The sequence below is a fragment of the Lissotriton vulgaris genome, chromosome 5, assembly GCF_964263255.1.
Source record: "Lissotriton vulgaris chromosome 5, aLisVul1.2, whole genome shotgun sequence".
Taxonomy (NCBI): domain Eukaryota; kingdom Metazoa; phylum Chordata; class Amphibia; order Caudata; family Salamandridae; genus Lissotriton; species Lissotriton vulgaris.
In genome coordinates, this window is record NC_141693.1 from 1,250,938,817 (window position 1) to 1,251,010,905 (window position 72,089).

Sequence of the window (72,089 nt, forward strand, 5' to 3'; positions counted from 1 at the left end):
CAATCTGGCCTTAACATCGGCTGTTTCTTGTCTAGATGCAGCCAATTCAACTTGCACGGCCGCCAATGCAGCCAGCACATCATCAAGTGTTGCCATGTTTGTTTATCGACCAGGAGACAGTTAGGGTTTATGAGGTCGGATATTTTGTAACGTCCTGAACATCTCAGGATCGTTTAACAAACACGATAATGAGGACGCAACCACTTGTGTATGCTTAGTTACTTTAATGAAGGCACAAATAATACAAAGAGGAAACAAAAGTTATAGTCACTGGAGGTCTCCAGTCTATCTACGTTACCAGCCCACAGCACGGTTGGTCCTCACTGTCTTCTGCAAATACGCCGATCCCGGCGTATGCCAACAGAGGGCAGGAAACGTAATGGCCGGCAATGCCACTCGGTATGCTGTGAGGGGCTCGAAGAGTGATGGTGTGAAACGAGGAGACAGGGAAACACCCAGCCGGGGTCTCTACCTGAAGGGATTCGCCGCTCAACCTCTTCCTCGTACTGCACCGGGACGCAGAGTCACCTCCGGGTGATGCGTCACCGATACCCAAATCACAACAAGGGGACAGAACCGAGAGCAGCCGCTCGATCGAGCCTATGGACGTTCTAGCCTGTAACGCGGCAAACACCTCCTGGTGTGCGTTACAGCTGGTAGTCCTTGTATCTCGGGTCGGGCTGGGAGCTACGACTCCTACCAGCTCAAAAGCCAATGCGCCTTGACTCAGCCGAGTCAGAGCGAAGCTCAATGGTGGACCGGTAGAGCTTCCGTGTCAGTAACAGGTTGCCGTTGGACAAGACACGGCCCAGGGAGTAACGACTCAACCTACCTCCGTTCTTGTCTGTCTGGAGCACCACTCAGGAACGCTGCTCTTCAAGAAGCAGGTACGTCGGTGTAAACACAATATCCGACAGCGTTGTACCTCCAGGTTCCTCCCTTTATAGGGCGTGTTATCCTTGAGTTATGTAACTGCTCTCCCGATTACATAAGGGCGTGTTTTCCTTGAGTTAGGTAACGGCTCTCCCGTTTACATAACCTCTCAACCGCTAAGCATCCTGGGAGATGTAGTCCATTTTCGATGGTTACCGTTTTCCTCCCCTCGCATGACAGGAATTCTTGACATCTATTCACATTAATGACAAACACGAGATCAATATCCCACCTCAGAGTCAAAACCTAAACAAAAATATAGCAAGTTCACTAACACTAGGTAAAACCAACTCTGAAACTAATCCTGACGATTTCGTGGGTCACCCCATTGGATCATTTGTTAAATCTTGTGGATACGAGGGATCAAAAACAAATCTGGCGCTCTAACCACTCACAAGGAAAACAAGCCGGGGAAGGAAACCATGAATTGCAGAGAGACCTGGAACTCAACTTAAAGAGTCCGCCATTGACTAAACCGGCGGGTAAAAGCTCGAATAGCATGAATCAAGGAACACTTAAAACATGCAAGCATACTACTACGCCAGTATCAGGCCACAGGGTACCTCAAGGCAAAATTTAATTTACCAATAACAGAGAGATGAAACCAATGCTAACTAAACCATTGATCGAGAGCAAAGCTCAGCAGACGGTGGCTAACTCAAATCAGGTAGAGGTTGATCTGGACACCCAGGCACAGACAACCCCAACCCCACAAAGGCCCACGACGTGCAGGAGGTCATCCGCCAACAAAATCTGCTATCTATAAACCACGATGATCTGAAAATATTGCTGTACCCTGAATATGTCTCACAGTGTAAGTGGGATATTCTTAATCACATCAATCTACTTAAACTCTGCACAAACATTCCAGGTCTAGAAAAGATAAATGCAATACAAACGGGAGCCAAGAGGGAAATAAGGGTACAATAAGGGACAGCCCTCCACTCACTTAGCATCAATGCCAAAAGATCCCTGTACCATGGACTGGGATTAGTGTTCATCTAATCAGGCATACCAATATGCTGGAATTTATATACTTTAATTCCTAAGCATCCGCCCTCTGAAAACGTCAGTCTAGGCATGTGACCTCAAACATGCCAATCTGTCCAAAAACAAATCATTGTTTCTTTGAACATAAAAACTACGGGAGATCATCCAGACGTGTTTTTCAACTCAACAAAACCACCAGTGACTGTTCAACTGAGACAGCGCACCATCCACACTTATAGTGAAATAAACATAGAAAAAATGTGTGGTGAGGAGGAAGGCACCTCACGGGAGAACACCCTCGGGCCTTTAGGCAGGTAAGTACCCAATTCTTGCCCCTTTCTCATCATCGGTTGCCGTACCTCCTCAAAGGAAATGTGTCCCAACGCTAAACCATACGTGTCATGTGCATATAAACAGGTGCAAGACAAACAACATCCAAGGATTCACTCCTTGATATGAAAACAAAAAAAGTGTCTAAAATCAACCGACACACCAAAGTTACAATTTTATTATTAGTTATGGTGTGTGCAGGTGAATTTAAAAAGGTTGGTAGCTTAACCTCGCATACCAATACCCACAGCCAACATGTTTCACTGCCCTACACACTTATTGGCAGATTCATCAGGGCTCACCACTTGGTCGTTGCACCAATATTGGACACTCTCATAGTGGAAACTGTTGAGTTGAAAAAAAGGCCATAATTAAAAACCATATAATGGGAGAACTCTCAAAACCTCAAATGTGTTTGCCACCAATACAACATCTGATTACCCTTATCCAGCCAAATCCTCTCGTACCAGCTGGAAGAGGACAGAAATTCTTTGTCGATTGTCACATCAATCTGTAAAACACATAAATGTCCGTTGTTAACAGACATTAAAAGACCAGAGGGGCAAATTTGCCCTTGATTTTATCTAGCCTGGCTGGGATTTGCTCCTTTCCATGCACAACAATGCTTTACAAACTCAGGTCGCAACATTCTTGTATATAGACAGCCGTTGGTGCTCAATGGAATTAAATCACTCCGATGTTATGTCGCAGAATCCAATCGTTAGCCATAACCCCCTGTAGTTAGTATTTATGCGTATTTGTAATACACTCCGTTAAACTTAAAACGCTGCCTCATATCCTCTATACAGCCGTTGGTGCTCAATGGAATTAAATCACTCCGATGGTATGTCGCAGAATCCAATAGTTGGCCATAACCCCCTGCAGTTAGTATTTATGCATATTTGTAATACACTCCGTTAAACTTAAAACGCTGCCTCATATCCTCTATACGTTATTGCAGCCATCGTGCATACTGGGACTTGCACATTACTCGTACAGGACTTCGATCCAGAGAAATCCTGTATACCACCCCCGACTCCTCACCATACAATCAGGCACCAGGACCGGAACTCATCCCAGGAACGCTGGGTTGTGTGTTCGGGTAGTTTTTAAAGTAAAGATCGGGCAGCTCTATCCCAGTCACCCGCCTAATCACGTGACCCAAACGGGGCGGCGAATGTGGGAGCCATCTTTTAATGGTCTTTTAATGTTTACAGGCTACCTATTCTGCGTGTTTTAACTCATGGATGGTTCCCTTTTAATTCAAATTGGCCCGACCCGTATATATTCAAAATAGTCACACTGGACTCACTGGGTTCGTACCTCCGTGATATATTATTCAAATATGACGTTCGTTTATTCTAAGGTGGACTACAATTATCCTACATCCTCGCCCTATATCTAGGAGCCGGGATTGGAAGAGTTTCCGCGGAGCTATGTATATAACATTACGGTTTCGTTCAACATGTAAGGATATGGGAGGTGCATCTTCCAGGTCACCTGATGGACCACGTGACCAAAGGAGTGTAAGCGCCATCTTGACATGGCGTTCTCATTCCACTCATCCTTCTCATCATACTTAATGACCAATAGTGTTCTCAATCATAACTCTGGAGATCTTCCAGATAAAAGCTCTTAAGTGTGATGATCTCCAGGCCAGCCATCGCATAATAGTATCTATGTACTGCCCCTAAGCACATTACGGGAGATCTCACCCCATACTTTGCTTAGATGTTCCTTTATTGCTGTCATACCCACATCAGATATCAGCCACAGGATTTAGGAAAAAGACATACCAGTCCCCAAAACATTCAGGAGCTGTTATTTCTATGTTCCATATAGTCAATCATACAGGCTAACTTTCATAGTCGATTGAGTCACTATTAGTGGACACCAGGAGCTAGGGTTCAGGAAGACCAGGGCAGAGTTTTAGGTGTACCTCATCTAACTCTGTTCCATTCAATCATTTCGTTCAGCCCCCTAGTGTCACTTCCTTCTCTGTAAATCCACCTTGCCTCCTTCGCCAGCAACACTGCCTCGACATTGCAAGGACTGCCTTTAACTTTTTCAAGTACCGTCCATGTAAACCCGTGTTTCTCAACAAAGCAATGTTGGACCAACTTTGTTGTGAGTTTACCTGCCTTTATTGTACTCAGGTGTTCCTGAATACGGACCTTGATTTTACATGAGGTGAGGCCGATGTATTGGAGCCCACAACTGCATAGTAGTCTGTAGACAACATTGGTGGTGTTGCAATTACTGAAGTGGTTTAAGAACCACTCCTTACCTGAAGCCAACGTTACACTGTTGCACTTTCTCGTGAGTGGACACACAGAGCACGACCCGCAAGAGTAGTGCCCATTGGGAACAGTTGTAGATTCATTTCTCAATACTGTTCGTTCACGGGTATGGACCAACCTATCCTTCAGATTGCTAGATCGTTTAAAAGCCAATCTGGGTGGTGGCATAGAGAAAGTGGAGTTGGGCAGAAAAGATAAAAACAACGGACATTGAGAGCATGCCTTTTCTTACCCCAGGACCAAGTGAGATCAATGAGGCTACAGAGCTAATTTTCACCAATCTGGCCATGGCTGAGGCCTTGAAGGGAAACAACAAGCAATTGGAAAACTGGGGCATAAAAATCATGACCCAGCCCGTGTTAAAATACCCAATGATCTGGAAAAACAGCGACTTGAAGGAACCGCCAGTTTCTCTGGAACAGAATATTCAGAAAAAGCCATTTATGAACGACTTGACCTACTCAGTGCCACTAGCTGAGTCCATCCTCCACAGCACTAAAGGCGGCACAAAAATAAATCTTACAAACAACAGCTTAATCAAAATAACAAGTTTGTGAGGGGCATTCGCTCTTGCTCAATTAGGGGGAACACAAGCAAAGACTGGTCTTGGTTGCCACGGGCCCTAAATCCCAGTCCCTAATACCTGCCCCCGGTATGCAAGGAGACCGGGTCATCTAAGGTTCAGCATCTGCCGAATAATGACTCAGCCAAGTACAGAAACCCAATGCATTCGAAGACTAAACATCATGACCTGAAACGTCGCAGGGATTTTAAAGCTCGTCCAAAACCCAGTGACACTGACATTCCTTGAAGGAGCCGACCTAATTTGCACCCAAGAAACATGGGCAACTAAACCAATATCAATAAGAGGTTACGCGGAATATTGGAAACCATCTATCAAAAGCAATATATTCGGAAGACCCTCAGGCGGGATTTCAATATATATTAAGCACTCTCTGAAAATACATTTTACAGAAATAAAAACACAGTCAAATATGTTTCTGGCGGGTACCCTGAAAGGCCTTTCCATGACCAACGGCCCACTCTCAATTCTTTTAATTAACGTTTATTACAATCCCCGAGGGCCGGGTGCCAAGGATAAGCTGACCCAGCTGATAAGTCAGATAGAAACTCTGCTCTTACAATTCGTACCTATGGAATTCATCATCCTTGGGGACTTCAACACACAATATAGGGAACACTGCAATACAAAGCAATCATTCCGGGTCTACAGACACTTTCAACGCCCTAATGCAGGCCTATAATCGGATAACAACACAATCTCTGTCTTTAGGGAACAAGCCAGGGGCTCTTTTTGCTCCCACATACAATAATCAAACGACAATAGATTACATTGTATTAAGTAAGAGAATACAAAATCTCACAGCAAATTACACAGTGCACCCACGAAGCGAAAGCGATCATGCCGCCTTATTGAATACGTTAAATCTTACAGCAGACACACGCCACACTTTATGTTGCATTGGGCCACCTAACGGAGAAGAACTATACAAATTATTAAGAAGAATCAAATGGGGGCCAGCGCCAATTAACAAGTTCGATAAATGGAAAAAAACATGGGCAGGCTAGCAACTTGGCGCAAACATTAGGGGTGCTATAGATGAATGGAATCAGCTCGCCAGCAAACTAGCCTCACTGCTTCGAGGGGACACAATATGCAGAACCCCCCTAGATCCATCAGATACTTTAGGATTCGTTCCAGCAATTAAAGAGAGTGCCAAACATTTAAATGCCAAACGTATGGCTTATCGGAACACTGGATCAGCATTCGCCAAAAGGCTACATAAAGAAGCAGCAAAGAGCCATTTGAAGCAGGTCTGGGCTGCAAAACGCGAATGCATTGAGGCGAAATGGCTGAAGATCTTTGACTTGCTGAGACCATGCAAATCCCAAGAGTTCTGGCGATATTTAAATAATCTAACTCAAGGAGACACCAACAGAGAGAACTCACTTGATGCAGGTACCTGGACCGCTCACGTGCAAACATTATACAAAGAAGATCAAAGTAGAATTTCTTTAAATAAATGCCTTAATGTGAGGGAAGAAATAGACAGCACTGTACTCGCACTGAAAACGTTGAATGACTGAGTTCCTCCAGGCAAAACTTTAGTTCATACTATTTAAAAAAAGATCCGACATAATGGGGCACCAGGTCTAACGGCCTTCCTGGCTCTCTCTTCAGGGCAGACACAGATTTCTGGACGGACAATCTGACCCAGTTATATGATGATTGCAGGCTCCTGGGGGACGTTCCAGACTCCTGGAGAGGGTCGTTACTGCACCCAATATATAAGAAAGGGCCAAAATCTGACCCAAAAAACTACTGTATGATTGCCCTGCTGGATATTGAGGACAATACTATTTTTAGGAGACATGGGAACCCGAAGAAGTACACTAGGGTCCTTGGGCGTTAACTTTTTTCAAAAAACAGTGGACCCTAGTAGTTGTAAAATCAGGGTAAGAATAGGCATACACTAAATAGTTGGTATGTCCTTTGTCCAGCCGGACAGGATTTTATTTGGAAAATGCACGTAATTAACAGTGGTTCTTAAAGTAATGTCAAGTGGGCAGGGCCCGTAACCCACAACAGGCAAGACAAAACAAAACAGAATTCAGGCAAGAACGAACAAGGCGGTCTGTGTACTTGTAGTCAGTGAACAGACTTGATTGCATTTAGGGTACCATTGTACAGGGCATTTTATAAGCATGGCATTTTATAAGCATTTCAGTGACATATGGTACTAGTGTGTCGACGACGTTTCGATGCCGAAAACTTAAATACATGGCATCATCTTCAGGACAAGTATATAAAACATGTTTGTCTTGGAAATTAATAACAGTTGCCTTACATACTACAAACAATGAACATAATAAACAATAAGTGGGAGAGAAAGGGGAGAAAAACATTAGTGATTATGTTGCTAGGCATGTTATAGAGGATAAGTTGTGACTTGAGTGCATTTCGGCGAGTTTTGCTAGTGAGTTTAAAATTGGTGAGATACTTAAATTGGCACTGAAAAAAACCTGACGATGTTAACATGCTTGTGCCTGACTAAGATCTTAGAAGAGGACGGAGGGCTGTTTATCGTGCAGGTATATGCTTAAGTGCCTAAACGAATGTAGCTTTCACCCGGCGCAGGCGGCGTGGTGATCATCAATTGACATAGCGGGGAGAGATCGCCAACACCAAACCGGACATTTTAAATGAGAAACGGCACAGTGAAACAGTAGGGAAAAGCGACATCAGCAAAGATGAACATTCAAACCAAATAACCGGCGCAGTAGCACATTTGCATAAGCGCGTTTGAAGTGATATAGGGTGCAGAAGAGGAGTGAAACAATGGGGGCGGTCGGTTGTGACATACGATGAAAGTGTGCATAACGAGTGGCCTATTCCTATGTGGCGCAGTGTGTCTAATGAAGGAATTACCAAGGCAGCTTGCTCATTGGGACCCTGAGTCCAGTCAGAGGAGGGCTAGGTAAGGGAGAGCCTGAGGGGGAAAAAAATCAGAATAAAAAAACAATTTTTGGAAGGGGGATGGGAAAAAAACGGAAGAACCACAGCGAGCCGTGACCAAGACGGTTTCTTTAACGACGCGGGTTCACTCTAATTTCATTGACCCGCTGCTGACGGGTAACTATAGACCTTGCCCCATGTGGTTCTTCCACAATATTAGACTCTGATTTGAGCCATTTACTCATGCAACCGGGCCTGAAACTAGCATTTACCCTTCTACCTCTTAAGAACTCAAATGGCGATACTTTGGTAGGGGAATGTGGCATGGTCCTATAAAACCACAGCATACTTCCTAACATCATGGTTGCCAGCCACAGCCCATTTGATGCACTCACCCACCACACCATTCATTCTTTCAACCTGACCATTTCCCTGTGGGTGATATAAAGAACTCTTTAAATGCCTCACTCCACACAAAACTAGAAATGCCTCAAACTCATTGCTGACAAACTGAGTTCCATTATCAGAAATAAGGAACTTGGGAAACCCCTCTCTCATGCATATCTCACTCAGAAACGCCACCACGATTGCTGTGTTGGCTTCCATAACCATTTTTATTTCTTTCCATTTGGAAGCATAATCAATGAGGACCAAAATATATCGACAGCCTGCAGGTAAAATTCAAAAGGGCCCATCACGTCAATTCCCAATTTAACCCATGGACCGGAGGGGCACTCAACAGGCAACAAGGGTGGCTTCGACATCCATGCCTGGCCACCAAAAATTCTCACGAATGCGGCATTTGGTGAGAATCACACCCAAATGCCCTTCATGAGCTTTCCTGATGATAAAGCTTATCACAACGTAGTAGTATACCATCCTCTAGGGAAATCTCAGACTGGACCTTGCAGTATGGTTGTAAAAGGGGAGACAACACCCTAACCAACTCACACACTTGTTAAAGAAGGGAATCTTCTCTCAGGGCTCTCAACCAGTCATCTTCAGAGCCCACATTAAGATCAGGGATATCCATACCAGCCACAAAACAATCTTCTGCCAGAACTCAGAATCTAACGATGCATCTTTTAGTAAAGGTGATTTTTACATTCTAAAAATAATAATAATAATTCTGAGTTTCTAAAGCGCCTGGTTACACTTGCTAGTGTGTACCGCGCTATCAAAGGACTGAGCAGCACCCTGAGCAGATAGCAATAGAATAGCCCTGCGCCGACAAAGATCAAGGCTTAGGGAACAGGAAAGTGTTTGAAAATACCACTTTTAGGAAGTAAGTATTTTCTTGCTCAGTCATCCTGTGTGCCTATTCTGGAATGTGGATTGCCTGTCTGGGTTTCGGACGACAGATGGCTAGGAAGCAACGGTGGCTCCCGATAGTCTAGGTAGGTCAGGAAAGGGCTGAATAGATCTGTGCTGCGATAGGGGAAGAGGGAGGAGATTTCCTTGCACCTTAAAGGGCCTGGTCTGCCTCTGACAATACCGTCTCTACCCCCTGCCGGGAATTCACACCAGAGAAGGCAGAACTGGTTCTGGTTGGGCACAGACACCCTCTGCCTAGAGGATCAAAAGATTTTTGGATACACATACTGGGGCCCAGACCCCTGAACTTTAAAACTCTTTTGGATCAAGAAGACGGCCAAGAAGAAGAGATGGAGAAGCTGTGAGGAGGGACTACCACTTTGCTGTGTGCTTTGCTGTGTTGGCCTACAGTGGCTGCGTCTGTCTTGGGCAGTGAAAGGACTGGACTGAACTTTCTGCAATCTACCTTTGTGAGTTTCTCCAAGGGCTTGAGGTAGAACTTGCCCCCTATTCAAGAAGGCTCAGGAACAGCAAAGACTTCAAGCTCTTCTGCTTTCAGCACTGGGAACTGTGTGTTTTGTGCTGCAACAGAGGAAAAGCAACTCAACGATGTCTACAAAGCTGCTGTCGACTCCGTGTCATGAAGGCACCGCAGAGGGCACCGCCGCACCACGACCCTGATCTCACGGACAATGCCTGCTGATGCTGTCATCGAGCCGTTGCTCGCACCGCAACCTGTGGGCACCGCACCGCCTCGCTTCACCATGATGCCTTGGCCTCCCCGAAGCAGCCGCTCCTCGCCAAAATCGATGCCGCTGCTTGCAACGTGGTTCGAGGGCACCGCTCATAAAGTTACATGACACACTTCCTCATCATGCACCGCAGCCTTGGCCTACCGACACCGGCATCATCGACTCCCGTTTTTCAGCCGACTATAGCGCTTCAGCAACGACGATGCTGCTGCTTGCTCCGTGACCTGCCAGCACTGTGATGAGCACCGCCTTCACCTCGCACCGCAACCCTGGTCTTACCGACGACGCCATCTGATGCCGCCACCGAGCCGCTGCTCACACCGCAACCTGAGGGCACTGCATTCCGCACTGCTGCACTTCACACCGCAGCACCCGACGCCTGCCGACGCCAGCGCTCCTGATCCCAACAGAAAGGAGCTTGTCCTGCAACGCAAGTGACTTCAAGGGCCTCGGCGCCCTGCATCTCTAACGGGTACTGTTTGTGGGTCTTCCCGACACCGCAGCCAGCCTGAACTGTTTGGATTTGTTTGCTCACAACGCCGTAATAGTCTCGGAAGGAGCTATCGACATCAAGGAACTGTTTTTAAAGCGTATTTTGATAACTGTAGATTTTTAAGTACTGTATTGTGGATTCTTCTCATTTTTGCTCTTGTATATAAACATATTGGCTATTTTTCTAAACTGGTGTGGTGCCCTTTTGTAGTGCTTACACTGTATTACTGTTAGTTATGTGCAAATACTTTACACACTGCCTCTAAGATAAGACTGACTGCTCGTGCCAAGCTACCAAGGGGGTGAGCAGGGGTTATTTTAGGAGTGTAATCCCCTTATCCTGACTTAAAAGTAAGGGTTCCTATTTGGACATAGGTGAATACCATTGCCAACTAGAGACCCCCAGATCTAACATTGGTGGGCAGCGGTGAGGATTTGGACTTTGCATTTGTGTTTCATATACAGTGATTGGTGTACACTACTAGTGAGTGCAGACCAAACGCGACCACATAGTTTTTTTTAGAATGTTTTTCCTTGGACTGTTAGTTTTTCCTGTAAACTCCCAATTTTTACTACCATGAGTAAACCAGCATCTGTTGCATATATGGATCTTGAATTTGAGGAAGAGAGGTTGGAAACCTACACTGTGAAACAGCTTAAGCATCTCTGCAGGAAATTGAAAGTTGCTACTCCAGGAATTTCTAAAAAGGAGGACTGCCAAAAGGCGCTGAGGGCCTGGGTAGAAGCAAGAAATGCCCCTGATCTTGTGGTGGACTCTCTCTACCTGGCAGCAGTATCTCTTCCAAAGACCTGTCCCCCAGAGAGTTGGAAGACAGGGAGAGAAATAGGGCACTGAAGCTGGAGTTGGCTAAGCTTAAGATGGAGAGTCAAAGGGAAACAGAGAATAATAGGTTGTCTTTGGAAAGAGAGAGAATGAGAATGGAACATAAGAGGATGTTGAGGGAGTTAGAGATCAAGGCCAAGGGCTTAGAAATCAATCCCTCTGGTGGCAGCGCACCATCTGTGCCTTCAGAAGGCAGGGTACATATTCCCAAGGATGTCATCAGAGATTTCCACAAAGGTGAAGATATTGGGCAGTGGTTTGCAGCCTATGAGATAGTAATGTTGGCCCACCGGGTCCCTGAGAAGGATTGGGGAGTGGAGTTGTGGGGCCGCTTTTTAACTGAAGGTAGGGATACTTTGTTAGACCTGCCCAGTGATCATAGGATGTCTTATGCCCACATGAAAGAAGCACTGATGGCAAGGTATGGGTTAATGCCAGAACTCTATAGACAGAAGTTCAGGAATTGTAAGAAGTTGGAGGGAACCACTTGGGTAGAATATGTGTCTTTCTTTTGCAGAGCTATGGATGGTTGGGTGAGGGGTAGCAATGTGGATAATTTTCAAGCGCTCTATGATTTGATTGCTAGGGAGCATTTGTCTGCCAATTGTTTTCCAGAGCTACGCCAGCACCTTATTGATCGCAAGTTGACTAACCCTAGAAAGCTTGCTGAAGAGGCGGACCGCTGGGTCAGTACCAGGGTCCACAAGGGTCTTGTGTGAGATTCTGCCAAGGGTGGGCAGGGTCCCCAGCAGAAGAGTGGGGGGACAAGGGTAAACAGAGGGAGTTCCAGAAAGGGCCCCAAAGTAATTCTCAAGGGAACCAAGGTAAGGGTTCCCAGCCTCACCCTGAAAAGAAGTCAGGATCCCCGACAGGTAAACCTGTTCATAGGGAGCCTGTTACCTAATTTCAGTGTAAGCACGTGGGATACCGTTGGTATGATGCCCAGTGTCCCCAAAAGGGTCTGTATGTGCCACCCCATGCACCACCCCGTCAGATGGCCAGTGTAGCTCTGGTTGGGGAGGATATTGGTGCCCAAGGTGGGTAGGGTCCTGCAGAAATGTCCCTTGTCTCATTAGGAGACTTTGAGATGGTCCCTAGAACTCAGCTGCCTGATAACACTAAGAAATACAGGCAGTGGGTGACCATCAATGGCCATAGAGCGGAGGCTCTGAGAGATACAGTAGCAAGTATAACAGCTGTCAAGTGTCACTTGGTGTCTGAAGAGCAGGTGGTCCCCAATGCATTCTTCCCAGTTGTTGCGCTGAAAACACATAGCGCCATAGCAAGGTGGCTCAAGTTCCTTTTGAGTGGGGGGGTCTCTGGTACTCTTCAAGTAGCTGTGAGGCCAGCCATGCCTGTTGATTATCTGTTAGGCAATGATTTGGAAAGCTCCCCTTGGGTTAAGGTGGAGAAGAAGGCTCATTTAGAGATGTTGGGTCTGCCTGAGTGGGCATGTGTGACCACTCGGTCTATGGCAGCTAAGGGTGTTCAAGAGACCCTGGAGCCTGAAAGTATGGCCCAGGGATCTGACTTAAAGAGAAGAGTTAGGGGGCGTGGGAAGCCAGCCCCCATTGTTCACACGGTCCAGGAGGAGGCAGACCTTGAGGGGGATGCCCTGGAACCTACAGGGGAGCAACTTTCTGAACTGGGGAACCTACCTGAGCTGACCCATTGGCAGCAAGAAGGGGGTCCCTACAGGGAGGAATTTTGTGAAGAGCAGCAGAAGTGCCCTATACTTGTGGGTTTGAGGCAACAGGCCACAAACCAGGCAGCAGGTGATCAGTCTGGATCACATTGGATCTACTGGGAGAACGGTCTCCTGTAGAGCGAGCTTAAGGTTGCTGAGCCTGGGTCAGCCTGTGGCTCATGAAGTTCCTTTAGCTGGTCATCTGGGCAGACAAAGACCTTTGAAAGGCTTGTCTCTCACTTTTATTGGCCCCAGATGCGGAAGAGCTCAGATACTTATTGTAGGACCTGTCAAACTTGCCAGGCAAGTTGGAAAAGTGGAAGGAGGCACAAGGTCCCTCTCCAACCTTTCCCTGTAGTCAGTACCCCCTTTGAACAGATGAGCATTGACATTGTGGGGCCACTGGACCCCAAGACAGCCATGGGTAACAGGTTTATCCTAGTCTTGGTGGACCATGCGAGAGGCAGTGTCTGACCATGGTGCAAACTTCATTTTAATTATATGAAGTCTCTGTGAAAGGAGTGTGGTGTTACCTACAAGTTCACCACTCCTTACCACTCAAAAGGTAATGGGCTAGTTGAAAGATTGAACTGGACCCTTAAAGGCATGATCATGGGTCTTGAACAACCAATGAGGCGTAAGTGGGACGTCCTCTTTCCATGCCTTCTGTTTGCCTATTGTGAGCTGCCACAAAAGTCCCTAGGGTTCAGCCCCTTTGAGCTTTTGTATGGGCACCCGGTAAGAGGGGTGAATGTATGACATTGTTCTGCATTCTGTCCATCACCTGTGGTTTTTGCATTTGTCACCCCGAGTGGGATGGGTATGCTCAGACGTGAGTCCCATGCACTCCACACCACTGGATTCAAGCAAGCCGGGCTGAAGACGGCTGGAATGCCAGAAACCGGTCCTCGGAAGCTTGTTTCCGGTCCAGGGAACCCATGGCTTGGTAGTTTGGGCTGGACTGTTCCCATGAGGCACAGGGTCAGACTGATTTACATATGGCCATGTCTGAACTGAGGTGGTGTGGAGTGCAAAAAACGATGGATTTGGGCCCAGATCTCTGTACTGGGGTGAATGTATGACATTGTTCTGCATTCTGTCCATCACCTGTGGTTTTTGCATTTGTTACCCCGAGTGGGATGGGTATGCTCAGACGTGAATCCCATGCACTGCACACCACTGGATTCAAGCAAGTCGGGCTGAAGACGTCTGGAATGCCAGAAACCGGTCCTCGGAAGCTTGTTTCCGGTCCAGGGTAGGCATGGCTTGGCAGTTCGGGCTGGACTGTTCCCATGAGGTACAGGGTCAGACTGATTTGCATATGGCCATGTCTGAACTGGGGTGGTGTGGAGTGCAAAAAAACGATGGATTTGGGCCCAGATCTCTGTACTGGGGTGAATGTATGACATTGTTCTGCATTCTGTCCATCACCTGTGGTTTTTGCATTTGTCACCCCGAGTGGGATGGGTATGCTCAGACTCGAGTCCCATGCACTCCACACCACTGGATTCAAGCAAGCCGGGCTGAAGACGGCTGGAATGCCAGAAACCAGTCCTCGGAAGCTTGTTTCCGGTCCAGGGAAGGCATGGCTTGGCAGTTCGGGCTGGACTGCTCCCATGAGGCACAGGGTCAAACTGATTTGCATATGGCCATGTCTGAACTGGGGTGGCGTGGAGTGCAAAAAACCAATGGATTTGGGCCCAGATCTCTGTACTGGGGTGAATGTATGACAGTGTTCTGCATTCTGTCCATCACCTGTGGTTTTTGCACCCGGTAACAGGACCTTTGAGTTTGGTCAAGGAAGGCTGGGAGCAATCTCCCAGGAAACCTCCCCAGAATGTATATGTAAGTATGGGCGAATTTTGCGGATTCGCGGTCCGCGAATTTGCGCGAAAAGGTAAAAAAATCCGCGAGTTTGCGGATTTTCACGCGAACTCGCAGATGCCATTTTGCACAAATGTCACCACGTGTGTCACTTTGCCACCGCGCCGAAAGGCGCCGAGGTCCCTCTAGTGAGCTGTCCATCATAGTGAGGAAAGGGCGGGAAGACCTTGCATACCCTAGTGTATGTGTGGCGGGGCGTCTATGCGAGTTCATATGCCTCTTGTTTATAAAGGGTCAGAGACCGATCAGAGCACCAGATGAGGAGAAAGCAGCCTCTTGTTCGCAGGAAGTACATGGGGATTGCGCTCGAGAAACTCGTGGATGCAAAGACCTCCATCAAGGATTACATGTAATTGTAGGCAGTAGATATGGGGAGGAAGCACACCTGCCTAGCCTAGACCGTGCTGGTTGGGCGCCGAGGTCCTTCGAGTGAGCTGTCCATCATAGTGAGGAAAGGGCGGGAAAAAGTTGCATACACTAGTGTGTGTGTGGCGGGGCTTCTATGCGAGTTCACATGCCTCTTGTTTATAAAGGGTCAGAGAGACAAATCAGAGCACCAGATGTAGAGAAAGCAGCCTCATGTTCACAGGAAGTACACGGGGATTGCGCTCGAGAAACTTGTGGATGCAAAGACCTCCATCAAGGATTACATGTAATTGTAGGCGGTAGATATGGGGAGGAAAAACACCTGCCTAGCCTAGACCGTGCTGGTTGGGTGCCGAGGTCCCTCGAGTGTGCTGTCCATCATAGTTAGGAAAGGACGGGAAAACGTTGCCTACACTAGTGTGTTTGTGGCGGGGCTTAAATGCGAGTTCACAAGCCTCTTGTTTATAAAGGGTCAGAGAGACCGGTCAGAGCACCAGATGAGGAGAAAGCAGCGACCTGTTTACAGGAAGTACACAGGGATTGCGCTCGAGAAACTCGTGGAAGCAAAGACCTCCATCAAGGATTACATGTGATTGTAGGCGGTAGATATGGGGAGGAAGCACACCTGCCTAGACTAGACCGTGCTGGTTGGGCGCCGAGGTCCCTCGAGTGAGCTGGCCATCATAGTGAGGAAAGGGCTGGAAAACTTTGCATACACTAATGTGTGTGTGGCGGGGCTTCTATGCGAGTTCACATGCCTCTTGTTTATAAAGGGTCAGAGAGACCAATCAGAGCACCAGATAAGGAGAAAGCTGCCTCCTGTTCACAGGAAGTACACAGGGATTGCGCTCGAGAAACTCATGGATGCAAAGACCTCCATCAAGGATTACATGTAATTGTAGGCGGTAGATATGGGGAGGAAGCACACCTGCCTAGCCTAGACCGTGCTGGTTGGGCGCCGAGGTCCCTCGAGTGAGCTGTCCATCATAGTGAGGAAAGGGCGGGAAAACGTTGCATACACTAGTGTGTGTGTGTGTGGCGGGGCTTCTATGCGAGTTCACATGCCTCTTGTTTATAAAGGGTCAGAGAGACCGATCAGAGCACCAGATGTGGAGAAAGCAGCCTCCTGTTCACAGGAAGTACACGGGGATTGCGCTCGAGAATCTTGTGGATGCAAAGACCTCCATCAAGGATTACATGTAATTGTAGGCGGTAGATATGGGGAGGAAGCACACCTGCCTAGCATAGACCGCGCTGGTTGGGCGCCGAGGTCCCTCGAGTGAGCTGTCCATCATAGTGAGGAAAGGGCTGGAAAACGTTGCATACACTAATGTGTGTGTGACGGGGCTTCTATGCGAGTTCACATGCCTCTTGTTTATAAAGGGTCAGAGAGACCGATCAGAGCGCCAGATGAGGAGAAAGCTGCCTCCTGTTCACAGGAAGTACACGGGGATTGCGCTCGAGAAACTCGTGGATGCAATGACCTCCATCAAGGATTACATGTAATTGTAGGCGGTAAATATGGGGAGGAAGCACACCTGCCTAGCCTAGACCGTGCTGGTTGGGCGACGAGGTCCCTCCAGTGAGCTGTCCATCATAGTGAGGAAAGGGCGGGAAAATGTTGCATACATTAGTGTGTGTGTGTGGCGGGGCTTCTATGCGAGTTCACATGCCTCTTGTTTATAAAGGGTCAGAGAGACCGATCAGAGCACCAGATGAGGAGAAAGCTGCCTCGTGTTCACAGGAAGTACACGGGGATTGCGCTCGAGAAACAAGTGGATGCAAAGACCTCCATCAAGGATTACATGTAATTGTAGGTGGTAGATATGGGGAGGAAGCACACCTGCCTAGCCTAGACCGTGCTGGTTGGGCGCCGAGGTCCCTCGAGTGAGCTGTCCATCATAGTGAGGAAAGGGCGGGAAAATGCTGCATACACTAGTGTGTGTGTGGTGGGGCTTCTATACGAGTTCACATGCCTCTTGTTTATAAAGGGTCAGAGAGACCGATCAGAGCACCAGATGAGGAGAAAGCAGCCTCCTGTTCACAGGAAGTGCACGGGGATTGCGCTTTAGAAACTCGTGGATGCAAAGACCTCCATCAAGGATTACATGTAATTGTAGGCAGTAGATATGGGGTGGAAGCACACCTGGCTTGTCAGGAATGGTTCCGTCGCGCCTACCTGGATAATGAACTACAACTCCCATGATTCCCTATTGAGTTGAAGGTACTTAAGGGAGATAGGCGAGGGGGCGGATGCACGTAATTTTGTTCTGTTCCTGTGTGCTGAGTTGCAGTGGCTTTCATCCTAAGCCCTGCGGAGTTCCTTGAAGCTTTCCTGACGGAGAGTGTATTCTGCAACCGACTACTTCGGTAAGACGTTGTTTGGTGCGGAGCGCTGTGTGTCCACTGGGCCACGGGCTGCCGTACAGTTCCTTCGTCTTTTGTTAGTGCAGAGCGAGGTGTGTCGGCCGACCACTCGCTGCCGTAAACATTTCCTTTGACATACGAGCGGAGCGCTGTGTGTCCGCTGGGCCATGCGCTGCCGTGTCTTCCTTGGTTGTTTCCCTTCATCGTTTTCAGTGGAGTGCAGTGTGTCTGCTGGGCCATGCACTGCCGTGTATTCCTTCGTGTTCATTTGGATATTTAGCGAAGAACCTTTTTGGCTGCTCGTACTCTCTTGGCTGGTTTGGGAGTGGATACTCTCGTCTGTAACTTTGAGGGGCAGCGGAGCACTGTAGTGACAGATAACTACATGTTACTATGTGCCTAAATTACATTTGATATTAATCAGAGAGGGTGGTGAAACTTCCCACTCTACAGTTTCTTATGTTCAGTCTCCTTTTCTGGGATCTGTGCTTCTTGCTTATTCCTCTTGTCATTGATATCTTTGGAACACTGTGAGAAATCCAGTGGCTGAATTCCTGTTTACCATTTCTTCAAAGAGTTATGGGAGTTCAACTGCCTTCATAAACACTGCTCCTTAGTAGTAGTTTATTCTTCAGACATGCTTCATTGAATTATTGTTGAGGGCCTTATGGTATGTGAAGACATTTTACACCTAGGGAATGGTTAAGTGTGATTGTAGGGTTGCAATATATTTACCTGTATGCCTTCTGTGTTTGCAGATTTAGTTCTGATGACAAGAACTATATTGGATTTTCTGGTGTTTAAGAGTTCCCTAAGACACACTACAGGTATAGCTGTTTCTAGTGAGACCATATGAGAGTAGATATATATGTATGCCGTTACTGTAACATTGTGTTTGTGTTGTTTCAGATCCTTTCCCCTGCTGTTCCCTTCCCTTTCCTTTTTTCCCTCTCCTGATGGTTCGAACACACTGTGTTTATACTTCAGGGTGTTGGTAACATCTGGAGGTGGACCCGTATTAGCAACGACTGGATCCTGCGGAGCATATCTGACATGCCTAGCCTAGACCGTGCTCACTAGTTGTTTGGGCTGATTATTTGAGGTTCAACTTGGGCATGTGCAAAGAAATCCACCCGCGAGCGAATTTGCGAATTTTTCGGCAATTTAGTGTGATTCGCCGATTCACTAAATTGATGAAAATTCCTGCATGTCAACCTCCTAAAGCCCCATTTAAAAAAGATCTGAAGTAAGCATGCTCCTTGTGACAGATGATGGAAAGGAGGAGGAGACGGAGCCTCTTCCTCACCTCCTGTCTGCAACAGAGCAAGATGGGTCAGTGGTTGGTGTCAGCCTATTTTACTTTGTTCCTGGTGTCACAGAGTGGTGCGTCCATGATGTGGACACTGGAGACAGTCCTCCTGTGAAGCACAAGGCTTACAGAGTGACTGACAAGGTTAGGGCTTACATTAAGGAGGAAATCTCCAAGATGTTTGCTTTAGGGGTCATTGAGTCCTCAAACAGTCCTTGGGCCAGCCCAGTGGTCTTAATCCCAAAGGCTGCCTCGCCGGGTGCCACACCTGAACTCCAGTTCTGTGTGGACTACAGAGGGCTCAATTCAGTCACCAGGACTGATGTACACCCCATCCCCAGAGCTGATGAGCTCATTGATCGATTAGGCGCTGCACGGTGCCTCAGCACGTTTGATTTGACGTCTGGGTACTGGCAGATCGCCTTGACTGATGGTGCTAAGGAGAGGTCAGCATTCTCCACACCAGATGGGCACTACCAATTCCAGGTTATGCCCTTTGGGATGAAAAATGCCCCTGCCACCTTTCAGAGGTTGGTCAACCAGGTGTTGGCTGGACCGGAGGATTTCGGTGCCACCTACCTGGATGACATTGCAGTGTTAAGCGCCACTTGGGAAGAACATCTGCACCACCTCTGGGAAGTATTGATGGCACTGCGCAAGGCATGCCTCACGATAAAGACGAGTAAGTGCCAGATCGGGCAGGGTTCCGTGGTGTACTTGGGTCACCAGGTAGGAAGCAGCCAGGTGGCGCCCCTACAACCCAAGATTGATACCATCCTGGCATGGAAACCCCCGAAGACTCAGACACAGGTGAGAGCCTTTTTAGGACTTACGGGGTACTACAGGAGATTTGTCAAGGGATATGGCAACATTGTTGCACCCTTGACTGAGCTGACTTCCAGGAAGCAGCCCAAGAAAGTGAACTGGACTGACACCTGTCAGAAGGCTTTTGACACCCTGAAGACTGCCATGTGAGCACCCGTACTTCAGACGCCCAACTTCTCAAAATAATTCATTGTACAGACAGACGTTTCAGAGCATGGTGTTGGGGCTGTTCTATCACAGATTAATAAAGAGGGCCTAGACCAACCTGTAGCCTTCATCAGTAGGAGGTTACTTCCATGGGAACAGAGTGCAATTGAGCGTGAGGCATTTGCTGTGGTCTGGGCGCTGAAGTTGAGACCATACTTTTTTGGGACTCTTTTCCTGGTTCAGACCGACCACAGGCCCCTCAGATGGCTGATGCAGATGAGGGGTGAGAACCCAAAGTTGTTGCGGTGCGCCATCTTGCGCACCGCAATGGGCCCTCAGGCCAAGAATCTACGCATCACCTCCGCACCGGTAAGGATCACGACGCATCCCCTAATCTGCGCAAGCATTGAGGCCCGACACATCATCTCCCCCCGGATCAAGGAACCAACGCATCTGCCCTTTTGCAAGCCTTCTGTTTACTTGTCGTTACGCATCCAGGTACTTTGTTGAGAACTTTGTCGCATTTATCATCAACTTGAACTAAGCAACTTTAATCATCTTTTAAGCAATCTTAAGTGTAGTATTGTGTATTTTTGTGGTCTTGTGTTAAGTCTAAATAAGAATACTTATTTTTATGGAACCCGTGTTGTGTCCATCTGTAGTGTTTTCATTGTATTACTGTGTATAGTCACAAATGCTTAACACACTGCCTCTGAGATAAGCCTGTCTGCTCGTGCCAAGCTACCAAGGGGTTGAGCAGGGGTTATTAAAGAGTGTAATCCCCTTATCCTGACGTAGAGTAAGGGTCTCTATTTGGACAAAGGTGAATACCGTTGCCAACTAGAGACCCCCAGATCTAACACACATTAATTAACACAACATGAACATAATGTATTTCTGGGCATACCTCACACTTGGAAATATTACAAGCAGTACTAGGCCCAAAAGTGTTAAAATGGCATTAGTAATATGCACACTTGGGAAAAATCCTATTTTACCCCAGCATCCTTGCGCCGTGTGATATGTTGTCAGAATTGGTCCTACCATGGCAAATAACACAATTCAAATCCACACATTTCTAGGGTGCACCCCAGGTTACACAGATATCAGGAATGTGTACACACAGAAATTTATAACACTTTTCAGCAGCACTGTGGGCCACGGCCGCACTGGTAAAACCAATGTCAAAATGGAGTATTTGTTAGGTAATGGAAAAAACAAGTAAAACAACACTGCTGTGCGGTACAACTATTACCAGGCTGTTCTCATGGAGCACACTTTCCCACTGTCACACAGCACTGTAACGTGGTGCAAAGGCTATCAGCAAGGCCGTATGAAGCACACTCACACCTACATGCACTCTGCACCATAACGCAGTGCACATGATATTCGGCAGGTCAGTTGATAATGGATGTATGACGTTACAACGCATACCATTACAACTACCTACCATTACAACGCGACCATTACAACGCATACCATTACAACGCATAGCGCTTAGAGGTGCTGGATAGTGGTAAGTATAATTTACTATTCCAACTCCAGTCCCCGTGGACACTAGGGAAGGTGTTGGATAGTAAATTAAACTTATTCCCTATCCTAGAGCGCCCCCCCAGCGCAATGCGTTGTAATGGTATGCGTTGTAAAAGTTGCGTTGTAATGGTAGGTAGTTGTAAAAGTTGCGATGTAACAGGTGTATACCGTTGATAATATGACTGTAGAACCTGTGGCACAATCCCTCCCACACCTCTCAGTTACCCCACCACTTCTCTGCCCATAGGTTAGAGTAAAAAAAAACACCCATTACTAAACCGGTTTAAGGTCGGAGTCAGTGGCCCAGGGGAGAAAGCTGGAGTAACTATCAGGGTAACCATGCAACAGTCGACATATATAGGGAGGGTGTTGGCCACCACTCGGGAAGTTCACCCATTTTATGCGGTGCAGAAACAGACTAGAGGCTGTCCCAATTCAATCAAGAGGTCTCTCAATTTGCCTTCCAGCACAAGCCCAGTACTGCAAAGCACATGAGGTGCAGCAGTCTCTTGACCCGCTTCTGATGGCTCTCTGAAGTGTTCCTCATCCCAGTCACTTACTCTTTCTCCACCCAGGCCTGATACGGGCGATACTACCTGGCAACACGAAGTCGTCGTTCCAGGTAAGGAGAGGGCAGTGGATTTGGCACACTGAGGGCAAGACAGAACACATGGTGAATGTGAGGTGCAGCTGTCCCCACACCCCAGAGGAAGTGATACACAACTGGTGCGAGTTGTTCCGAGGCTCAACAGACAATCCTATAACTATGAAGCACAAGTTGGGTTCTCCTTACCTCCATGGAAATGAGGCACAACGTCTAGTGCATGATGATACAAGTTGCACCAGACAATCCTGGTCACAATTACCCAAAAGTTGGGTTCGCCATACCTCCCTGGGAATGAGGCACAATGTCTAATGTGCAATAAAACGAGTCGCAGCAGACAATCCAGTCACCATCAACCCGCAGTCAGGTTCGCCGTACCTCCCTGGAATGATTCAGAACATATGGTACGTTATGATACGAGTCACACCAGACAATCCAGTTCCAATCAACCCACAGCCGGGTGCGCCTTAACTCCTTGGAATGAGGCACAACGTCTGGTGCATGGTGATACGAGTCACACCTAACAATCCAGTCACACACACACATTTGCAAGTTCTGTAGTACCGAACGAGGTAGGATGAGGCACTACTACGGCTGCGTCCTCCCTAAGAGGGTGGTAACCTGTGAATTGGACACTGCACGCAATGAGCATGCAGTCGGTGTATTGCACATGCAAGATGCGACGCAGACGACAAAGCTGGCAATGCTAAGTCCCACAACTGGTGAATCTGCTCACCATCAAGAAACATGTGCGTGCTGAGGCCCACGATGCAGGGCCATACTCCTTAGATGCGGGCACGGTTTGGGGGCTCTGCACAAGGCAATCGGGTCTACAAGCACAATACTTGGGGCTCATTACGATGCTGGTTGGACCAGCTTCTGCGGTCCTGTCAGAGGTGGTTGGACCGCCTTGGTCTCATCGGAAGCGGTTGGTCCAAATGCCAGATTACGATGCATGCATCCTGTACTCTGACTGACAGCTGAAAGAATGCTGACTCAAACAGCCTTTTTCCAACCAACAACTTGGCAGACGGAGAAAAACAGCATCCATAGGGCAGTACAGGGATCTCTGACCACCGTCCGGATTATGATCAGGCCTTCCGACGACCCGACCGTGTCGGTCTGACCAGATGCCTTGAGTCATCCGAAACAAAGGATTCGGGGTTCATACTCCCCTGAATCCGCTTATCTTCAGCAGTCTCCACCGTGAAGCCTTTCCTCCAAGTCCCCTCTACACCTGGGAGCTGAACCCCGATGACAAGGATCCTGTGGGTGCCGGAATCCAGATAAGTCCTTCAGAGGTATGTATCCCCATTGACTGGACGGTTCACATTTCGCCACACTCCAGCTAAAGAGTACATGAATTTCAAGGCATATCCCCAAATATGTCAAGCATGTGTGTACAATTTGCATGTTGTCTTTGAGTTTTATATGCATTTGCAGCAACATATTTGGTGCTCTGCCATAGGGGTGACCGCTGTAGTAGCAGCAGTTGCATCGTAATACGGTGGGGGGAAGCTTCCCGGCCCCAGCGGTCGAAAAGGGCTTGCAAGGATGGCAGTCCCCACAAGTGTATCTCTGCCCTGCTGAAGTATGGCACCAGTAGTTATAATTTAGTGTGCCTTTGAAGTAGGGGGTGATTCAGAGGGTTCCTTTTGAACCACACGTCTCCCATATATGTCGGTCTTGTCTGCCATGAGGCCTTTGAACGTAGATCCTAAGCATTAGTGGGGCCATGACCTGGCTTCCCAGAACCCAAGTGTCGAAACCTCTTCCTCCAATCCATCCAGCCAGGTCTTCAAATGGCAGAGGTCTGTTGTTCCAGTTTCATGTCCAATGTTAATGGCTGTCACACGGAAATGTACAGATGTGCTCCCCCAGCCTCCAGTGTGGACTGAAGTCAACCTAAAAGGCACACAAATAGTTTTAGAGCAGAGAAATGCCACTTTCTAGTAGTGGAAGACATGAATGACCAATTCATCTTTACCACATGATAGGGTTTGTCATTGTGAATCGCATGATAGGAAACATGATATGGCTGCTCCACAGTAGGCCACTATTGCAGCTTGAAGACATTTCAACAATTCCCCCATGTTACCTTTGGGAAGAGCAAACCTCATAGGTAGTGAAAACACACATGGCTATTCTTCACTACCAGGGCAGGGAACACGTGTATCTTCCCTGCCTTTCACCCACCACTTGCTCCACCCCCCCAGGGTTCACCATAGGGTCACTCTAGTGTTAGTGAAAAGGACCCTCAGCATTGGCCAATGATATAGAAAGGCCAACCTGAGCATAACTGCAAGTGCACAAACACAGGCCTGCAATATCAGGCTTGAAACATGTTTAGAAACATCAGGTAATAACCAATTCCTAACATGTGTAAGTAGATAGCACATACTTTCACAATGCATTACAGTGGGAAAGTGCCCAGAGTCCTAAGGCCACAAAAAGAGTGAAAATGGCATACATGGCAATATTTTATTTAGCTCAGGAAAGTGGGAAATTTCTAAAATAAAGCAGGGTCATGTGCCCGTTGACTGCTATTGAAGCAGGCAATTTCAGACGGAAGACAGCTAAAACAAAGCCTATTTGGCTTCATAAAATGGGAGCCTCCTGCCTGGATCGGGTATGCTGTTATGTATGGGATGGGAGCATTATATCCACGATGTAAGATCAAACACAGTGAAAAGATATTCTTACTGCAACGTTAAAGTAGATCCTGGTGGTAAAAAAGACTTACTCAAGATCACACAGCTTGTGAATAATAAATCTGGCGTTTGAACACAATAAGCTTCTAAAACTAAATCCAGGACCTTAAATACTAGAACGCATCAATATGCCCACTAGATACACTTTACGACATAAGCATAAAGTTATACTTTAATACAAAATTCAAACATGACTAAGCCAAAGTTAATGTATTTATAATAAAAATGTCTCATTAAATCAATCAATCAGAACATTTGTAAAGTGCACTACTTATCCGTAAGGGTCTTGAGGTGCTAGGGGGTGGGGATGCTGCTACTGCTTGAATAGCCAGGTCTTGAGGAATTTTCTGAAGGTAATCAGGTCCTGGGTCTGCCGTAGGAGGATGGGGAGGGTGTTCCAGGTCTTGGCGGCGAGGTGGGAGAATGATCTGCCGCCGGAGGTCGCTCTTCGGATGCGAGGGACTGTGGAGATGGCGAGGTCAGCAGAGCGAAGCTGGCGGTTGGGGGAGTAGAAGCTGAGTCGTCTGTTGAGGAATGCTGGTCCGGTGTTGTGGAGTGCCTTGTGTGCGTCGGTGAGGAGCTTGAAGGTGATCCTCTTGTTGACGGGGAGCCAGTGCAGGTCTCTCAGGTGGGGTGTGATGTGGCTGCGGCAAGGGATGTCGAGGATCAAGCGTGCAGAGGCGTTTTGGATGCGTTGAAGTCGTTTCAGGAGTTTGGCCAAGGCTCCAGCGTAGAGGGCGTTTCCGTAGTCCAACCTGCTGCTGACGAGGGTCTGGGTGACTGTTCTTCTTGTTTCGGTGGGGATCCATCAGTAGATCTTGTGGAGCATGGGGAGGGTGTTGAAGCAGGAGGACGAGACAGCGTTGACCTGGTTTGTCACAGAGAGAGTGGAGTCTACGGTTGCGTGTGTGTTTAGTGGGTTTTGGAGCTGTTCCCAGTGTGGTCAGCCACCAGGAGTCATCCCAGGACGAGGGGGTGGAGCCAAGGATGAGGACTTCCGTCTTGTCTGAGTTTAGCTTCAGTCGGCTGTTCTTCATCCACTCGGCAACGGTTTTCATTCCTACATGGAGGTTGGTTTTGGCGGTGAGGGGGGCCCTTGGTGAGGGAGAGGATCAGCTGGGTGTTGTCGGCGTAGGAGATAATGTTGAGGTCGTGCAGTCGGGCGACATGGGCGAGCGGTGCCATGTAGATGTTGAACAATGTCGGGCTGAGGGATGAGACCTGGGGTACGCCGAAGATGATCTTGGTGGCTTCGGAGCGTAAAGGGGGAGGCGCACGCTCTGGGTTTTTCCGGAGAAGAGGGAGATGGTCCAGTCCAGAGACTTGTCTTGGATCCCAGCATCGTGGAGGCGTGTGCGTATGGTGCGGTGGCAGACGGTGTCAAAGGCGGCTGACAGGTCCAGGAAGATGAGGGCCGCGGTTTCTCCGTTGTCCTGTAGGGTCCTGATGTCATCGGTGGCGGCGATGAGGGCAGTTTCAGTGCTGTGGTTGCTGCGGAACCGGGACTGGGACGGGTCCAGGATGCTGTTCTCCTCGAGGTAGCGGGTCAGTTGTCTGTTGATGGTCTTCTCGATGACCTTCGCCAAGAACGGGAGCAGGGAGATGGGCCGGAAGTTCTTGAGGTCCTTGAGGTCAGCCTTGGATTTTTTGAGTAAGGGGTTGATCTCGGTGTGCTTCCAGCTCTCTGGAAGTTCACTGTCTCGAAGGAGATGGTGATTGCTTTCCGGAGGTGAAGTGCAATGGTGGTGCTGGCTTTGTTGAAGGTGTGGTGAGGGCATGGGTCTGACAGAGATGCAGAGTGGATGGTGTGCATGATTTTGATGGTGGCGTCGTTGTTTATGTTGGTCCAGGAGAGCAGGGGTTCGATGTGGATGGTGGCTGTGGGGATGGAGGTCTCAGTAGTTGACGAGACGGATATGGCGTTGAAGCTGTCATGGATGTCTGCGATCTTACGACGGAAGAAGGTAGTAAGGGAGCCGCACAGGTCTTGTGAAGGTGGGATGTCGTTGGTATTGGAGCTGGGATTGGAGAGTTCCTTCACGATGTTGAAGAGCTCTTTGCTGTTGTGTGCGTTATTGTCTAGGCGGTCTTTGAAGGAAGCCCTTTTGGCGAATCTGATGAGGAGATGGTGTTTGCGGGTGGCGTTCTTGTGGGCTGCGTAGCTATCCGGTGTCTGTTCACGGTGCCATTTCTTCTTTAGCTTTCGGCAGTTTTGCTTGAAGGCCTGGAGGTCTTCAGTGAACCAGCTTTTGATTGTCTGCGGTTGCAGGCGGCGGAGTCGGGGTCTGTGGGGTCGGCTGATGGGCTCCGGGCGAGGGTGGTGGTTAGCTGGAGTTCGGTGACTTTGCTCCAGCAGCATCGGGGATCTGTTGGGTGCGGGGTGAGTGGTGGGTTTCCAGAAGGAGAAGTGGATGCAGCGATGGTCAGTCCAGTTCGGTGGTGTGGTTGAAGGAAACTTGGGAGCTTGTGGAGAAGATGGGACAAGCGTGTGGCCTGTTGAGTGGGTGGGCGTTGTGTCGAGTTGTCTGAGTCCGAGGTTGGCGCGGTTGTAGATCAGGGTGGTGGAGTTGCGGTCGTTGTTGTTCTCGAGGTGGAAATTCAGGTCCCCAAGAAGGATGTAGTCTGTGGAGGCATGGGCATGTGTGCTGACGCAGTCGGCGATGGAGTCGCTGAACTGTGGCTGGGGTCCGTGGGGTCTGTGTAGACGAGGGTTCCTCTGAGGGTGGTGCTGGGATCGGTGTGGATCTGGAAGTGCAGGTGTTCGGCGGTGCTGAGGGTGTCGTCCGTGTTGGTCGTGACTCTGAGAGTGATCCTGTGGACAATGGCGATTCCTCCTCCTACTCCGTTGGTGCGGTCCCTGCGGGTGATCTTGTAACCGTCCGGTTTGGCTATGGCGATGTCAGGTGCCGAGGTCTCCGTCAGGAAGGCAACGTCTGGGGAGGTTGAGTCGAGTAGGTCCCAGAGTTCAACGGCGTGTTTGCCTTCGGAGCGGGTGTTGAAAAGGATGCATCTGAGGTGGTTGTGTTCCTTCACAGTGGGTGGCTTGGTCGATCGGATGCTGGTGAAGCTGCAGTTCCGGCAGGTAAAGGGTCCTTGGGTGCGCTTTGGGGCGGCCAGGAAGCAGGTGTGTAATTGTCCAGTGTTGAGTGCGTGGAGGGTGCTGGCATCGTAGCGGTGTCGGGCGTCATGGCGTTTGCCAGACCCCCTGGCCATGGGGGCCAGAGGTTCTGGTGCTGGGCACGGTCCAGGCGCGGATGGGCGTAGACTAGCTTTCCTTAGGTGCGCCAGCGGTGCGCCTGCTGTGTGGACGCCATAAGAAGGGGAGGTGGGAGGAAGGAGGCAGCTGGGAGGAGGGAGCGGACGAATGAGCGAGCAGGGGGCGAGGCCGCAGCTGCGGGAAAACGGGGGCAGGAACAACGAAGGAATAGATGGCAAAGCGGCACAGGGCACAGAAAAAAACGGAGGGAACAAGGAGGAAGAAGCACTAAACAAAAGGTAATACAATTACGAAGGGAACAGAAAGCAAAATGGCACAGGGCACAGAGTTAGAAACGGGGGACAAGGAGGAAGAAACAGCAAACAATTAAGGCAATACAGTTATGAGGAAACAGAAGGCAGAAGGGCACAGTGCACAAAGTTAGAAACGGGGAACAAGGGGGAAAACAGCATACAAATGAGGCAATACAATTACGAAAAACAGTAAGAATCACTACAATTACAGTGAGACAATCCTACCTACCGCCTACCTCTGGCCACCAGGGGTGAGGCACAGGTGGCAGCCTGTGGATGGAGGAGGTCCTCGAACTCTCCTCAGCAGCGGCAGCTGGGGCTGAAGGGCAGGACACACGGGCGGTGCTGTGCGGCATGGGGAGCGACCTGTCTAAGAAGGGTCAAGGGTTGTTCGACAAAAAAATAGTACACATATCCAAAACTGGTCTTTTTTTTAAGGATAAGAATAAATAACAGCAACTATTCCTCATGAAATTTATCTGCAAATAGTTTGTATTTTTAGGTCGAGCCTAGCGTTGCAGCCCGTGCGCTGCTCGCTTTGCGAGGCATGCAGAATTCAGTATAGTGTGGAAGCTCCGCCCACTCTCCGCCCATCTTTTTCATTGGCTTCAGTCCTAAATGCTGCCTTCCGATTGGTTTTAGGCTTGTTATTCCCTCCTCATGACGACCATGTCATCATTTGTATCCTTCCAAGGCTACTAGCCCCTTTACTTTAAGTAATATTTTCTCCCCATGCCTTCTCCCCCACGGCTCACTCCCACAGTCTGTGCGTTCTCGCCCCCCTCTTGTTGTTTGTGCCTTCTTTCTCCCTGCCCTCCGCTGGCACTTCTGCTTTCAAAGCAATAGGTCTCACGTAAATGCGAGTCCTATTGCATTGCAAATGCTTGTTTCTAGTATCCTGCAACCTCGGACGCTTCCATTGGTCCCCCTGTAGTCTGTTTTCCCATCCAGCCCTTTGCCCTCTGAGGCGCATTCACTAAGCTAAACTGCTTTCCTCAGGAGGAGTACGCTGCTGAGGGATCCTTGCCGAAGCTTGTCTGCTATGTTGGTTAAATTGGACGAGCCTGGTCACCGTGTAAACAACAAAGTCGAAGACCGCTTACTTGTCAGCAGAGGCACACCTGAAATAGCTGTAACATTAAGTATTTTGGTATACACAAAACACGGTGGTAGTAATGATGATAACTCATCACAATTTAACAATAAATATACAAAACACAGTTTTTTGCATTAAGTATATAAACACATTTTCCAAGTAGTATGGCTATGAACGGCGCATCGGGTAAGGAATGGATGCACTCCTTGTTTCCTTTGCGCTATGGCTCTGTGGCGTGGGAAGGGCTCCATTCCAAGATGGCAGTGGGCACCGGGCGTGCTGGAGGCGGGGCTACGAGAGGGTCCGGTCCCGTCATTGCCCTCTCCTTTCCATAACCCGTCGTTGTCACCTTGCCGCTGTCCCAGCATCACCATGTGCGCCCCGGTGGACAGCGCGAAGCCCCAGACCTCCCCCAAGGACATCAAGTTCCTCTTCGGGGCTGGCAGGGTAAGGCATGCACTGGACACCCTCAGGGTGCCTGACACTGCTGGCTGGGGCAGAGTGTCTTCAGGGCACGGCACCTTGCACCCCAGGAAACCACCTGCCCCAGCCCCCCCGACATTGGAGACTGCAGTACCCCGCCCACCCCCAACATTAGAGTATGTGATGCCGGTAACCACCCCAGAGGAACCTACACTGTACGCCTTAAACCCTCGCTCCCTCCCAAACCAGGCCTGGATACTGCCCACAGCGCCCTGAAGACCCTGCCCCAAGGACCCCTACACTCAGTGCTTTAAATGGGCCGATACTGAGTACTGGCGCTTTTTAATTGTGAGACGGAGAGTACCTACACTTCTCAATAAGCAAGCAGGTACTCTGTTCAAGAGTACCTGCACTTCTATTTATCCATTTTCAAGCGTTTCCTACACTACACCCCTGAGCCCTCTCTGCTGCCCCTAAACACACACTACACATACTGGTACCCTTGACACAGACTATTGCCTCCTCCGGCCTCCTTGTTGCTGCTTGCTCAGCACCCAGGATACTTCCACTCCCCCCAGAAGACTGTGCCCCGAGGACCCCCTACACTACACCCTGAGCAGTCTCTACTGCCCCTACACACATACTACATGCACTGGTAACCCTGGATACAGTCCATTGCCCGCTTCTCCTCGATGATGCATGCACAGCACCCAGGATACCGCATACTGCCCATGAGGAACAAACCCCAGGGACCCCTAAGAAACAATACTCTTAGAACAGCCTCTACTGCCCCCTCTACACGGACACAGTACATGCACTGGTACCCTGGATACAGCCTACTGCCTACCTACTCCTGGATACTCCATAGACAGCACCAGGATACTGCCTCCTGCTCCCACTACTTCTTGCATAGGCCCTGGAATACTTTCTACTAAAGAAAACCGCCCCTACCTCCTAGAAGACAGCACTTTTTCTTAACACTCTGTACATCATGCACAACACCCGAAGCTAGAGACTCCAGCTCCTCATAAAGTACCCCCATAGAGCACAGTGCACTATTCCCTAACCCAGTATGTCATGCGAAGCCCACTACTCCAGTCTGGCCGTGTCATCTTTAGGGCTCCTTGTCGCAGACTTCACCCCAGCAAAAGCAGCAGAGCGCCTTGTCATAAGGCCGAGATATTTACAGCAAGCTAGTGATAATCGGATATGCTTCAGTTCAGTTCAAAACAACTTTATTTCGATTCATAACGAATCATAAAAAGCACATAGACAAAAATACATAATTAAGGGGTGCAGTTACATCGGGTTGCAGTCGCAGTTAAAATAGAGCAGTTAAAATATTTACAAAATGTTTTTTTAAAAAAGCAGCAATTTTTCAGTAATTCCATAGGGTGTTGTCAAGACTATTAAATTATCTATTTCCAGAACGTTTTTTAATGCGGAAAGCAGCTACCAAGAAGTTAGCGACATTAAACATATTTAGTGGTGAGTCTAACTTTTTTAAGTAAAATAGGGCAGGCTTGATTTGGACGAACCCCTTGTTCTTAAGCAATGGGACAATATACTTTTTCCTGGGCAGATCATATATACCACAGAAGAACATAAAATGAGCAGTGTCCTGCAGAGAAAAACCGTCACATTTGCAGGCCGCTAAGTCCTCTGGCTTGGCCCATACCTTAGAGTCATTTAACAGAAAGTGAATCTGGTTAAGTCTTAGTTTGGTTAATAACCAGCGATGTAATGGAATAGACACTACTGTTAAATAAGGTTCAATGGCCGGTGTAGTTTTAGAAATATAGTGCTCCCTCACTGTGGGTTTCGCAAGCTCACAGCTCTCCCGCTCCATTTCTCTCACTTTTAAAAAAGTCGATTTGAACCATTCCAGGTCATTCTTAACGATGCCATCTGGTGTGTGGAAGAGATCTGGGTGGCCCAGGGAAGTTAGTGTTTTATTAATATATGCTAGCCACGGGATATTTTTCATACTGTCCAGAAGTAGGCAGTCTCTCATGATTGTGTGGTTCAGAGTTAAGTTGGAGTTCAGCCATGTTTTTAACCACATCAAGATAGGGGATTGTTTGATGATGTCACTGATGTACCCCTGGCCTAGTTCCATATGGACAGAGAAAGTGGCTGTTGATTGAGGTAATCCTAGAAGCATACGAAAAAATCTGTTCTCTTCCATCTGTATTGCTTCTATGTTGTTCGAGTAACCCCAGATGGAAGCCCCGTACCTTACTACTGATATTGATTTCGCTCTGTAGAGTGCCAGCATTGCTTCCGTGGGCTTACCACCCAGACGTTTTGAGAAGCCGACTATGGCTGCTGCTGTTCTTTTCATGGCATTGGTTTTGACGGATATTTGGGGTGTCCACGTACCCTTATCGTCGTATACTACCCCCAGGTAGGTAAAAGTTCTCACTTTGGAAATAGAAGTGTTAGCACAGTAGAAAGTCTTCAAGTCCTTATTTTTTCTGCCGCCTACAGCCATAACATGGGACTTGTCTGAATTGATTTTTAAACCAAGGGAGGTCATAAAGGCATCGAAGGATGTCAATAGTCTTTGTAGCCCAAGGGAGGTACGTGCCACGAGCACCGCGTCATCCGCGTAAAGGAGGACCGGGGTGGACAGTCCGCCAAAACGCGGGACGTCGAGTGTTGCCAGCTCCAGTGTAGATTCAAGGTGGTTTATATAGAGTGTAAATAACATTGGGGCGAGAATACACCCCTGTCGCACCCCTCTGGTAGACTTGAATCCTGCTGTGCAGGCTCCTTCCTGCGTCATCCTGATGGATGCTTCTAGGTCCCGATGGGCCTCAGCCAGAAAATGAACCAAGGTAGGGTCCATCCCCAGTTCCAAGAGGATGTCCCACAGCCTGGACCTATTCACTAGGTCGAAGGCTGTGGACAGGTCCATGAACCCTAGGTAGATTGATCCGCTGGCTGCCATAGTGTATTTGCCTAGGATCAGATGTAAGTTGAGGCACTGGTCCTCCGTCCCTCTTCCCTTTCGAAACCCGTATTGGGCATTTGATAAGATGTTGTTGCTGCCAGCCCACTCGTCGATCCTTGCCAGTATCACTTTCCCTAGGATTTTGAAAGACGAGTCGATAAGTGAGATGGGGCGGTAGCACCTCGGGTCTCCCCTCTGGCCTTTCTTGAAGATTGGAATGATGGTGGCGTGTGACCAGGAAACAGGCAAGCTATGTTTCATGGCGGCATTGAAGACGTTGGTCAGGATGTTTGCCCAGAAAGAGACATTGGCCTTAAACATGTCGGCTGGAACGCCATCTGGGCCTGGCGCTTTCTTCCCTACTGTGTTGGTTATGGCCTTTTCAACTTCTTCCATGTTAAAGGAGAGTGCTGTCTTGGGGGAGTTAGATTTGAGGATAGTCGGTGTTTCGCATATTTGGTCACTCCCATAGATGATTTTGAAGTGAGCTAACCAATCCTCCTCACTGATGTTGGCCTCTAGGATATCGTTAGCTTCTCCAGAAAACAGGGGATTGTTTATAATGGCCCAGAAGCTGGAACTGTCTCTTAAGGTGGCTTTTTCCATTAGTGAGGCCCAGGCATCCTTTTTGAGAGCTTCTTTGCGTTCATGAATGATGTTATAATATTCTTTTCTTAGTCTGGCAACTTCCCCTCTGTCCCTGGGTGATTTTTTTAATTCGTTCAGGAGGCAAGTGTGTGCTTTCGAGCAGGCTTTATTGAACCAGCCCTTGGTCGGTCGAGTCTTCTTCCTAGATTTGACTGTGAGTTCATCAGAAATTACAGCGCACAGGGTATCAAAGGCGGTGATTACATCTTCTCCCTGTTTAGAATTGTCTTGGCAAATATCTAATTCTTTGCGGGCTTTGCTACTTAGAGTTTCGAGGAACTCAGATGGGACCACCTTGGACCATTTCAGCCTTCTTCCTTGGTCCGTGGGCCGCACAGCCAGCTCGGGCATTTTGGTTGTTCCCTCCTTAAGTAGGCCCGCAGAGCTGGCAAGCTCGAGGATGACTGGATTATGGTCACTGAACGCAGCTACAACTGCGTTGTAAAAGAAGACCCAGCTTAATATTCCAGGGGAAACAAAGATGTAGTCAATAATGGATTCGGAGTTTCTAGCACTGTAGGTCATGACCCTCTCACTGTAGGTATTGAACCCCGGTTCGTAGAGGTCCACATTTGCTAGGAGGTTTTCTAGTGCCAGTCCTTTAGTGTTGTGTTCAAAGTGTTGGTAGTCGCCTGAGGTAGGGCAGTCAGTGTCTTCAATGTGGCAGGAAAGCCTGCAGAGATGAGTGTTAAAATCCCCCATAATTATAATGTGCAACAAAGTGGTTTGACGTTCTTTAAAATTAATCAAGAAAGACTGTAGAGAACAGAGATGCTCAGTGGAGTGTCCGTCTACTACAGAGTTATAAAAATTAATAAGGATGTATTTATGACCATTGGCTAAGCTGATCTCTAGGCACAGGAAGTTGGGGGAGTTAGTAGTTATTTGTTTAACAGTCCCCGCCAGATGGACAGTAGTCAGGATCATAAGGCCCCCTTTGTCCCTCCCACAGGAGGATCTAGTAGCTGGGACAAAGTAAGATGTGAACCCAGGAACCCAGAAATTGCTGTTGCAGTCCCAGGTTTCTTGCAGGGCTATGATGTCATGTTGGTTCAGGAGGTTCAGCCAAACACTGTCCTCCCTTTTTGAGCGAAGTCCGGCTATGTTCCAGCTTATGAGTTTAGGCCTTCTGCTGGGGACTCCTAAAGGGGGACAGTTCCCTGTAGATTGTCTGAGCATAGGGGTGTTGTTAACTGGGCGTCAATTTTGTTCAACCGCCCGAGCCAAGGGCGTGAATCTATTATGCAAGGATATAGGGTTATTGTGGGGCGTTGGAGTGTATTTGACCGCCTTATGGTTGCTCAACCTATTAATCGTGGACCAGCTATAGTCTGGTTCTGGACGGGTGTTAACGGGATGAGAGGGCAAGCTGGGTGTCCTATCGAATCCCCTGCCTTGGTTGTAACCCAAGTTCGAGATAGGGTGAGATTTAGGTTTGGGATAGAAGAAGCCCAAGGGTACGGCACGGGGCCCGGCAATTAAACCCTCTAGGGGCGAAGCATCCCAGAGTAGTCTGCGGGCCTCTCCCGGATTATTGAAGTTGATTATCAGGCAATCTCCCTCAGTTGTTTTGTTAGTTCGCCCGATCCAGCCCACCCGCCGGACAGAGATAATGGCATTAGAAACTTCATTGTCTCCTGAGCAGGTCGAATTTGCCCATGACTTAGCCCTGGCTAACAATTGGGGCGGCTGTTCATGTTCACCTGGTTTAAGTGGGGGAACATTTACCAAGATAGCTACAAAAGGAGCAGCCTCGGGAGGTAAGTTAATAAAGGGTTGACGAATAGGTTTGGGTGGGCTAGGTAGATTCTGTTGACCTAAAGTAACAGGGGCAGCAGACTTATTTGTATCTCCTGTTAAATTAGGGATAACTATCATGGTAGTTGCTGGTCCAGAGGGCAAGTTGGATGCAGCACTCCTGGCAACTGGGGAATCTTCCCTTGGTCTTTTATTGCCAAAATTTGGTTGAGGACATGTAGTGCCTAGAGCTGCCGGTGTATTTCCTTTAAAAACAAAAGTAGCTGGTTCGGCAGTTTTGTGGCATACATTCAGCCGTTCACATTTCCTTAGGATGCCATCGACGCATTGATGTAAGACGTCTATGATATCTGAGGCTATTTTTGTGAGTGTGGTCTCTATCTTGTCAGTGATTACTTTTTCCACCATGTCTCTGATAGCCTTTTCAAGTGAGCCCACTGTGCCCTTTCCTCCCTTGAGATTCTGCGTATTCCTTTTTTTATACTGTCTTTTTGTGTGCTTTGTACTTGATGTTCTGCATGCTCGAGCTGGGCTAGAGAGTTTGGGGATAGCCCCATTAGAGTCAGCAGTAGTAGGGGGGGGAGGTAACACAGACTCCTTAGGCGGGGCAATAACGATATTTGGTTCCAGAGGAACAGATGTGATACCGGATTGTGGATGGCTTGTACTCTCCTTGCTATTCAGCGATGGTTCTAGCCCCAGTTTGCGTTCGGTTCTTTCAATTTCAGTAGTCAACTTCCCCACCTCCGAGGTCAAAAAAGAGAGAATGCTATTGGATTTCCTGGGGGCTTTAACCTTGGGTGTAACACCAGCAGTAGGGGAGGGTAGCTTTCTCTTACCCATTTTGAGCCTGAGTCCTGGAACCTGGGTACTGGGCGTAAGGTGGGTGGCCCGTCCCGTCCCTCGTCGTCCCTAGACGGCCACAGACGGCCCGCCCTCTGCCCGGGCTCCGCCCGGCGCCGTCCGCGCGCGTCCGCGACGCGGAGGAAGCTGTTCCCTTTTGAGCGCCTCCTGGCGCTTCCCACAGGAAGAGGAAGCGGTGTGGATGCAGAGCAAGCTGGGAGCTGTAGTCCAGACGCAGCGTCAGGAACCCAGCGGCGCTGCGTGATTGAGCCTGCAGGTTGGTGCAGCAAGCAGTGTAGCGCTATGACCCCTCCTGGAGCCGGTGTGCGCTAGCGGTGTCCCTTATGCTTCAACATTCTAGTAAAAACATAGGCGAGAAAGCAAAACTTTAAATAACAAAACATAAATCGGGACTTTAAACCTGGAAATGGAAAACAGTGATGCAGGAAATGATTCAAAATAAAGTTTGTTCTTATGGCTGTGAAATAATAGATCTGTGGTGTTCAGGTACGCGAAGGAAGTATTTTTAAGCATTTCTTGGAGAGGGCTTTTGATGGAAGTGGGTACGGCATTCCATAATGATTGGTGTAACGTCGAGTGGAAGGATACGTGTGTTAAGCGTGTCAAGTGAGCCATGGACCCCTCTACATGTGATTGTGTGTGAAGCTGCAGTGTTCTGTGCAAGAGAGAGGTGTTACAGAAGAGTGCCAGAACAAAGAGGGGCATGCCATAGCTGTTCAAGGGTGTGATTGCACCGGGCTTTGGGTGAGTGGCAGGCAGGTAGTTACAGATGATCGGGTGGAGAGGGTACTATTGCAGCGCTTGGAGCTGTCACTTGCTGGTATAACGCTATAAAGAGAGTAGAGAGCTCAAGATCGCACAGGTAGCCTCGGAGTCACACAGCGAATATGTGGTTCGAAGCGGAGTGTGTTTAGACCCCTCTTTTGGGGAGAAGGGGTGTGCCTGATGCACGTGGGCTGTGTTGTATTTCGAACCTCTCAGGGCACAGGAGTAGACTGCTTGGCCTCTGGTCGCGGTGGGCTTGCACATCTGGGATTCCAGCTAAGATGTTCTGCACATTTTGCGTGCCCACAGGAGACCTTGGTCCCGTCTGGCAGGCATGTTGGGGTGTCAGGTGGCTTTGTGCATGATGCAGCTGGATGCGAAGCAGGCACCGCTGTTCTTCTAACGGTTAGCATGTGGGCACCACAGACCCCTGAACAGATGAGCTGCAACATGCAGGACACTACGGGAGTCTGGAGGGTCTCGAGGATGCCAGCGAGTAGTGATACCGCTGTCGGGGCGGCACTGGCCTGTGCACAGCCTCCTCGTGCGAAGGGGTTCACTTCGAGGCACTTGCGTATCGGACTTCGTGATACTGGTGAACACAAGTACATCATGGCGCTGGGCTAAGATGGGAGTGCATATTTGGCATATTGTGAGTCTAGACACTTGCTCACCCCACCTCCGAAATTCTACTTCTCTTGTGTTTCTGAGGTCCCTTTCTCCCAGGAGCTTTAGTGGGTCCATCTGAAGGAGTCTGTCTGGGCTCTCTACACCTGCTCTCTCTGAAGAGACAGGTGATACACTGTGCTTTTCAACAACCGTGCGACTATCTGGTCTTCGGTTGAATTGCCAACTAGGAGCTTTTCTTTCTCACAGCCTTGGTTCCTAACACGTGCTTGCTTCCAGGGCTCAGCTAACCTTAGCCACCCCCTTCACTCACAGGCTTTGTTCCTTCTTACATATATGAACCCATGTCCATGAAGTAAGTGTGGTCCATGAAGTAAGTGTGGTGGCACATCCCTAGCACTCCTACGTTGTGGAAGTGGTCATGCAGATAATGTATATAGGCAGATCACATTTTATTTGCTTTAAAACCGAACTGTGAAGAAGAAAACCTACTCAGGTAACTTCTTGGGAAAGAGGTGGCATCCTCCCTTTCCACCGAGAGATGGGCACTGTTTTAATACGCAAACACACCCCCTTGTGTGGGAGAGTAAAATATTGGTATGTTAAAAAATATGCCGTCTGTCTGAGCCTCGATGATCCCAGATGCTTCATGAAAAACAAGCATTAGCAATGCAATAGGTCTCGCATTTACGCAAGTTTGAGCTATTGGCATTGTAAACGACAATGCCTTTTTTATGTTTTTGTTTTTAAAACATAAATAAAAGGCATTGTCATTTGCAATGCCAATAGCTTGAACTCGCGTAAATGCGAGACCTATTGCATTGCAAATGCTTGCTATAAATACGACTTAAATGATTGCGGTTCACTCCCACACGCAGCTATCGCGACAGTGCATCTTTTTGGTGCTTCCCCTGAATGTCTCCGGCTGTTAAGGCTTCCAGAGGTTCCATTCAGTGGGCACTTGAAGGAAAACTGCAGTTAATCGATGTCTCCCTAGCAATGCGGAACTGGAGGCACAGAATGCAGGAGAGCCCTACAGATAGCGGCCTCCATTTTTAGACTTCACCTGTACAATCCAGTCGCTCTGAGCACGCGGCCCAGCGCGTGCGCGGGCTGGATTCAAAGGCTTGTCCATTACACTGATTAGCTTAAGGTCGACGGGCAATTAGGCTGGATTTTTTCGACTTGGCTTCAGAGACAAGTCTTATTGGAATCGGAATGTGTAACTAGGGCGCATTTTCCCGGAGATGGTTGATGGTCCTTACAGGTTCCCTGGAAACTCAACGGCTTAGCAAGTGCCTTTAACTTCTCCGATAAGATGTTCTCAATTAGCGACAGGTTTTAATGAGTGAGTCACGCTGTCGAACTAATAGGTTTGTAACTGGTTCCGGTTAAATACTGTAATTGTTTGAAACATTACTTTATCATCTTCCTCATCCCAGTCCTTATGATATCTTGTGGCAAGTTCACCTCATGAAACAGTATAAACTGGGCCCACAGAATTCTTGACAACTCTTGGCGTGCAGAATGGTGCAAAGAAGGATGCATCTGAGCAGCTATGAGTTCTATCTGAATGACAAGTTCACACTTTAGTAGAAGCACCTACCTGTTGTGGGACCCATTCTTGTACTATTATCCTCAGTTTTAGGTCTGGCTTTAGGGTCGCTGTTAACCCAGACTTTTTGATTTTACTAAACTTACATGTATAATATACATACTTATAGGGGCTTTCAGCCAGCCCTCAACAGCCAATGGTCTGTTGTGCTGTTATCTGTGGCGGCTCACAAAGGTAACGCTGTGAGGCGGGGAGGCGAGGGTTGGGTTGGGTGGGGGGGATTGGAGTCTGACATATGATGGCAGATATTTATTTATTTATTTCCGTTCACCTTTGCCGTCGTATGCCGAACTCCACTACCCCCCCACCCAGCCCCGCCCCACCCTGCCTCCCCGCACCACAGCGTTCCCTTTGCGAACCGCCACTGATGTTATTCACATTTTTCTTCAGCACACTAAGGCATACAGCATGGGGCAATCGGTCAGCCCACTTCAGCCATTTACTAACTTCACTGTGAGTGGCAGTATGCAGTGTTTTTTTGTCTCAAGGAACACACCCACACAGTAGTGTACTTTTCAGTGTCAAGGATACTATAACAAGGTGTTTTTTTGGCACAGAAACATTTGGCTGTTGGTAGGTTTCCATGGGTGGCAGGCCGAGCACCACCCAAATCCCGCAGTTACCCCTATTGTCGACCTCTCCACGTAGTGCTATAGGGCCTTTTGTGTCAAGGTCTCTTGGCCTACTCATACAAGTGAGGTACCATTTTTATTGGGAGACTTGAGGTAATGCTGTGTGGTCAGAAGTTTGTGGCTCCCTGCCGATTACAGAAGTTTTCCTCACAGATGTAAGGAAAATGTGTGTTTTTAGTCAATGTTTGAGGTGTGCAGGGCACCCTGAACTACCCTGCATGTCTAGTTTTCAGAACTGTCAGGATTTATTAGGTTTCTCCAGGTGATAGCCTACCTAAGCTGAAAAGTGCAGCCATTCACCGTTTTGGGAGTCAGCCACACTTTCCTGGCCCATATGTAAAATCAACACTCAAAAGAACCAAATGTTCTCCTGCTTGCAAATTGGGATGGGATGCTTTAGTCAGCAGGGGAGCAGAAAGACGAGGCTTTACGGGTAAGAGTGGAGTTTGCTGTTAGAATTTGTCAGACCCACCACATTATTTTATTAAAAGATACATATTCCTGCCATACAGTGGGCTTTCTGCCCCTCAGGGGCAAATTGGGAGTACACCTCCTGTCCCTGGGAGGGAGGTGGGAAGGGACTGTCCCTTTTGGGGTGGGGTGTGGCTAATGCCAGAGTGCAATAGCAGTAGCACTTTGTTTTGACCCAAAGGCAAAATCCCTGGTGTCAGGTGGATTTTCTACCCCAGGAGCAAATTTTTGAAAACCGCACCCAACTGGGACAAGCCTCCTACCTGCCCCTAGGGGGGCAGAAAGCCACTATTGATCCCACTGGAGCAGGGGTATGGCTCGATGCCAGAGCAGGCCACTGCATCATTTTGTTTGTTTAGGCACCTTTATGAAATCCCTGGTGTCTAGCTGGCTTTCAGCACCATGGCGGGTTCACATCAGGGGTAAGTACAATCATTTGCCCCTGGGGGGGCAGAAAGACTAATGCCCCATTCAGTGGTGCTGGGGACATGGCCATGCCCATGGTGCAGCAGCTACCCCTATATATATTTTTTTTTTAAAGCTGTCCCATGTGTCTAGTGGACTCTTGGTTATTACCCTTATCTGCCCCCTGGGAGACAGAAAGACTGATGCTCCTTTTTCTTTGGGACATGGGCTTGGCCATGCCCATAAAGTGCAGTTCACCCCTATATTTAAAAACTAAAATTTCCCTAGTGTTTAAGTGCTTCCCAGTGGGTGCAGATTGAGGGTAATTATCCCAGTCCGCCCCAGGGGAGGCCGAAAGACTGCTGCCTCATTTTGGTGGGGTGAGGCATGGCCATGCCCATGACAGGCAGCTCCCACCTCTATAATATTTAGGATATAAAATTTCCCTGGCATCTAGTGGGCTTTTTGCAGGTATCACTAGGGCACCATAGGGCCGGGTCGGAGGCGTTCAACATTCTAAAAAACAATATCTCGGTTTTGTTAGTGTTTCACTTGAGAAGGTTAGTGTGCATCCACTGGATAACTCTGGTTAAACAGTTTTTAAAGTTGATCTTGGAACCAATGGAATCTTTATCCCACTACAATATTTACTGAGTGTCGTCGGCATAGGATGTAGTCTCAATGTAATCAACAAGATCAAAGGAGCCATATAGATGTTGAATAATGCAGAGCTTAGCGCAGAGTCTTGGGGTACCCCTGATGTAACAAGCTTTTCTGCAGACAGAAAAGTTTTCAGCATAGACGTGCCCTCTGAGGAAGGATTTAATTCAGGCCAGCGGCTGATGGGAAATCCCCCAGTCCTTGAGTCATTGTAGCTAGATGTTATGGGAAATTGTATCGAATGCAGCTGTGGATACTGCAAAAGATAAAACAACCATGTGGATATATGTTCACACTGCTATGTACACCACACACATTTTAATAAGCTCAAAGAAGTAATTGTCTCTACTGAGCAGGGTCCGTAGGCAAGGAGGTATGCATGTTCAGGTAAAATTAGGGAAAGGCAGGAGACCCAGCAAACAGGAAGCTGAAACAAAAAAGGGGTACAAACAGATGTATTCCCCCTCTTCAAATATACTATAACTGTTGCATCCAAAATTATTCAAGGTGTATATTATCTTATGCCATTGATTGTCCTTAACAGTGTAATACTCACACAATGAACATAAGCATCAGAACATAAAAGTAAAAATTAAAAGCAGTAGACAGTATGAAAACATAAGGTGCCATAACACCCTTCTCCAAACTTCATCAAAGCATGCTGCAAGCTCTTCATTGGCTTTGTGGGTCCTGCTGCACTGTTTGTGCTAATGGAATGCTCTTCGTGGCCTAACCAACAGGCTATCAGCTACCATTCCTTGCCATTCAGAGAATGGTGTACTGAGGATGGTAGTGCAGCAGAGCCAGGGCACTGAATCAGAGGGTGGTTTCTAGGGTCAGATGGAGTTGCCATCAAAATGCCCGGTAACTGCATTATGTAGGTGAGACTAACTTATATCATGAGAGGCAACTGGTACCTGGATATGTACAAAACATTCAACAGTAGAAGGAATTATTTAAAGTATTCCTAAAAAAATAACATATTGGTCATATTCAGATCCTTTAAAACTTGAAAAGTTGTTCCTATTTCTCTTTTTTTCAGTTGGAAGGTCCTAAGGAGAGATAACTGTACATTGTATTTTTGAACTCTGATGCGGTCTCCCAATGGATAGAGTATTATAGAACGCCTTGAACTCTGAGTTCTCTGTCTAATGAAAATGCTCAGTGACCAGTCAATATTCAGGGATTAGTTTAATCCAATCCTTATAAACCTAAGCACTGAGTGGAAATGAAAGCAGCTATAACCAATGGAGTACTGGAAACCTGTTTTCCACCTGCCTGATTGATAAATATAGCTTACCAACCAGCCAGTGGGGAGGGTCTGGTGTCCTGGGGCAGTAGCCTTGGGTTTGGAACAGCAATGGTTGCGACTTCAACTTGCATGGACACAGGTATTTAATTTTTTCAGTGCGCCTTACCGGATAAATATGGATAACAAGTCAGCCAGCAACCAATCTACTTTGTTAGCAGTGAGGTGGTTCTGATGCCCACAGGACAACTGCCTGTGAGCTGGAGAAGTGCGGCTTCCACTTTAACAGATATTTGTTCATATATTTCAAAAGGTACATGTGGTCTCTGTAGAATAATGTCATAAACCTTTTGAGAGTTGTGTGAGTGGAAGGAATTCCAGTGCTAGTACACCACTCTCCATCCAGTAAGAACAGTGAGGAGAGAATTAGGACTATCCAACCTACTACTCACAAGAGGAAAAAATGTGCATTGAGAATTAGACAGACAAAGACGCTTGAGTGAAGATTATGTCGCAAACATTTTGGACGGCTTGGACTGGTCTCCCTCATGGAGATCTTTAAAAAAGATCCACATACACCATTTGAACAGCAAGTCTGGCTATTACAAAAAATGCACTTGTCAGTGGTGCCCATCAACTAGAATGTAACAATCTCCAACCCTTTTGCTCCTACCCAAACCCCCATAAAGGAAAGCCGGTAAGGAAATCAATGGAGTGTAGGTCCTCAGAGGCAAGCAAAGGAAGAAGAAAAGGAAACATGAGTGAAAGAGGGACGAGTTACACAAAGGTACAGGGAAATGATAAAACAATAATCGAACTAAGAACGCGAGAACCATACAACTAAGCAGTTGAGAGGCAACATGTTACTGACACCCAGCTGCTTGAATTACCCTGGATGTGATTCTACTGCAGTTTGATTGCCTAACCTTCTTTATCTGAACTGGAAGACCAAGCTCCTGTCTCTCAGCCCCAAAATCCCATGAACTGGTCTCCATAGTCTCCAAGCTTGTAGCGTTCTCATTCTGCCTTTCTGTGGGATCTTTCTCATTTGGGTAAGCAAACCGTGCCTGTACTTCCCTGAATCATGGCAGTACCCCCTGATAAAACGAGTTCTCTGGTTTATTGTGGCACGTTCTGTGAAACCCTCAATAACCTGGAGGCACGTACCACATCTATTTATGATCTATTCCATGCATCAAAACCCTTCCAGACTATTAGACATTGTGGAAGTCTTTATCTGATTCAGGAGTCTTTCCTTCAAATCTTATTGACCATGGACAGAAATGATGGAGCGTGGTGTGGTTCCTTAACTGCCTTGAGCTGGTTTCATTCAGAAAATATATGGAATATGGAGGTAACCTGAATTTATCTGCTGAAGAACCAATCAACTTTAAGATGGGAAAAGAACCTATAAAACAAGGAACAAACTTGGATGCGATCCAGTAATTACAAAGTATTTTGTTGATAATCAAACATTGATTTTCTTAATATGTTAGTGCTGCTACTCTCTTTCTATCAATACACCTCCTGTATGAGGCCTTTGCAGTTAAAAGATATGGTACTGCAGGTTTATGTGTAACAGAGAGGGATTGAATAAGACTCTAAAGAAGGTACCTAATCCACTGAAAAATTAAAGGGACATTTGCAGGGATAAACTATATGCACAAAAGAATGGAAGAATCCAAAATAGCTATGCAATGAGTTGTTATATGGAAATTCCACTAATGATATCCACTCAAGTCAATTTTCTTGATGTTCAGCTTTTAAACATCTCAAATACTTCTCTATAGTCCGATTGAGTCTCTCAGCATGCCCATCGGTCAAGGTGGGATGGATGGTGAATTTAAAGTTTATCATCTTCAGTTGCTTTAGCAAAGTGTTCCAAAGAGTAAACATAAACTGTGTTCCTCTATTTGTTATGATGACTTCTGGCAAACCATGGACCCGGACAACTTAAGAAAACGTATAGCTAATTCCACTGCTGTCAGCAGCTTTGCAATGGAACCTTGTGAGTAAGTAGCCCTTATACTTTATTTCCCTGAGATTCTGTGTAGTCTACAATGAAGTCCAAAGATATGAAGGACCAAGGTGTCTGTGTGGGAGTCATTGCAAGAAACCCATGGCTCTTTTAGTATAATTATTACTTTGGGTAAAAAAAGTTATGCTCTGTAGATACCACACAGTGTGGAGCACTGCGAATTCTGGCATGCATGAGACCTGAATGGGACTTGTAGGCACCGAGCGATGAACCAAGCTCTCCCAAATGGTTGTGTGCGTCTCATTGACAGCAGGTGTAAATACCTCTGGTCCAGTTGCTAAGAGAAAACTTCCCTATGCGCCATCTCAATTTCCATCTCAATTTCTGGCAAATGGAGATGGTGCAACAGAACGGCGTTTGTTGATTAGCTATGAAGACATCTTTTTCGTTCTTAGATATGAAGGCATCTGATGGTTGGAAGTCTGTATGACAAAGACTACCTTGTTACAGGAAGTACCATTTATTCCTATGTGGCATGTGAATACAAGATGTCTGTAACATGTTTCCAGGTCATGCTTGGGGTTGCTAGTACTAGTTACTATATAACGGGATTTTTTGAATGCTTCAGTGTGTCACAACAGATCAGGGATTACTCCTTCATCGTGTCCAACACTCTTGCACTCCATTCCTTGTTTCTTCTTTCTTTGTTAGATTTGACTTGACTTGTGTTTGTGTTTGTTTTTTCCTTGGTCGAGTTGCTAATTTTTTCTATTGTATTAGTTGCTTTGTTGAGAGGTTTTTTATGACGTGCTCTTTTTACTCTCTTAGGTACCATCTTTATATCATGGCTGCTTTCCCTTCTGAGCTTCTTTTGATTGTCATTGCTTTGCATCTTGTTTTTGTATTTTAGTCACTTAAAGGACAGTGCTGAAGTTGCTGGTGAAAATCACGCCTACTCCAGATATGAGGTAAGTTGAGAAAGGTGCAACCTGCCTTTAACAATAGAGGGCCTGATTACAATGGCGTGGCGACCGCCACTGAATGCCTGTCGGTGGCAGTCTCTCTGCCATCATAACCAACTTAACCGCCTGGCATATTATGATGGCGGGCGGATGTGTGGTGGTCATAAAGACCAACAACCACACATCCGACGGGCTCCTTGAGCCTGCCGGTGCAGCGGATGAGCTCATAGTCCCTACAATGGTGGCCGTGCCTACCAAGCACCGCCGTAAGGATTACGATGTCCTTTTCCGCCTGCCTGTTTATGGCAGTTAACCCGCTATGAACAGGCAGGTAGAACATCTTTGGGGTCCCATAGCAGGCCCTCCCTACCCCCTACCCCCTGGCCCTCAGACACGGGACCTGGGGGCACCTATGGTGCCCCCCTCATATCCCAGCACCACGTGGCAAGCACCGCATTGTGCCTGCCACGTAGTGCAGGGAAATGTAAATTGTCCCTTTTTTGCATTGTGGCGGGTGTTGCAGTCAGCAGCACCCGCCACAATGCAAAACATAGGCAATGCGACCACCTCAGTGGCGGTCGCATTGTATTTTGTACTGTAGGACTTCTGCCTTGTAGGAGGGCGGGCGGTTCCAAATACGAAACAATGGCATCGTAATCAGCCACAGAGTTCGGCAGATATGCCTCCACCATCTTTTTTTAAGTTTGACCATTAAAATGTTCTGGCTACCATTTCATGAGTTTTTCATACTCTAGCAGATCCTCTCTCCAATTCTGAGAAAATGTCATGTAAAAAATGTGGTTCACAAAAAATATGTCCTAACTATTGTGATGTCCCAAATATTGTGGCATAGAATGCAGAGAGTAAAAATATTGTCTTTTTAGTTAATTACTATCCCTTTTAAAATATACTGGAACAAACTATTGTTTTCAATTAGTTTGTTAAATATAAGTCATTTTAATAATATATGTTTTTACTATTATATTAGTATTTGTGTTTAATTTATTTTAGTATTGTTTTTAAGTTTTTGTAGAACATTAGAAATTTTTAATTACCTGTAGGTTGATCAGTTTATAGTGGATTAGGATGAGAAGTTTTTCAAAATTAAACTTACTGATATAATAAAGTTTTTATGTAATTTACTAATACTTAAGTTAATTAATTATTTTTATTTTTTGTGGAGTTTTAATTGATTGTTAATTGATCATGTTATTTAATTATTAAATTGTGGTAATTCATTTTATATGTGTTGTTTTAATTGAAATTGTTTTATTTACTAATACATTTAATATTAATATTTTTCATTTGTATAATATTATTTATTTGTGTTAGTTTTTGTTGTTTTCTGTTATAGGGCAGTAGAGAGGAACGTTTTCTAATTTTAAATATTTTTTATGTTTAAAAAAAAATATTTTGATTTGCAAAATAAAATGTGTAGTTTTATAAATGTAATTCTATTTGTTTCATATTTAATGAATACATTCATTCTTTTAAATATATTTCAATCTTATGATCAATATTTAAATGCTTTTTAAAAAAACATTAGGTGTGGGACTAGTAAATCTGACCCCTCTACTGTTGTTCAGATTTGAGGGGGAAAAGTAAATTTGACCGCCTTCAAAGTCCTATACTTTTCTTACTTTTTCATATGTTTGCTTATGTTGGGGAAAACAATCTAACCCTTCAAAGTAAAACGCTTTCCTTACTTTTGGTTACGTTGAAGTGGGAATAGTAAATGTGACCCCTTCAAAGTCTAATACTTTTTCTACTTTTGGTTAAATTGGACTGGAAATAGTAGATTTAACTCCTCGAAACTCACTTTCCCTACTGTTGCTCAGCATAAAGTAGGAAGAGTAATTCTGACCAACCCAAGGTTGGAAACTTTCCCTACTGTTGCTCAGGTTGGAATGGAAGTAGTGATTTTTTTCCATTTAAAATACTCATTCTTTTTATTATGATTGTTCCAATTTTTTATATATATTTTTTGCTCTCATTCTAAAACTTAGTTTAATGTATTTTTTTATTATTTCTTTTTAATAATTTTTTTGTTAATTTATTTTTTAGATTGTTATTCTAGACATGTTTAATGTTTCAGTATCCACTGGTGTCATATTATCATTAATTGCTATTAGTTTTATTATTGTTCATACATAAAATATGTTTTTTTTTAAATATTATGTTTCCCATTTTTTTTGCATGTAATTATTATAAAGTATATATATATATATATATATATATATATATATATATATATATATATATATATATATTTTTTTTTCTTTCTTTTTAATGTTTGTTATACATTTCTTTTGGAGTGGTAATAGTATATCTTATCCAGTAGGGAAAGTGTTGGACTTTGGGAGAGTCAGATGTACTATTCCCAGTCCAATTTTAGCAAAAGAAGGGAGAGTGTTAGACTTTTGAGGGGTTAGATCTACTATTCGCACTCTAACATTAGAAAAAGTAGAGTGGAGTAGGAATATGACTCCTCCAAAGTTAGAAATGTTAGCAAAAGTGTGGAGAGTGTTGGACATTTGAGGGATTAGATTTAATATTCCCATTCCAACATAAGAAAATTTAGGGCCAGATTATGATGATTGTTTGACCGCCACCGTTGGCCGATGGTGGCGGTCCCACCGCCTTCCAGCCCAATGGATCTGACCACCGCATTAGGATGCAGGCAGTCGGATTTCGGCTGGCGGGTGGTCAGTGGAGCGGTCGGACTCCTATTCCCTACAATGAGGTGGTGCCTGCTCAGGCACTGCCATAGGGATTAGGTTGTCCCTGTCTTCCAGCCCATTCATGGCGGTTAATCTACCATGAAAAGGCAGGCGGACAATGATTTTGGGGGACCCAATCAGGGCCTCCTTGCCCCATGACCCTCCACTATGGGCCCTGGGGAGCACCTATGGTGCCCCACTAAACATCCTTGCACCATGTGGCGGGCACCACATGGTGCCTGCCCCATAGTTTAGGAATGTTTAAAATGTCTATATTTGGTACTGCGGTGTGTGCTGGTGCCCACAGCACACGCCGCAATGCAAAGTATACACATTGCAACCGCTGTGAAGGCGGTTGCATTGTAATGCGAGCAGCAGGATTGACGACTTCTAGTCGGGCGGTTCTGCTTCCGCCATGGTGACAGTCAAACAAAAGCCCAACTGGCATCATAATCAGGCCTTTAGAGTGGAAGTGTTTTACTACTTTTGCTTACGTTGGAGTGAGAATAGTAAATCTAACCCTTCCAAAGTCCTACACTTTTCCTACTTTTATGTTGGAGAGCGAATAGTAAATCTGACTCCTCCAAAATCCAACACTTTGCCTTCTGTTGCTCGTATTGGAGTAGGTATAGTAAATCTGAAACCTCTGAAGTCCAACACTTTGCCTACTGTAGCTTGGATTCGAGTGAGAATAGTAAATCTAACTCCTCTGAAGTACAGCATTTTCCCTACTGTAACATGGGTTGGAGTGGGAATAGTAAATCTGACCCCTCCAAAGTTCAGCATTTCCCCTACTTTTGAATATTTTGGAGAGCGAAAAGTAAATCTAACCCCTTCAAAGATCAACACACAATTTTGAGAGAATTGTAGTGGTGTTAATCCCTAATTGCTCATAAGGATAATACCGGTGACTATTGATCAGGCTTGGAGTCTCAGAGTCAGATTTAATTTTCAACATAATATGTGTACTTTTTGCAGCCTGGATTTTCTGCAGCTGTAATATATGACTGCACAGGACTCAGTTCTATAGTGATGGCTATTTGTTTTGCATTTTATTCTTTATTATTTTTCCTATTATTGTTTTGGGATATTACAGCTAAATACCATTCTCATTTAAAAACTCAAATGATTTACAAGCTATTTTCACAGTTTTTTTTTATTAAACTAAACCATGTTCTTTTGAACTTTTTGTAATTTACCCTACACCCATTTTCAAAAGTATCGCTTGCATATAAAAGTATGTTTTCATTCCCCTTTACTTCTGTAATGTGAATCTTGAAAGGAGTATAAAGAGTAAGGGACTTATAACTTCTGATTTTAGTGAAAACTAGACAGAAGAGAACAGGTTAGCTGAAATGAGTACTAAGTCATAAATGTAAGGTTATGAATACTAGTAATGATAATGAACCTGTAGATAATATTTCATAATATTTCAGTCCATTAATGACCATGACAATAATAACAAATAAGTGGGTACTGGGACATTAAAAAATGGCATATTTGAGACTATCCTTCATAAAGATGGCTATAGAAAATCTTTGATATAGAATTAGGACAGGGCTGCAGCTAAGGCCAAGTGAATTGGTTTTATAATCATTTCCCCTAACTCTCTCCCTTGAATCCTTTGTACAGCAGGTTGCCGTTAAGAGCGCTGTTGACTACAGCCCAAAACTAACATGCAGTTTGAATAAAAGTAGTACTATTCTCACTCCAACATAAGAAAAAGTAGGAAAAGTGTTGGACTTTGGAGGAGTCAGATGTACCATTCCCCCTCCAATGTTAGCAAAAGTAGGAAACGGGTTGGATATTGCAGAAATCATGTTTTAAAGTAGAAATATATCGGCCACCTTAGACTTGGCCCCTTATAAGTTTGTATGAAAGAGAATGTGAATCAGAATGGGGATCTGAACCTCAAAGTGTTTCTGGAATGCTGATTAATTGTGGTTAACACATTAATTAGTTAAATGATGCATGTGTGTAAAAGTGATATGCATATTTGACATATAGTTAAAGCAAAATTGGAACTTGTGCACAAGCTCAAAAGGTCTCTGGGCAAAAAAGATTGATTGGAGAGGTAAAGCTTAACATAAGAGATGTTCACCACCTCTTTACTTCCTATAACCTCTTATAACCTTCATGAGGAATCTGTAAGCAACTTTGAGAACAGGGTGTCTCACATAAATAATCATGTTTTATCAGTGAAGTTGTCCAAAGAAGTCCAACCAATCATTTATCCTTTTCTGACCTTCGTCATTTTTTGAGCTGTATAGACAACTATGAAAATCATATTTTGATGCCCCCTGAAAAATGGATGATCAATTTCGACCATCAATGAGAGTTGTGGATTTAACATTTAGGACCTGATTATGATGACCACCATCGAAGCTGGAATTGAATCACCCGACATGTAGTCAGCAGTTCCACCTGCTTATAGACTAGTCAATTTGTTGCGGAACCTAGAACTAATTGCAATACAATTTCTGCGAGTGGATTCTTATTGAAATTCATTTGTGATGTAGTGTTTCAAGAAGATGACGATGTATCTGTGCTCACTGAAAGAGGAGTGACTGGAATTCAAAAAACATGCAAGGAGAGAAAAATATCTAAGTTTCACGTTTGTGTAGGGCAGAAAGTTCCCAAGAAATGTAGAGCGTTTTGTTAACTTGAAAACTCCGTTCCAGGAGAAAGAATCAGATCCCACAACTTCTCGTGTTCTACTGTCGTGTGAAACCCCATCTTAATGACCGTTGAAAATTTTTCAGTTTGAGTCACAGTGGCGACATATTGCACGATTATTTAATATTATGGTCATCAGAAACTATTTTTGATGCTATTTTTTACTTTCCCGTCCCTAAAAACATATAAAATGATACCACACATGGGCATATAAACAGTTATACCCTATATCTCAAATAATGGGCAGCCATTTTGAAAAATCCACCATATTGGATTAACGGGTCATGATAGAGTGGTAGACTTTTCACCATCGTTTTCTATGGAAAATATTCAATAAGAATCCACTCACAGAAATTGTATTGCAATTAGTTCTAGGTTAGCCCATTTTTTGAATTAATTTTACTAGACTATAATTACGATGCAACCACTGTATGGGTGGTCAGAAAAATGCCTTTTTCCATTGAGGCTTCTGCTGTGGCCGCAAAAAGGGCTGCAGCACAAGCCGCAATGGAAAAAGGCATTTTTCAAACATCCATGCCCTGTGTGCCAGGCACCATGTGAAGGACAGGGTCCTTGCTAGGGGCCACCAAAGTCCCTTTCCGTCTGTCTTAACATGGCGGTCGGACCACCATGTAAGAGGGAAAGGGACATTGTAATTCCTATGGTGGCGCCTCCGCAGGCACCACCCCATTGTAGGTATTACGGTCCAGCCGACACTCCGACTGGCTCCTTGAGCCTGTTGGAGACGTCGGTCGGTCCCCCAATGCCCGCGCTCCGACCGACCGCATCATTATCGGCGGTCGGACCGCAGCCTCAGATGTCGGATGGACCGTCACTGCAGGCCTGTCGGGACAATCTGTACGATATCATAATAAGGCCCCCTATAAGTTAATAATAGTAGGATGGGCCCTGGGAAACTAAGGATGAGGTCTAACGGTTATAATTTTAGGTTTGAAATTAGATTTTATTATACAAACTATTGGATCCTGATAAATAAAAAGATTCAACAATGAATGATGAGAGACAATCCGGAACTACAGAAAGTAACGTAAGGGAGGAAATACAGGGCCCTGAAGTAGCTGGTTTAAGTGATTCTGATTTGGCTGGAGTAATTAATGTAGTTGAAGAGGATAAGTTAAGATGTAGGTAGCCCTTTACCGGTCGGAAACGGCCGAAAATACCGTTTTTCTGCCGTTTTCGACCGGTAAAGGGCTATGGAGATGTAGGGGCAAAAAAACGTACATTTCGGTAATTTTACCAATTCGGTAATTTTACTGAATCAGTAAAATTACAGAATCTGTAAATTTACAGATTCTGTACATTTTACCAATTCAGTAAATTTACCATTCGGTAAAAATACCAAAAATGTATTTTGTGATGTAGGTAGCACTTCTAACAGTGCTACAGGGCCTTTCGAATTCGGTATTTACCATGCAATACAATTGCATGGTAAATTACGAATTCTCGTGTACATGCACATCTGTGCATGTACACCTGTGCCATGTGGCACACAGACATGCCCTAAGGGCATGTATGTGTGCCACATGGCGCAAAATCCAGTTACAGGGGTGCAACAGGGTGTCAAAGTGACACCCTGTCCCCCTTAGCAATTCGGTATTTTTACCGATTCGGTAAATACCGAATCGGTATTTGCTATTGAATCCTATGGGCTTCAAGGCCCATAGGATTCAATAGCAAATACCGATTCGGTATTTACCGAATCAATAAATACCAAATTTTACAGATTCGGTAAAAAATACCGAATTTTTACCTACATCTCATTTACCGATTCATAAATACCGAATCGGTAAAATTCGGTATTTATGAATCGGTAAATGAGATTTACCTACATCTCGCCCTAAATTTGTTAAATTGTTAACCTCAGATAGGGTTATTGGCCTCACAGAATCAGAATCAGAAAAACGATATAAGAGTGAGATAAAGGTAAAAAGAAGTCTGGACTAATGCAAAGATTTAGCAATATGAATTCTTTAAAAAAAGGTGTAAGTCTATTAAGTTTGAAAAAATAAAACACAGAATAACAAAAATAGGGCAATAGAGAGTGAAATTTGAGACTTCTATTAACCGGTATCCAATTATTATTAAATCTGAGAAAGCAGTAAAAAATCTATATGCCAAATTATTTAAAACAAAGCAGAATTTGGAGATTAGCGATATATCATTAATGGACGACCCGCACATCAGCTAGTAAATGAGTTAATATCACAGTTTTATTTATTTAGTAAACACAGAGGTAGTGCACTAGTTGATGGAGAGAATAATAATGACATAGACATTATACAGACCCTATTAGTTTCCTAGATTGAAAATGCAAGTTAACACCCTAACCGCGGCGGTTTTTCCGCCGCGGTGCGGGCGTTCTAAAGGGTGGGCGGGTTGCGTCGGCCATTGGTCGTGCGCAGCACTAGGGAGGGAGTGCTTCCGTCGGCCAACAGCCGACGGGAGCACGGAAGGGGTTAAGAAGATGTAGGTGGAGCCATTAATTCCTTGTCAGCAATACAACAGAGGAGGATAGTCAGGTCGAATCTTTAGACTGACTTACCTTTGTTGAAGCAAACTAGAAAGAAACTCCATGAGCAGGTGACAGAAATTGATTTCAGCCTTGCCTCTATTTGTTGCGGGAATTCAGATGTCAATTAATCTCAGCTAAGAAGAAGTATATTTAAATTGTATACAATTAATTTACAGACTGTCTAGTTAGAGATAGCTCTTCTTCATATAAGATGGAACGGCCTGAATTAGATAACGTGAATTGCGTGGACTTGATGGAAAAAGAGGAAGGTGGATGTAAATCAGATATTACAAAATATCAAGTAACTTTTTTGTTTTCCTATAACTCAAAAGCTAAAATGTTGGAACATACTTTGGGTCAGAGGGGCAACATAGCCTCTTTATTTGGAACAGAAATCTGATGATTTTGTATTTGATTTTGCCACTGTATATGATAGGTCAAGTGATAGTGCCTTAGTACCATTCATGACGCATTTATCAGTGTATAGTATCTAAAATAAAGCAGTAGGACCGTTTAGGTTACAGAAAATAATCTCTGCTTTCATTAAATCAGCTGATGAGATTTAGAAATGTGTCATAGCTCTCCTCCCAGTAAAACAGGGCCTAGGTTTGAGTCAGGAAAAGGTGATTTGAGTTATGGCTGGGTCCAGGTGATGGGGTCCCTGTGGCTAAGGAAAAAGCAAAACAGAGGGCAGAAAGAAGGAGCTGAAAAGGCAAAACAGACGGAAGAAAAACAAGCAGAAAAGCCAAAACAGAGGGCAGAAAAATAAGCAGAAAAGGCAAAACAGAGTAGAAGTGGGCAAAACAGGGCACTCAGACACTCACACACCTACTCAGAGACTCACAGTGTTGTGTATCGATTTAGATTCCGTATTAATTTTCCCGATTCATGCCCTTATATAGGTACAATTCACATTGCCCTTATATAGGCATAGAAATCCAGTCCTTATTTAGGCATAGCCCATGCTACCCAAATACAGGCATGGCTACTTCCATCCGTTCATCTACGTCACAACGATTTCTGGGAAAACCAGACTCTTAAGCTGAAGGGACTTCCCCTAGCCTGGATAATGATTTATCCAAGAACTCATTTATTCTGCATGAACATCTATTCCTTAGGGGTTCATTCATGATGTTCATATGCCCTACTTTTACGTCAATACTGGCATTCCTAAGCACCTTCAAGGTATAAATATACCTTCACTTGCTATGGCAAAGCACAGTGTTGTTCGGTGCAGTTTGACTACCTACTTGCACAACACAGCTCGCTACAGCAAGTGCCGAAGGAAGCCAACTCTCCAGCTGACGCACTGACTAGAAGCTGACATCCTCTTGCCGAGAATCCAGCTCCAGTGTTTCTGACTCTGCTTGCGGGGTGTTGGAAAATCGAGTCCCATGAAAGAGATACCAACCTCTCTCATTCTAAGGTATGGAGCTGATTAGATCCTAGAGAAATCTTTGGCAATTCTTTGCAGAATTAAACTATAGCTAAACTGCACCTACTTTTTCCCTGGTACTAGACCTAGGTTAGGTACATTAGGGTAGGCGTATTTTAGAAGCACCAGTTGAGTATTTTAGCCTGTGTTATTTATGTATGTATTTTTATATATGTCATGGAAACAGAGAATGCTATTACAGTATTATTTTAGATTACTGTTTACTCTATACGCATTATACTTTGCATTCTGTCTAACGATTGTAGCATGAGAAATAAGACTGTTCAATAAACCGCTTTTATTGAAACACCCGTCTCTCTATTTCTTTGCAACTCTGTAGAAACGAAGCATGCATGATTGACTGAGTGAAATAGTTATCTATTGTTTCCACGACGAAGATATTTTTCCGGTTCTAGGGGAAACAAAGTTGTCATGTTTATGCAGTTGTCAGAGGCTAATCCCTTCTTGTTTGTTCGAGAAAGTTTCTAGTAACCTCTGAGTTAGATGGCACACACACAATTAAGTTTAATGTACTCGATTGAGACATACTGACCTCAGTTCTATGTCAAATCTATAGTGTATATTATTCCAATGCACAGAGCCTATTGGGAATATAGGAACTACCTTACATGGCGCCCAACGGTTTGGTAAGGCACTAATTTGTCGCTAGATACTGAAGTAACTCAGTCGTGCTTTTCTCAGAGACCCCCGTCTCATAATATTCCAATAGACGTCTGGAGTGGGTAAGGGATAATATCTGCCATAACTGAGTAGGATGAAAAATCCTATGTATTTGTTTTTTTGTTTGTTCAATGTTGAAGGATACAGTGTTCCAAAATATTGTGCACCTTATCTTTGTTCCCTTGAAACTTGCTCTGCAACTTTCATTAAACAATGTCCGAAAACGGCGACACCGAAACCGGTGGAGCAGCAGCCGATCAAGGCATAGCAGCTTTCAACCTAGCAGGTTTCCAAGAAACCGATGAGAATGCTATAATCATTCCTCCAAATTTAAGGAAAGCCATCACTATAAAACTAATAAAACAAAGCCTAACATCGAGAGGTGGTAGGGCAGTTTTTGTGATAGAGGCACATGAATATCACCAGACAGAGGTATTCTATTCATGGATAGTCTTTCCAGAAGCAAATCAAGTAACACATTTGTTTCACTTCTACAAAGAAGATGATCCACCAGAGGAATATATTCCATTCAAGGATTTTGAAATTCCGCTCACATACCAGGAGCATGAGCTCTGGTTTAAAGGCGCCCTAAAACATTTAAATCACATTACCACGCTCGGTCTACTAGGTAGACCAGGAGCTACATGGTCGATTTTAGCCGGCTATACACCACATCCCAACATTAATGACATGTTAGACGTAGATGTATTAGCTCAACATAAAGAGTTAATCAAAATCTACAGACAATTGGTTCAATATGTCATGCGGACTCTCACAGTCCAACCCGCAGTAGTTATTGCACAACATATCTCTCACAAGGGGAATACACAACAAATTACACAATAGACTTTACACTCAGTCATAGGTTAATTACCTACAAAACGTGAACAAATTCCATTCTGGATAGCTCAAAAAAATACTCAAATCGAAGCAGTATTTCCTAATACTAGCCCTAATGAGGAACACAGAATTTTAACAATCTGTTTACCAATGGGGATCACACCACATCTGGAGGACTGCACCACATGGGGTACCGTCTTTGCTGCCATCTACACTAAAACACATGGTGTTCCGTCCATGGCGGTAATGCCAGACATCTTGAAACAGATTCAAAACGAATACGGGGCAGAGCCTGCTTTAAATTTGGGTATGAAACTACTGAAAGATTTCAAACAGGCCTCAGCAATAATATTAGCTAATATTAAAGGAGAAGCAGCATCAGTGGCAATCTGCCAGAAGTTAAGGGAATTTGACGTAACAGAGCAACCTCAAGAACTAGCCAGATTAATTGAAAAATCCTATGAAGAATTAGGCAGAGACAGTCTGGGTGGGAAACCATTAAAACCACAACTGTCTAAAAATCCTGAAAAGGACTTTCCTAAAAACACTCTTACCTCTTCTAAAAAGAAGTGGGAAAATATCAAACAAACTTCTAAAGAGAAGAGTTCTCAATCCAGAGGAAGGTCTCCTCAAAAGGAGCCCTCTGAAAAGAGGTACAACCTCAGGAATAGAGATATTTTGAGGAAATCCGATGGATATCAAGACACTGATACACGTTCCTCTCGTACCTTTCAGACTTCGTCACAGAAATCCGAAAGAAGAGGATGATTAGAAAACAAGGAAGAACGAGTGAAGTCCAAATACGATCAACACGTTCAGAAAAACAAGAAACCTCAATTCACCAAAAACAAGGTAGCAGGTCTAAAAATCAGACATGCTGAGGATCTTGAGGACACAACTCAAGAACGGAGAATGGGCTCAGACAATGTTGGACAGCGCAGCAGAAGTCACAATAGCTCGCCAGAACCTGAAGGGTCTTCTGGAGACAGTGGACTTGAATGAATTCATTCAAGTTGAAACTGCAGATACCAGGGTTAGTTCTCCACAAATGTTATATGAAATAACACTCCAGATGGAGGGAGACATGCCAAGAAAAGGGAAAGCAGTCTTTTAGGAGAGACTTTCTAAGAGTTATGACATACTTCTAGCTGAAAAAGACTGGCCACCACAATTTGTCAGGGAGTGCCCACATGGGGAAGACATCATTATGCAAGCCTTCTCTAACCATATTCCAATTCATTTAAAGTATACATATGCCAGGAAATGGGCAGTGGCCCAAGCTCCAGCATTATACAAAAATCATGTAGGAAGGAATGAGGACTCGCCTCACCATAAAATCCAACTAAAAAATCAACCAACTGCACAAAGTCAGTACCCAGTTAAGCAAGAAGCTAAAAAAACAGGTCAGGGAGATATTAGATCAACTTGAATACCAAGGGGTGATTGAAACATGCATATGCCAGGTTACATATTGCACATGTCACCACGAACGCGCAGCGGATGCGCGCCGAAGGCGCGCTAAAGGCAAGCCCATCTGCGCCCGTCCGTGGCCGTTCGGGGCCAGGGGCAGGAAACTCTGCCCTTTTAATCTCCTATACGTCCCCGTCATTAATTCACCTCCACAACCATTAGCCCCTTAGCCCCACCTCGAAAACTCGACTCAGCTCTCTTGGTATTCTTTTTCCAAGGTCCGATTTTCAGGAATTCACATCTCCCCTATCAGCGACCCTGCCCTCTTCTGCCCTGTCTGACCCTCCTGACTCTTCACCCTTTCCCGCTAAAAGAGGAACTAGGTCTACTTTTACTGTCAGCTACCTAAACACTCGCTCGCTGGTCAAACACCAGTTAGAGATTTTCCATCTATTGGACTCGGAGAAGCCCAATATACTTCTAGTGACGGAAACCTGGCTTAATGAGGAGTCAACCCCGGATATTTTGGCCGCGGTGCCCCGGGCTACTACATCCTCCAGACTAATACACCATCTGGTAAGCCGGGTGGTAGGGTTGCAGCCATTGTGAGACACTCAATCAGGTTTTCATCCCTAGAAGTCGCCACTATACCATCAGTCGACTACCTCATTCTTAGACTGGAATCTTCCTTGTCCCCTCTTATCTGTGTTCGTGTCTATCGCCCCCCTCAACACATGCCTAGCTTTCCGTCGCTGTTCGGCGATATGCTCTCCCAATTGGTGATCAACAACTCAAAAGTGCTGATCATCGGCGACTTTAACTACTGGCCCTCGGATGCCAGGGAGAGCTCTTGCTCCTCTGCTTTCACGGATCTCTTAGCGGGCATGAACTGCACTCAACATATTCAGTCGGCAACGCACATTAAAGGCCACATCTTAGACCAGGTCTGGACGTCCAATTTAGACATCTCCCTACCCCTTATTTCTCCATGCCCGTGGTCCGACCACTCTATTATTACGTTTTCCTTGACCTCGTCCCCCCACACCAGTTTAACATCTACGGGGAATTTCTTGGCCAGGAATTGGAACAGGGTGGACCTCGAAGAATTTTGCTCCTTACTTAGTGCATCTCCCCCCCCCGCTGAACATGATTCCCTAAACTCCCAGGCCACCAACATGAGGCACTGGCTTGAATCAGCCAGCAATATTGTGGCGCCCTTCAGACGTTTTACACTAAAGCACCCCCACGATGCCCAGAGATGGTTCTCGGGCGAGTTAAAAGCTAAAAAACTTACACTCAGGCAGGCTGAGCGTAGCTGGAGGCGTAATTATGCCCCAGAGATTTTTTTTTTATTTATGGCCCAGCTTAAAGATTACAAGCACTCTATTCTCCAGGCAAAATTTTTGTATTTCTCTAAAAAGATTACTGACTCCGCCGCTAAGGCAAAAGATACTTTTTCTATAGTGGAAGAGCTCTCACACCCCGATAGAGTGACTATTAACCCCCCCCCCCCTCAAGCGCTTTGCGACTCTCTTAACTCTTTCTTTGTGGGAAAAATTGCAAAAATTAAAAATAGCATTCACTCTCCCACACCCACATCCGCAACTTCACCTGCCATCAGAAACGCTCATACAGTGGCTCAGATACCCCTGATATCTGAGGAGGAATTCTCTGCCCTGTTAAAAAAGGTGGGTTCTGGCTCTCCCACAGATTGTTGCTTTTACTATCTGCCCCACACCCCCCCTGGCACTTCTTAATAACTCCCTCCGGCTTGGCCTGGTCCCTGACTCCTTCAAAACAGCCGAAGTAGTACCCATCTTGAAAAAAGCCCAATGCGGACCCCTCCATAATGAGAAATTTTCGCCCCATTTCCCTGCTCCCCTACCTTAGTAAAGTGCTGGAGGCCCATGTCACTAACTTCCTGAGCTCGTTTATCGAACATACCCAGTTCCTCGACCCGCAACAGGCTGGCTTTAGGCCAGCCCATTCAACTGAGTCAGTTATCCTCTCAGTAATGGAGGATCTGAGGAGAGGAGCGGACCTTGGGATTAGCCAGGCCCTTGTGCTTTTAGATCTGTCGGCTGCCTTCAACACGGTCGACAATGATATTTTGGTCGGCCGTGTCGGAGACGCCGGCATCCGGGGGCCGGCCCTTGAGTGGATCCGCTCCTTTCTAAGCAACCGCCATCAGGCCTTTCGCCTCTCCAATTACTCAGCGGATAAAGTCGAGCTGACATGTGGCGTTCCTCAGGGCTCCTCCCTTTCTCCCCTTCTTTTTAACTTATATTTGACTCCCCTTATCCGTTCCTTACGGGGTAATAATGTCATTGCTTTTAACTACGCTGATGACATCCAGCTTGTCTTTGACATCGACTCCTCTGACCAATCAATACATAATTTTCAGTCTACCCTGTGTCTTATTAGTAACTGGATGCAGGACAACCAGTTAAAACTTAACCCTGACAAGACCGAGCTGGTCTTGGTCGAAGGTACCTCCAATCTCTGGAACTCTAACTTTTGGCCCCCTGGCCTCGGCTCTTCCCCCGCCCTGCCAACTCAGCAAAAAGTCTTGGCGTTATTATCAGCAACGATATTTCCATGAAGCCCCAGATCAGTGCTGTGGTATCTTCTTGTGTCTTCCATCTTCGGAAGATCCGTAAGATCTCCTGATTTCTAACCACGGAGGCCTTGACTCTTTGTCTGCTGACCCTTGTAGTCTCCAGAATTGATTATGCCAACACACTTTATGTTGGCATTCCGGTGTACCAGCTAAATCGCTTACAGCTGGTACAGAATCAGGCCGCAAGACTAATCTTCCACCAGCCCAGACTCCTCCATGTTCGTCCCCTGCTTAAAGCCCTCCATTGGCTTCCAGTGGCCAAACGCAGCAAATTTAAACTTGGCTGCATCATTTTTAAAGCCCTGGCTGGTCTTGGCCCTGCATTTATTTCTTCTCTTCTTCACCACTATTCTCCCTCACGCAACCTTCGTTCTTCACACTTGGCCTTACTCATCACTCCCACTTTTAATCGGAAAAAACATGGCGGTCTCAGATTTTATTTTCTTGCCCCTTCCTCCTGGAATGCACTACCTTTGGAGCTGAGACTCACCTCTTCTTATCCTCACTTTAGATCTCTTCTTAAAACTCTACTGTTTCATCAAGCCCATGGATAATTACTTTCTTTTAACATTCTCTACACTGCTGAATGTTTGTTCACCACGTGCTCACAGCGCCATGAAACCGCTAGGTGTAAGTGCGCTATAAAAGTGTTTTTAACATAACATATAACATAGCAATCCTTTGTTTCCTTACTCCAAACCAGACAAAACATATCGTCTTGTATTGGATTACAGACATCTAAACTCTTGTTGCAAAACATTTGCAGGGCAAAATGCACACAGTGCAGCATTAATAATAACATTGTGCTTCAAAAATATAAAACCACATTAGATATTTCTAACGGTTTCTTTTGTCAAAACATTGCACCTGAAAGCAGGTATTTGACCGATTTCTCAATTATGGGGACACTGCGTCACTTCTGTTGTCTCCCTCAAGGATTCAAGAATAGTCTGGGGTTATTCTCAGCAAGGGTAACAGAGTTACTACATACTTATGATGACAAAGCATTGTCATATGTGGATGACATCTATCTGACAGATGATGACTTGGATAGGCACTTGAACAAAGTGAACACCATTATACTTGGATTCACCTCTGAAGGGTACAAATTCAATTTTAAGAAATCGAGAATTGCCCATCTCAATGTCCGATTTCTAGGGTATGAGTTATCAAGTGAAAGCAAAAGCCTGGCAGTCAACTTTTTAGAAAAGGGTGCGCTGCTCCAACCTCCAAAAATGCTGAACAACTTACAGTCGATTCTAGGATTCCTAAAATTCAGAAGAACTTACATTCTAAACTACTCAGAAAGGGTTAAACCTCTCTACAAATTAATCAAACCTGATTTTAAAACAGTAAATTGGACACAAAAACACACAGAAATTTTGCGTTCACTCCAAACAGATATGTTAGCAACAAAACATTTTGCAAACATGCTTAAACTTGCGCAACTTAGTGATCCGAATCATTCCGGATCAATGCGGATTCACCTACTTAACTTTTAATGAATGTGAAAAAATACCAATAGCTTACAAATCACATTTGTGTACACAAGCAGAAATGAAATTCACTTCTACAGAAAAAATTCTGACAGCTGTTGAAATAGCTGTAGCAAAAGAAAGAGCCCTAGCACAGGGGAAACACATTATGGTCGTAACACCTGTACCTGCTTTCGAAGCAGTGACAAAAGCGAGCATTCCTAATGGTAAAGCTTTACATCCAAGATGGATAAAATGGGTTAATTCTCTTTCTGCAACTGATGTTGAATACGTTTTTGATCCATATTTGAAAACACAAGCATTTCTACAACACGAACAAGAATGTCCTCTGCCTACTGAAATTCTGCCTCTTGACCAGTATGAATGTATAATTTATACTGACGGATCAGCTCAACACGCTACGGGGGGGGGGGGGTAAAAAAGCCTATAGTGCGGCGTGCGCGATCGTTAAAGGTCGTATGCGCGATGGCAAATTTAGACCAATGGTCACTAAAACGCAATCTCTAGGAGATTGTACAGTTTAGCAAGCTGAACTACAAGCATTCAAGATGGCATTTGAAAACACGGATCGCAAATTCCCCACACTCATAGTGTGGGATTCTTTCTATTGTGTACAGTCTTATAATGAATATTTACAGAATTGGCTTAGAAACGGGTTCAAAGATGCAAAAGGTGGCACAATTAAGCATAAAACGCTTTTGGAACAAGTAGTTCAGTTACGAGAAGGAATACAAAACACTCACACGATACATATGCTGAGACATCAACGTGATGGCGTTCACGTTGAAGGGAATTCATAGTCTGATGAAGCCACGAAGGAGGCTGTGCAATTGGCTTTGGTAGCTGCAATCACTCGTTCAAAAACTAAAATAGACAGTGAAATAATGCTGGCTGTCAATGCTACAAGCAAAGGCAGTGGTAGTACGTTACCTAAAGGGTTTCCACTCAAATACTCATATATAACTGATGCGAATAATGTTCCGTTTGCTCGAATCCCTGGAGTGGGGGATAGGGTAATTCCAAACATGGAACATAGATTAGGACTAATCCTAGCAGCACATGAAGGGCTCGCCTCTGCACATGCAGGTGTTTCCGCCACAGTATCGTTATTAAAACAGAGATACTGGTGGCCACGCATGAGGAAACAGACCAGAAACTATGTCTTGGACTGTGAAATATGCCAAAAGATTAAAGTCTCTACTGTGAAACGTCCTGCACAGACGCCCCTGTTAATTTCAGATGAACCATTACCAAGTGTTTCCCTGGACCACTGCGGTCCCTTACAGAGGGATGGTAACTATAAATATATCATGGTCGCAGTGGATTCGTGTTCAAGGTTCATTTAGATGTGGCCTCAGCCCTTGGCTGACGCTCGAACTGTTATAAAAGATTTGCGAGTCTTTATCGGCACATACGCAATTGGCAAGCTACATTCTAACCAGAGTCCTGTGTTTAGCTCTCAAGCTTACAAAGAACTATGGCCAGTTTGGGCGTCGCATTGCAGTATTCTAGTCCATTCCATCCTGAGGGAAATTCGGTTGTGAAGAGAAAAAAACGGGACATAAAGCAATCTATAACAGCTAGGGTATTAGGTTCGGGTGACGGGTGGGTCAAACATCTAATAAGTGTCCAACGTAGTCTTAACAACTTGCCAAGAAGTTCTCTGGGGGTATCACTCCATATGAGGTCCTTTTTGGGACAAGAATGTTGGTCTCGGACCTTAATTGTCAGACATCAGTCGTGGAACAAAAAACATTTGATATCAAAGATCGTTGGCTGTTTTGCAGGACTTAAATGAACTAAGAACAAAACAAAGCAACGTGTTCCTGAAGCCAACCGCCACTGGAGAAAAACCAACCATCTCAGCAAGGCCTGTCTGGATCCCAAAACTTGGTGATTTAGTCAGAGAAAAGATTGCGGACAAGAAGGAATTTGGGGCTTCTTACAGACAACCAGTACCTGTCCTAGCAATACATGGATCAAGAACAGTTTTACTGCCACCCCTTGCTGGTAAAAAGGAGAACAGGTTTGAGTCTATCGACCTGATCAAACCACACTATGTGGCCAATACAAGGCCAAGTGGACTCCGACCAAAATATGTTTAAAAAATGGTCTTGGGTTCAGGACATTGTTAGCTCAAACCAGAGGGGTAGTACAAGAGGTGTGGCCATTATTATAAGATCTAATAGTGGTATTAAATTAGCAAGCCATTCTGCTGATTCTTCAGGGAGGTGGATAATTGCTAATATAAAAATACAAAATATGGCAATGGTATGTGGGAGTTACTATGGCCCAAATCAGGATAATCCAGACCCCCTGATTAAATTGGAAGCAGCTCTCTTGTTATTAAATTTCCCATTGGTTATCGGAGCCGATTATAACCTAATTCAAAGCCCTGAGTTAGGCAGGACATCAAGAAGAAAGTATACCCCTTTAAAGTCCATAACCGCACTTAAAAATTTGAAGCAGGAATTGAATCTGGTGGATGTTTGGAGAGCCAAAAAGGGGAACGATAAGGGAAATACTTTTTACAGTAAAAAATATGGCCATCACTCCTGCATTGATTATTTTTGGATTGATCAGTGTCTTTATGGAGAAGTTGAGAAAGTTGAACATCTGCCAGCTGTCCTCTATGATCATTCTGCTGTGCTATTCTTTCTGAGATTACAAGATAAGAGAGGAATTATAAAGTGGACATTAGATCGCACCATCTTATTCGATTAATAGGTTCAATCAAAGTTGCGGGAGGAGGCTATGATTTTTTTTCAGGTTAATATGGGTTCAGCAAAGATCCAGGTCCTTTGGGATGCTTTTAAGGCATTTTTTAGGGCAGAGATTACATCCGCTATGATTGAGAAAAATCGTAGTTTTAGGAAGAAAGAAAAGGATTTTCTTGATAATATTCAAAGGAAGGAACAGGAACTGCAAAGGGCTTCTTTAGAGTCCTGTTGTAGGGTACCATTGCTCACTAAGGCGCTGGAGAGTCTTCAAGCAGAACACAACAATGTTTTGGATAATGTCTTATTAAACAGATGGAAGGTCAGCAAACTGCAGAATTTTTTTGACCAAGTTCATTGGTCATATTTATGGGCTACTTTAGAAAATGTTGGCTTTCCTAAAAATCCAATAAAAGCTCTTCAGGCACTTTACAGAGTACCTAGAGCCAGAGTGTTAGTCAACGGGAAACTATCTGAATGGTTTAAGATCATGCGAGGAATAAAGGCAGGGGTGCCCGTTGTCACCATTGTTATTTAATATTTATATTGAACCTCTGGCAGCATCAATTAGACAAGATCCTATCATTTCCCAGTTTAGATATAATACCTTTGAGGTTAAGTTAGCATTATATGCAGACGATTTAATCTTACACACAAAGAATCCAGCAGTTACTATCCCTAAGCTCCTGGCAATAACAGATTCTTTTGGGAACATAGCTGGTTATGGTGTAAATAGAGATAAAACGGAGATAATGGAGTGGAACCAAACATTCGAGACCCCCTGGGTTAAATCACAGATGCAGTATCTAGGTATTCTAATCACCCAAAGATTAGTTAATATTCCTGCTGCTAATTGGAAAGATATGCCAGGAGGTGGGAAAACTATTGAATAGATGGGCAAACCTTCCTCTTAACTTATATGGTAGAGTCAATTTGATTAAAATGATCATCCTTCCAAAGATAACTTTTCTTTTTAACAACATACCTCTTCCATTTGATAAGAGTGAGGTTGCAAAGATGCAGGGTAAGATTGGTAGCTTCGTCTGGGCATCAAAGGGTGCCCGTATTTCATGGAAAAGGCTTAGGAGGAGGTTGGAGAAGGGGGGCCTTGTGCTACCGAATTTATGGCTCTATGAACATGTTTTTCAATTAAAAAATTTCAGGATACTATTAAAGCAGCCAGATGACACTCCAATGGGCCGTATTTATGGAACAATGCTGAGTGAACTAGGGGATGAGCAGGGACAGTTTCTATTTAAGTTTGGTGACCCATACTTTAAAAAAAAGGTTAGACTAAAAATTCTGGTACAGGCAGTGAAAAATTGGGTTTACATTCGAAATAAAATGGGAGTGTCATATTGTTCTGTTTATTCTCCAATTTGGGGTTTCCCCGGCACCCCAGAATGTTTGGATGATGTGCTTAGCCTGACACTGAAGGAAGCAGGTTTTTCTTGTTGGAGAGATCTAGAAACGGGTGTGGATTTGATTTCGTGGGAAGCTTTGACTGTGTGTACCCAAGGAAAATTAACCCGAATTAAATATTATCAACTTTCAGCTTGGTGGGCTGGACAGCATTGGGTAGAAAATGAGGATGATACTTGGCTATTCCAGGCTATGAAGACGGGGAAAATCAATAAAGAGGTAGCCTTGTGGTATTGATTGTTAATTGAAGCAGAGGATAATATAAATGAAGATATCCAAAAATTATGGCACAGTGTTTTTGAGAATATTAATTTGAGTAAGATTTGGCTGGCTTTTTTTTCACTGCTGCGTGAGATAGTTAAACCTGCTTATTTCAAGCGTAATCATCTTTTTATTCTTTATCGGGTCTATTGGACCCCAGCAAAACTGGCAAGATTTTTTGGATCTCAGTATGCATGCTCGAGGTGCAAGGATCCCCTGGCAAATGACTGCCATTAGTTTTTAACTTGCCCAATGATCTCTAAATTCTGGATGGATGTTGTTGAATTTTTGAAGGATGTTACAGGAATCCAGTTAGAAATGTCACTGTTACTTATCTTTTTTGGTTTATGCCAAGATAATACATTGGCTTCGGATAAAAGGGCCGTTAGATACATTTTTTATGTTATATTATTGGGAAAGAGAGAAATATGCAACGCGTGGAAATTGGCTGCCCCACCCCTTTTCTCTGAGTGTAAAAGCAATATTATATGAACCAGCCAATCAGATATAGCATGTGATCCTAAAAGTCAGGAAAAGGTTTGGGTTTTGTTGGTTGACTGGTGTCAGAGGAACGGAGTCCAATGATTAAGACAATTATAGTAGTCTATCCTGATCCCCCTCATACATGTTGTGTGAGGGGTAGGAGTGGAAGCAGCTATTTCTTGTCTGGAAATACTCTATTTCTATCCGGCCCATAGATTCGGAAATTGATTATTGCCTACAAGTTAATTGACAGGATGAGGACCACAAAAAAAAAGAACAGTTGTACTGCCGCCCCTTGCTGGTAAAAAGGAGAACAGGTTTGTGCCTATCGACCTGATCAAACCACACTATGTGGCCGATACTAAGAAGCTGTAGGCCAAGTGGACTCCGACCAAGTAGCAGACGCACTCCGCTAGCTGCGACCCAAGAGGTTCAAACTGAGAGACTCATCACCTTTGAGGAATCTGAAGTGCTAAAAGAAGGACTATGCAACAAAGCTATGGAACTTGTACCTCTTGAGACCCAAATAACAGTTCGTCAAGAAACATCTGTCTACAACGAAGTAACAATTGATCAAGTGGTTCCAGTTATTTCAACGAATCCTGATGCAATCCCAACAATTGACAGAACCGCCACGGGCTATTTCGTTAGCTTTGATACGTTTTCTGAGGATCCCAGCAAACCTGAAACAACACCAGCAAAAAGAACTTTCAAAGAACAAGCAACTGACTTTTTTCATCACCTGGAAAAGACTTATCTGGTTTCACCATGGATTGAACTATGGATTGTGTTGGGAATATTTTTTCTTCTACTTTGGTTAGCTCTGGTATTAACTCTGGGTATGCTGATAATTGAAAGATATGTCAAAATGGACACAGCAAGTAAGAACATCAACTTACTCCTCTAACCACACAAATTATCTCATCATGAACAAAGAGACTTGTCAGCCATGAACATCACAGCGGTTCCTGTACCTGATGGTATAGCTTGGGACAGACCAGAATATTACATTTTTGGTCCGTAGGAGCTGTTGAAGATTCCACACCAGTTCAAGATTTCATTGAGTGACTTTGTTTCATCTAGTACCTTTTCTGATGATTGGGACTTCGAGACTGTTAATAATATGATGTCAGACCTAGAAATGTATGCAGTCTTCACTAATCATGAATATTTAAATGGTTCTTCAGACTATGAATAAATGTATTGTTATAATCACTATGGTCATCATTTCTTGCACAAATCAACAATGCCTACCAAAGGGTAGCTCAAACACTTTTGCTAATAAGTTTTCAATCTTTTCAGGGTTCAATGTATCCAATCCAGAATCATTTTACTTTAGAAATGAAACCATAACAGGAATGAAAAGTATGTTGACCAATACAAAACAGATTTATTCCGCAACCTTTTATGCCCACCTGTCTATACAAGGTTTCAACTTTTGGAAAGACAACATTGAGACAAAAACTGTCAGGGGTACGATAGATTGGCAAGTGCAGGGGGTAGAAGCCTTGTTTAGAGCCTGTATCATCCCTGAGCAAATTATGTTTTTGAATGACACTGGCCAACAAGCGTCTTGCCTTGGGTTAGCCAAGATCAAAGACATGAACAATCAGTCCACACCAACACCTACACCTGATAGTGAAAACACTTCACAGGGAGAGGTTGACGTACAACCTATGTTGCTTCACAACAGAACAGATCCAGATTAAAAAAAATGGTTGATCTGGCCCACAGACACAAACAACGGTCAAGATAGATTCCTGAACAAAACACAAGGGGTTAAATACAATAGGCCAGACCCAAGATATGTTCAAAGACAACATCCTGGAATAGTAACAACATACAGTGTAGGGAAGCTCTGCCTTGATTGGCTACAAATGTCTACACTTAAGGATGTAAAGCAACACTTATCTTTACTTAAAGATGGCGCAGACCTTAGGGAATTCTTGCTAGGACCAAGAAAACTGCATCATAAATGTTCAATATATATGCCGGTATATATGCTGCTTATAATGAAACTTGAAAGATTACGCAAGTAGAGACTGCAGAACGAATACAAGAAATCGATCGTATTAATTTAGAGAAAACTCTCTCCGTAGTGGACAATGGGTTAACGACTCTGTCGTCCAGGATATATTCATTGGACAGCATAGTGTCTTCTGCCATAGACATCATGGAACAGGACTTGATCATGTTGCAACATGGTCCGTCGTAATTACGTTCTATCATGCTATTAGGCCGGACATTGCAAAACCTTCGTTCAGGCTATGCGCCTTGTTGTTTAATCAATACCACGTCACTGTTTTCAGAATTCAATCTCACTGATAAACAGATCAAACTGGCACAAAGGGGAGCAGACTATACGGTGCTGAGCATTGAAAAACTGGAAAGATTGCCATTTACAGTAGAAGAGAAACCAGCTACTAAATGGATTATACATGGAACAATCACTCTGCCTGTTACAATTTTCCATTTTCAGTATTGCCTACAAGACATTTCAGCAGGCACATATGAAAGGTTGGGTGAAGAATACATCAAGACATCCTGGGAATTACCATACACACACAGATGTTGGAGTGGAGGATGTGAAGTGTTTCTTAGTGGTAAAAACTGTGAAAACGCACTAAGCGGTTCTCTCCTTTGTCAGGGTATTAATTTACATGGAGGCTGCAAGAGTTCCTCTAACAATTTATCCTGCCACCTGCACGGTTCACCGGCTGCAGTGATTGATCCAATATTTGGACAACTTTCAAATGAGAGTTACCTCATGTTGAACGATTACAGCTGCTGTGGCATGTTGCCAGGCATACCATATCTAGTAACTGTGTCATCCAGGGTCACTTGCTGTATGTAAGTATTTTTTCCTAAAACCAAGACAGCCAGGGAGTCGCCTTCATGGCCTTCACTGAACATCTCTTCTATACAAATTGATACTCTAGACATACAGAAAAAGAAGGGAAGAAAAGTCATAATATTTTTTTCCCCATTCTGAAAACATTGGTTAGGTTGTTGGCTACCAATGTTATATGTTCCTTATGAATTTTTCAGAATAGATGTTTACTTGCACTTCTGTCTTAGTAGGCTATCTCTATTAAAATGATTGGTCCTTCTGATTAGCTTATAGAGACCTGAAGAAGGCTTTGCGTTGGTAGCCAACAACTATAACCAATGTTTTCAGAATGGGCAAAAAAATATTATGACTTTTCTTCCCTTCTTTTTCCGTATGTCTAGTTTAATAGAGAGGAGTTAATCCATGGTAGATTGTTCTTAACTAATGCAAACTTAATAGGAAGTAGGTAATCCATGGTATATTGGTCTCAACTACTCTATTTACAACAACTGAAGACACAGATCTATATAGGTTAATTTGAAATGTATGTTAATCGGTGGTTCTAATATGTATAATCATGTCTCATGTAATAATATGTCGCTTACTTATGATTAATCATGTCTGAAGTTCAATTTCTATGAAAACAATGTATTACATGTAACAAACATATTTATAAATAATTTTCTATTTTGAAATACGTTGAAAAAAGAAAAAAGGAATCAAATATATTTTTCTACATGAGTTGTATGGTATATTTGGATGAAATTGGTGGTCTAAATTTGTTTAGACAATAATATCCAGCACTGAACCCGATGCAGCACACTTTTCAAATGTATTTTTATATATGTAATAGCAACAGACAGTGCTATTACAGTATTATTTTATATTATTGTTTACGCTGTATGCATTATACTTCGCATTCTGTCTAACGATTGTAGCAGTTCATATCTCTTGCATGAGAAAGAAGACTGTTCAATAAACACCTTTTATTGAAATGCCTATCTCTCTATTTCTATGCAACTCTGTAGAAACGAAGCATGCACGATAGACTGAGTGAAATAGTTATCTATTGTTTCCACATCTCTGAAGATATTGTTCAGGTTCTAAGGGAAACAAAGTTGTCATGTTTATGCGGTTGTCAGAGACTTATCCCTTCTTGTTTATTCGAGAAAGTTTCTAGTGACCTCTGAGATAGCTGGCACACTGATATTAAGTTTAATGTACTCGATAGAGACATACTGACCACAGTCCTATGTCAAATCTATAGTGTATATAATTTCAATGCGCAGAGCCTAATGGGAATATAGGAACTACACTACAACAGACCCACTAAGACACTCATACACCCACTCACAGACCCACTCATACTCATGCACCAACACAGAGACGCACTTAGGCACTCATTAACTGACTCACAGACCCACTCAAATATTCACTCACTCACACTACGTAGCCAGGGGGCACATACGGTGCCCCTCAAAACATCCATGCACCGTGTGCCAGACACTCACTCACAGACTCACATTTGAGATATCATCAGTAATGTCATCAGTGATTTCACTGCCCATGTCATGAGTTATGTAGTATGTGAGGTCATAAGAAGTGCATTGCGGGGCTTAAGTTATAGTTAGCTCAGGTAATTATAACTGCTGAATCTCAGTGGTTTTGTAAGAGTGGAATCTGAGCCTAACTGTAACGTCCCTATAACCTTTGTTTCTTTTAGTGAATATATATATATATATATATATATATATATATATATATATATATATATATATATATATATATATATATATATATATATATATACGCTCCTTTATCTTTCCGTTTCTTTCAAGATAGAGCACTCACCGGGGTAAATTGCCATCCGTTTATTTTGGAACAAACAGACGCTTTTTGGCTTGTGCCTTTTTCCAATGTTTAACATTCGCACCAGGAAATGGTGTTTATTTAAAAGTACAGAGTTTATCACATGATGTTACTGAACATAAATAACGGACTATTTAATGCTTTGCATATGCAGCCGCCATATTGCCGCGGTATCATACTCACGTAGTTTCTTATTTAAATTCAGTAGACCGTGTAGCTCACACAATTATCCCAGTATCCAGTTTTTGCGGTGTATCGGCGTGTAATTAACCAAAATATCATGATCATTTGCCAATAAAGATTATCTATGGGAATGTTGAGATTTAATATGTGGTAAACAAAGTATTTTAACAAGGACAATTTTAAATGATCTAGATGGAGACTTAATTAAGCAAAGGGAAGTTGACACAAATGAATGTTCTTTTAGAATAATGAAAACTCTAATAATACACACTGAAAGGAAATTTGAGAAAGTAATTGCAAAAATTACAGATCTGGAACAAGATTTGGAGAAACATGCTGTAAATGAAGAAAGTAAAGGAGCTTTGAAAGCAATGGATAAAAAGATTAACAAACATGAAATGGAAGTGGAGAAGAGAAAAGCAAATAAA